We start from the raw sequence: 62,097 nt of genomic DNA, 5'->3' as shown, positions 1-62,097 counted from the left end.
CTAGATGAGACTAACTCATACCAGTTTGGGCTGTGGTATTAGACTTGACCACCCCCAAGCCAACTCCCTATGCAATATGACCCCTCAAGGACTTGACCAGTTAACAATAAAATTCCTTTTGGTATATAGTAAAGCTATACTTGTGTCCTTATATGGCTCTTTGACCAGTATGTGGAGGCTTAGAATTCATTAGTGAGCCACAATATGAATCAACAATAATATGGAAAGATGAAATATGCAATTTCCCCAACACCATCCGTCTGGATTTGGAGGACAGGATCGGATAGCAGTGGGTGTCAGCAGACATGTCACCACTGATATCCGCCGATCCATAGAAGTGAATGGAGCGTCCGCTCAGGTCCTGATCAGAAATCCTGTGTGAAAGGGGCCTGGTACTGTATATGAACAAAAGAAAATTCAATATGTCTCTGCAATGCATAAAGATTTCTTCATGTTTTTTCCCTTTAAAAACTCTGCAAAAACAGAAAAACATCTGTTGATCTTGCAGAAACCCAGTGAACTCCTAACTTTATATTTGAGCTGACAATGCAGCCTTTGCTTCGCTGAAATCCCAAGCATTGTTGCCTGAGTTCTCCCCTGTTGGACTACAGAACACCCTCTCTCTTTTCATCTCCATAACCAAAGGGGTTTTCAGCTAGAAGCTCACTGGATTTATGGTGGGATCAAGAGGTATTTTTCTGTACTTGCAATGTTTTTTTAAAGAGACAAAACATGGAAAAATGTTCATGTACTGCCTATGTTTTTCTTTGTCCCAGACATACGCTTCTAAACATGCTTATAAAAATTACAATTAATTTGATGGTCTTTCACATCTGACTGGAGAGGGGGTAGCCAGCAACTGTACTTTTGTTTGAAAATCTGATAATTATTATCGAAAGGGTTTTACATGTTTTTGTTTCTTTTTCATTTTCTTTTTTTTTTTGCTGTATAAACATTAAAAAAAGAAATGCCATCTGAACAGAGGGCCTACCCTTCTCATAATACACAGAGGGTGATTTACTAAAACTGGAGCACTCAGAATCTTGTGCAGCTGTGCTTGGTAGACAATGAGCTTCGAACTTCAGCTTGTTCAGTTACGCTTTGACAATAAAACCTGGAAGCTGATTGGTTTCTATGCCGAGCTGCACAAGCGTTTACATGCTCCTGTTTTAGTACACAAAGTGTAACTTCAATAGAATCAGATGGCATTTCAGACTAACATAATGTAACACAGTATATTTTTGTTAATACTACAACAGAACATGTATTGGCATGTTTGTATACCATAACTTCAATTCAGTCCAGGATGATTATCTTAACAAAATAGCAACTATCAGAGAACATGTTTGCATACCATAACTCCATCTCAGTCCAGGATGATTATCTTAATAAAATAACAGAACATTGCTTTACTTTTTTTTTTTTTTTGTGTTACACCTTGTAACGGACCAACTGGTACCCTACCCGGGTGCATCTGCCAAGATACAGCCTCCCCCACTCTGGAACCAGGAACAAGGTATTACAGCTGAGAATTGCACCCAAGAACTAGACAACACTAGCTTAGGTGCAAACCAGAACCCCTTTATTGCAAATTCACACAGAATTTATACCATACAAAATCAGATAAGAGCTTGATCACATTATCCTAAACAATGCAAACTTTAAACAGTCAGTAATATTGTCAGTACATCTAATGCCCCGTACACACGGTCGGACTTTGTTCGGACATTCCGACAACAAAATCCTAGGATTTTTTCCGACGGATGTTGGCTCAAACTTGTCTTGCATACACACGGTCACACAAAGTTGTCGGAAAATCCGATCGTTCTAAACGCGGTGACGTAAAACACGTACGTCGGATTTGTGTACACACGATCGGAATTTCCGACAACGGATTTTGTTGTCGGAAAATTTTATCTCCTGCTCTCCAACTTTGTGTGTCGGAAAATCCGATGGAAAATGTCCGATGGAGCCCACACACGGTCGGAATTTCCGACAACACGCTCCGATCGGACATTTTCCATCGGAAAATCCGACCGTGTGTACGGGGCATAAAGCCTAGTACAAACCATGAGTTTTTTTTTTTTTTTCTCATTCAACCCAGCGGGTTGAACGAAAAAAAACTGACAGCTCCGGTTGGACTCGCTGTACTAACAATCCGATGTGGGTAGAGCTATCTCCCCCTGCTAAGCTGTTGTGTTCTGACAACAGGATGGACCCCCTGCCAGAACACTTTGGTCAGCGTTCTTAGCCATTGGCTGAGAGAGCTGATCGGGAGCCGATTGGCTACTGGTTTTCCAGCATGAACGTTCGACAGAAGCTGATGTTGCCAGACATTCAGCCTGTGTGTGCTAGACTTAAGGCTGGCCATACACCACAGGTTGCAGGAAAGAAATTTGCACGATTCCCCCATTAACACAGACAGTGTTGGCAGGGGAATCCTGCCTGCTGAGCAATTGTCTTCTCCCAGCTCGGGGGCGGGGAAAGCCGTCCCCGCCAAGAGAAGACAGTGATTATTGCTAGTAGCTATAGCAGCCACTAGCAATATTCGCAAGAGAATCTGGCAGGCTGGTTGTACTCAAGTCAATCAATCGATTAACTTGGTACACTCAGCCTGCCCTTTAACAGTTTGAATCTCGTCCGGCTCCTGTGTATGGCCGCCCTAACAGTACATCTAATGAACAGCTAGCGTCTAATACATAGTTGCCAACATTGCAAAAAAAAAAAACGTGGGACACTTTTTTGGCTGTAGGCGGAGCCGTATAATAATTAGGGGGTGGGGCATGCATTTGTGGGCGTGGCTTAGCAATAAAAACAAAACTGTGGCGCGCGAAGCATGGGCGTGGTTTACGTGAAATAGTGGACGTGGCTTAAATGGGTGTGGCTCAAAGGGGGTGTGGTTAGAGTCTGAGATGAATAAGGGATGGAGAGGGAAAGGGGGAGAGAGGAATGAGGGGACAGCAGCCCCAGATCCTACACAACAATAGAAATATGTGTATTCTAGAAAGTTTAACAATCAGCAGATAAAGATACTCCAAACACCTGGTGTTAGCTCTTCAATCATCCCGGCACCATGATTGTTATGGTGTCAGGATGATTGAAGCGCATTATTTCTATTATTACATTGTAATATAAAAATAAATCATTCAACTCACCATAATGCAGAATCAGTGGGATCCCTGAGCGTGTCACCTGCCACGTCGCCTGCCACCAGCAGAGTCCGTCTTTGCATCAGGTGCCACCAGCAGAGTCCGTCTTTGCATCAGGTGTCCCCAGCAGAGTCTGTCCACGTATCAGGTGCCCCGGCAGAGTCCCTCCTTGCATCAGGTGCCCCCAGCAGAGTCAGTTCAGACCCCCTCAGAGCAGACCCCCCTCCATCAGTGCAGACCCCCTCAGTGCAGACCCCCCTCCATCAGTGCAGACCCCCTCAGAGCAGAGCCCCCTCCATCAGTGCAGACCCCCTCAGAGCAGACCCCTCTCCATCAGTGCAGACCCCCTCAGAGCAGACCCCCCTCCATCAGTGCAGACCCCCTCAGAGCAGACCCCCTCCATCAGTGCAGACCCCCTCAGAGCAGACCCCCCTCCATCAGTGCAGACCCCCTCAGAGCAGACCCCCCTCCATCAGTGCAGACCCCCTCAGAGCAGAACCCCCTCAGTGCAGACCCCCCCCTCCATCAGTGCAGACCCCCTCAGAGCAGAACCCTCTCAGCGCAGACCCCCTCAGCAGACCCCCCTCCATCAGTGCAGATGCCCTCAGCAGACCCTCCCCTCCCATAACGCCCCCCAGGCCCCAGCAGTGAGCACAGAGATAGAGCGGCTGCTGGTGCAGCGTCCGGTGCCGCGTGTTCAGTGGAGAGGGGAGGGGCCGATTCATTGGCTGCACGGATCGAGCCCCCTTACCCGCTCTACTGAACACAAGGGGGAGCGATCAAGCGGTGGCGGTTGGACCGGCCGCCATTTTACTGAAGCCCGTGCCCAAAAATGCAAATTGCAAACATTCCCGATTTTCCCTGGGCAAATCCCGATTCGGGACAGCCTACGACCGGGACGAGGGCCCCAAAATTGGGATTGTCCCGGGAAATTCGGGACTGTTGGCAACTATGCTAATAATATCCTAATTAAACAGTGATCTATTTAACAGTAAGCTAATCAACAGCTAGAAACCTGAACAATTCTTAATTAGTCCGGGAGTGCCCACCCCAGACTGTCCGGCAACAAGTCCACATTCCTGGATACACAAAGTGCATTGCACATGCTGTCTTTCAGGTGTTTGGCTGTCACTTGTGTCCACTAGAAACATCTTCATAAGACAAAACTCATACAATGTTCCAGCAGTCTGAAGTGGAATTAATTAATCTTCATAGATTTCTTGAGGGAGATTGTTGATAAATAATTCTGTCCCAAGTGGGGGAGCTTCTCCAACCCAGTCTGCAGGAGGGCCACAATATTTCCTCTGACCATTAACCTGTACAAGATGAATATTACACCTCTCCATCCACTCCAGAAGGGAAGCATTATTGTCTTTATTCTGAAAATTAATCCAAGCCTTGCTCTTATCGTTCATCACATTGTTGTCCATCATTAGAGAATGATCTACTCTCTCCATAGGATCAGAGGCTGAACTGAGCTCTTTTCCATGCCCTGACCAGAAGAAACAGACAAAATCCCCAGTTCTCCTCCATGGGCCATAATCAGAGGGTAGAAAGCTAGCTCCTAGTCACCTCCTAAAGCCCCTGTCCCGGTTGGTTCTGTCACACACCTATACTATAATCTGTCAATTGTGCATGTCTAAATAACTCAGAGGACCTTAACTACAGGATAAATTATCAGTTGCCTACTTCATACCTCCCAACTGTCCCTGATTTTGAGGGACTGTCCCTGATTTGGAAGTCCCTCTGTCCCCCTTTCCTCCTCATTTGTCGCTCATTTTGGTCTGATCTATATAGTTGTATATAAAATGCACTATTTATCTTTCTAACAGTGTTTCAGAGTGCTAACCCTTTAATCCAGTTTCTAAATTGCTACATTTGTAAATTTCAAAAGCCAATATATAGGATTGGTAGTGGTAAAAAGAGCATTTGTACTTTTAACTAATCTTTTTTTTTTTTGTATAATTCTCCTCTAAGGGGGCAGGGCAAGGGGTGTGTCCTAAGCCTACATAATTTTGAGAATAGGCGTCCCTCGTTCCCATCTCAAAAAGTTGGAAAGAATGCCTACTGGGATAAGAATATAATAGTGGCTATTATTGCAAAACTTGGTGTAGAATTAGGGAATAAGTGTCAAGTCGGGGAAGGACATCCATCCCATACCTTAAACATTTTTGGGTGGCAAACTCTTTGTTCAGCAACTGTACTTTGACATGGTTCATAAGTACATACAAATCAGGAGAGATAGCCAGCCATTGTAGTGCATGTCCATGCACTAACCTTGCTAAGTAAAGCGGTATTAAACCCAAAGGTATTATTTTGCAGCTTAACAATCATTAGATGTGGTGGCTGCATCAGTTTTCTTTTGCTTTTCTCCTCTGTTTCCACCTGGTGATCTGACCAGTAACACACCTGTATTAGTGAGTCACAACTCGAGGAATGAGCACAGGGGGCACATCAGACAGCACTGAATTGCACCGAATTAACACCCGACCTGCTGGAAATACACAGCCCAAGCACAGCAAAGCCACAGCATTCATAATGAGAGAATGGCAATGTGATGACTATCTATGTGCCATTAAATGAATCCCTATGAAAAATGTTGAAAGACTGTATGCCAACTAACTTAATACAGTAAGAAAAGTTATTGGTGCAGAGCAGATGTCTGGTTTGATTTACTTTTGAGGAGTGAACGCAAGTGTGCTTTTACAGTGTGTTGATGCACTGGGGAATAAAGTGTACAATTACAACTTAACCCTTGAGGTTATGAAGTGAGGAGTGATAAGAAGGAGAAGCAGCCAGTTGAGGAGAGGGAACGGTTGTGCCCGGTGACATAGGTAGGGGTGGCTTGGTAGTTGGTGCACCCCACCAAGGGGCTGGGTTCCTATGTTAGGGCCCACTGTAGAACGCAACCCTCCTAGGGACTGAGTCTGGAACCACAGTGTGCAATAGCTCATGGAGTAAGTGCAATTGCTCCACTATATGCCTTCAGGCTGAGTACAATGAAGTGTACAGTGTACAATGTGAAAAGAGCTGACGGAGAGACTCCCCACTAGAGCTCAGGAGTAAGAGTAATGAGTAGGGATGAGCTCAATATTTGGGTCGAACATAAGTTTGACTCGAACATCGGGTGTTCGTCAAAGAGCAGAAAATTCGAGCGTCACGGAGCGCCCCATATTGCACTGCGATATCGCAGTGCATTGCTGTATGATGATTGGCCAAAGCATGCACCTGACCTGCATGCTTTGGCCAATCACAGCACGCTCTGCTAAGAGAATCATAATTGGCCAAAGACAGGGTGCGTTTGGCCAATCATGGCTCAGGGGGACTAAGTCCACACCCCACACTATATAAGGCTGCTTACACGGTGGCCATATGTAGTGTTGTTGGTGTGGACAGAGAGATAGCTTGATTTAGATTAAGCAGGCAAGTTATTTAGCTAGTGGCAGTATATTTGATATATTATTATTATTATTATTATTATTATTATATTATTATTATTATATTATATTATATTATTTGATTTATTATGTTCCCATGTGTAAGCCTATTCAACCATATTTCCATGCCACCCCCTAGTGGTGATTCATGTTTGGTGCATTGAAAGTCTCAATTTTTCTTGTGCCCACATTAAACTGAACTGTGGCCATTTTCTTGTAATAGTGTGTGTCAGGGCTGGGCTCAACCCTTCCTTCTCAGAGCTGGCCGCTCAGCTGTAGGCTACTTGCCAGCTCCTATCTCTCCATCAACAGTTACTCAGCTGTTGATGATATCTGCTCATCAGTCCTGCCTACGTAAGCCATTCAGCCCAGTGGATCTCTGCCTTCGCCTTGGTCAACATCAAAGAAACTATCTCCTGCGATCCTGTTCCAAGAATTGCTTTGCTGACATCCCTTCTGGCTCCAGATCCTGCTTGCTGTTCCACTACATTGATCCCTGACTTCTGGCTTGGCTGACTTTCTGTTCCGGTTACTGAATTTGGCTATGTTTTGACTACGTTTGTTCTTTTTACTTTTATTATTAAACAAGTGTGATGGATGGAAAGTATTCAGACCCCCTTAAATTTTTCACTCTTTGTTATATTGCAGCCATTTGCTAAAATCATTTAAGTTCATTTTTTTTCCTTTTTTTCCTCTTTAATGTACACACAGCACCCCATATTGACAGAAAAACACAGAATTGTTGACATTTTTGCAGATTTATTAAAAAAGAAAAATGGAAATATCACATGGTCCTAAGTATTCAGACCCTTTGCTCAGTATTTAGTAGAAGCACTTTGCCATGAGTCTTTTTGGGAAAGATGCAACAAGTTTTTCACACCTGGATTTGGGGATCCTCTGCCATTCCTCCTTGCAGATCCTCTCCAGTTCTATCAGGTTGGATGGTAAACGTTGATGGACAGCCATTTTTAGCTCTCTCCAGAGATGCTCAATTGGGTTTAAGTCAGGGCTCCGGCTGGGCTATTCAAGAACAGTCACGGAGTTGTTGTGAAGCCACTCCTTCGTTATTTTAGCTGTGTGCTTAGGGTCATTGGTTTGTTGGAAGATAAACCTTTGGCCCAGTCTGAGGTCCTGAGCACTCTGGAGAAGGTTTTCGTCCAGGATATCCCTGTACTTGGCTGCATTCATCTTTCCCTCGATTGCAACCAGTTGTCCTGTCCCTGCAGCTGAAAAACACCCCCACAGCATGATGCTGCCACCACCATACTTCACTGTTGGGACTGTATTGAACAGGTGATGAGCAGTGCCTGGTTTTCTCCACACATACCGCTTAGAATTAAGGCCAAAAAGTTTTATCTTGGTCTCATCAGACCAGAGAATCTTATTTCTCACCATCTTGGAGTCCTTCAGGTGTTTTTTTAGGAAACTCCATGTGGGCTTTCATGTGTCTTGCACTGAGGAGAGGCTTCCGTCAGGCCACTCTGCCATAAAGCCCCAACTGGTGGAGGGCTGCAGTGACGGTTGACTTTCTACAACTTTCTCCCATCTCCCGACTGCATCTGTGGAGCTCAGCCACAGTGATCTTTGGGTTCTTCTTTACCTCTCTCACCCCGATAGCTCAGTTTGGCCGGATGGCCAGCTCTAGGAAGGGTTCTGGTCCTCCCAAACATTTTCCATTTAAGGATTATGGATGCCACTGTGCTCTTAGGAACCTTAAGTACAGCAGAATTTTTTTGTAACCTTGGCCACAATTCTGTCTCTGAGCTCTTCGGGCAGTTCCTTTGACCTCATGATTCGCATTTGCTCTGACATGCACTGTGAGCTGTAAGGTCTTATATAGACAGGTGTGTGGCTTTCCTAATCAAGTCCAATCAGTATAATCAAACACAGCTGGACTCAAATGAAGGTGTAGAACCATCTCAAGGATGATCAGAAGAAACGGGCAGCACCTGAGTTAAATATATGAGTGTCACAGCAAAGGGTCTGAATACTTAGGACCATGTGATATTTCAGTTTTTCTTTTTTTATAAATCTGCAAAAATGTCAACAATTCTGTGTTTTTCTGTCAATATGGAGTGCTGTGTGTACGTTAATGAGGAAAAAAAATGAACTTGAATGATTTTAGCAAATGGTTGTAATATAACAAGGAGTGAAAAATTTAAGGGGATCTGAATACTTTCCGCCCCCACTGTGTGTATGTGTGTATATATATATATATATATATATATATATATATATATATATATATATATTATATGCTCTGCATCCAGTGTAGCCTATATCTACAGAGCATTCTGTGGTGTACTGTTTCTAATACACTTCAGGCGGTGTACACAGTATCTAATACAGTGTGTACAGTTTCTACTAAACTTCTGGTGGTGTACACAATACAGTGTGCAGCCGTAGTACAGTTTCTACTACTTTTCTGGTCGTGTACACAGTATCTAATACAGTGTGTACAGTTTCTACTACAATTCTGGTGGTGTACACAGTACACAATACAGTGCAGCCGTAGTACAGTTTCTACTACTTTTCTGGTGGTGTACACAGTACCTAATACAGTGTGTACAGTTTCTACTACACTTCTGGTGGTGTACACAATACAGTGCAGCCATAGTACAGTTTCTAATACAGTGCAGGTGGTGTACACAGTATCTAATACAGTGTGTACAGTTTCTACTACACTTCTGGTGGTGTACACAGTATCTAATACAGTGTAGTGTGGTGTTGCAAAACAAAAAATACATCATGTCCGGAAGGCCACCAAGCAGAGGCAGATGCTCACAGGCCACTAAAAGAGGGCAAGCATCCTCTGTGTCTACAGTCAACAGTGGTAGTCGTGGACATGGTGCATCCTCTGCAGGTGGCTGTGGGGCACGCTTGTCCTTTTTTTCTGCTGCTGGTCGTGTTATTGAGCCAGAACATGCAGAAGAGTTGGTGGAGGGGATAACAAAGCCGTCCTCATCCTCCTCATCCTCTTTTACCCAAGCTCAGAGTAGGTTGCCTTCTGACGCAGCTGCCAAAGTGGCCTATTCCACCGGCTCCTTGTCCACAGTCACTCCTTTCATAGTCCCACCATCATGCACGGAGGAGTCCCCAGAATTATTCAACCACAATGTCGGGTACATGCTGCTGGAAGATGTGCAGGGATTTGAAGGCTCCGATCTTGGTTCCCAGGTTGAGGAAGCGAGTAACGTGAGCCTAGAGAGAGGGGGTGCCCAAGAAGGACAAGAAACTGGCAGTCATGTTCCCCCAGCTGCAGCATACTGCCAAGTTTGCTCCAGCGACGAGGAGGGAGGGGATGATGAGGTCACTGACTGTACTTGGGTGCCTGAGAGGAGGAGGAGGCATAACTCCAAAGAAGCAGGATGTCCTTTGGGGGTAGTTTAAGGGCAGCCACCCTATTGCATCACACCACAGAGCTCCACAGGTGCAGGGCACTGCTGAGTTCCCGCTGACTTTTAAAAGTTCCTTGGTGTGAGCCTTTTTCGTCACGTGTGCAGCAGATCGCACCGTTGCTGTTTGCAACCTATGTCTGAAGCGGATCAAGCATGGCCAGAACAGCAGCTGCTTGGGCACCTCATGCTTGACCAGACATATGACGGCCTGCCATGCAGTCTGTTGGCAACAGCACTTGAAACAACCACATCAAAGAAAAAGGTGGACTTCTCCTTGCTCCTCATCTGGGATCTCCAATCCTACTATACCTCCTCTCAAAAACCTGCACTGAGAGCAATGAAGGTGTAGCAATAGGTGTCCCAAGTACTAGCAGCCAATCTGCTAGCAGTACACCACCATCTGATTTTAAAAGGCAAATTTCCTTACCCCAGTTGCTGAACCGTAAAAAGAAATTCGGTCCCAGCCATCCACATGCTCAGCGTCTAAATGCTAGCTTGGCCAAATTGCTAACACTGCAACTGCTGCCTTTTCAGCTGGTAGACTCTGCCCCCTTTCATGAATTTGTGGAATGTGTGCTGTACCTCAGTGGCAGTTTACAAAACGCCATTTCTTTTCACAGAAGGCCATTCTGACTCTCTACCGGCATGTGAAAGGCAATGTTTTGGCCTCGTTGGACAGGGCGGTCAGCAGTAAGGTTCATATTACCACTGACTCAGGGTCCAGCAGGCATGGGCAGGGATGTTACCTTTCCTTCACTGCACACTGGGTAACTCTGCTGGCAGCTGGGAAGGATGCAGGACAGGGTTCAGTGTTGTTGGAGCTTGTTCCACCACCACGCCTCCAAAATACTAGCGGTGATTCTGCCACAGCTCTCTCCTCCATCCAAAGGGAATGCAACCTGCCCACCAACCACCTCATTTGTGACATGCCCACCAGGTGTAACTCAACATTGGCAATGCTGCAGCGGCTGCACACACAGCAGAGGGCCATCAATGAGTACCTGTGCGAGTATGGCACAAGGACAGGGTCAGGGGAGCTTGGCTTCTTTTTGCCACACCAGTGGCTACTGATCAAGGATGCATGCACTGGATTGTTGATCAAAGGGGGGCGTGGTTGGAAGCGGATGGAGGTGAGAGAGGTGGAGTGAGAACGTGTGTGCTCGTCCCGCTCCAGGAGTATGAAGCCCGTGAAATAAACCCGGTTTCCTTGTGGCGATGTGAAGGAGCTTGACTGGGGTTCCCCCTTTTGTGCTGCTGAGTTTTACATGCTCTGAGTTCTAGTTGGCCAGAGTGGAGAGGCGCCGCTCGAGACAGAGGAGGGAATCGGAGCTTGGCGGTGAGGTGTAACTATCGCGAGACACGAGATAGACGGAGTGTTTGGTTCGGCTCCTGGCAACCACGATCGGAGGAGGAGGAGGAGGACGCTGAGTTCCAGGGATGGCGCCCAATGAATGCAGCACCGTGTGACACAGTTGCGCTGGTCGGTAGCTGCTGCGCTGTGAAGGGTATCGGATTGGAGCTCGGAGGCAGGTTGTGCTGGCTGGTGTGGAGGAGTGAGGTACATGTTTGAGGCTCTCGGTCAGTGCTGTGGAGAGTTGGTCAGCGGTGGTGAGCACAGAAGTAATTATCCGGACCTGAGAGTCTCCATAAACCGTGCCTGAAGTATCCTCTGAAAGAGAGGTATCGTATAAACCCTGTATGACATTGTCTGGAGTTTTCTGTCTTCTTAACATTGAGCAAAGAGCAAAGACTGTTGTGAGGCACATAAAGGGATCCTTGCAGGACTGTACGATTTGGGAGGGAGTTTGGAAAACCTGGGGGAGTGGCCCTAATATAAGGGGTAAGCAGTACATTATAAAAGACTGTAAACTGGTGTATAGCCCTTTGGGTGAAGGGAGCGATACTAGCCCTGGGCCCCTGGTGCGTGGAGTGGTAAGAGACTCCCTTGGCGGAAGTAGCCTAGTACCTGTGCCTGTTCCCCCCCCCCCCTCTTTTGGGTTGAAATAACATCACCTAAAGTTAATAACAAACAATAATAATAAAGAGTACTAAGAGCAGATATAACTGTGCAAACAACTATACTATACTCTGATACGGGTGGAGTAGGCGGTTCAAAGGGCAACCCTACAAGGTGGAAACCATTATGTCAGGGAGGAAAAAGGGAGAAGAGCACGCCAATCAGGAAAATATGGGAACCCAGTCCTTACGGTCAGCGAAAGATAAGGAGAAGGAAAAGGGCCCTCACCCCACAGTAGCGGGGGCAACGGCAGCAGCCGTTGCAGCATCCGCTAAGTTAGAAAAAATGATCCTTGCAGCGGAGCATACACCAAATAAAGGTGGGCAGCAAGCCCAAAATAAGTCAGCACCAGACAGGAAAAGTCAAGGTCAATCGGGCTTGCATATCGGCACCTCTAATACAAAAACTCCCTCTACAAAAGGCCCAGGAGCCATAAGTAAAGAAAAGGAGGACTCAGCTATCCCAGTGTGTACGTCAGAAGGAGAGCCCTCCCTAAAAGACATTTTTTTGGCAATAAACGCATGCAATCATTCATTAGAGGTACTGGGAGACCAAATGAAAGACATTAAAGAGGAGCTGACCCAAGTACGGAATGACCTTAAGAAAACAGCAGAAAGGGTGACTGAAGCGGAAAATAGAATAAGCCTGATAGAGGATGAGCTGATCCCTTTGAAACAAGAAGTGAAGGTCTGGAAAGAAAAAACTGAAAATCTGAGATGGAAAACAGACTTCGCAGGGATAATGTGAGGGTGGTGGGGGTTCCTGAGGGGAGTGAAGGCCCAGATTCGATCACATTCTTGGAGAATTGGTTAGTGGGGGTGTTTGGAGGCGAGACATTCACTCAACAGTTTTCAATAGAAAGAGCGCATAGAGTTCCGCATAGACCCCCCCCTCCCGGAAACCCCCCAAGACCGTTCATAGTGAAGTTCTTAAATTATAAGGACAAAGTAAGACTTTTACGGAAAGCTCGAGAAATGGGGAAGGTCTTATATAAAGATGTTAGGGTATCAATATTCCCCGATTTCTCCCCGGACCTACAAAGGCGTAGAGCTGGGTTCCTGGGGGTTAAGCGTAGCCTCCAGAAATTCAACGTCACGTATGCTCTCCTCTATCCAGCTAAATTACGGATTAACGCACTGGGGGGGAAGTCAGATTTTTGAGTCCCCAGACAGTGCGTTGGCATGGTTGGAGGAAAAGAAAGACCAATTACCCAGGAAACAGTAAAGGAATGGTGTTGGAAATAGTACGCAGAAACGGGGCACAATTTTAATTTTATTTGTTATATAGGGTCATTATATGGAGTGGGGATGTATTGGGAGTAGATAAATGGAATTAGATTTGAGAGGGGGAGTGATCACAATAAATTTTTTGTTGTTTTTTTTGAATAAAAGGTGGGAAGGGGGGAGGTGGGGGGAGGGGTGGTTCGGGGAGGTAGGAGGGGGGGTTGTGGAATGGAAGGGCAGGAGAGTATGGGCTGGCCATTAAAAAAGCCCCCAGGGGTAACCTAGAGTGGTATGGGAAGGTAGGGGGGAAGGGTGGGTGGGAAAATGGGGGGGGGGGGGGGCTAGGGGGGGAAGGGGCGGGGGGTCAAGGTATGGGTATAGCAGAATACAGTATAGGCTATCAGGCCACACACTAAATGTTAAGATAATATATGACACATTGAATTATAGAAAAACACAAAGGACACAGATAAATACGGGGATAATATTTGTAGCGAGATAATTGACATGTTGGTTAAGCACAGGGATAAGTATGATATGGAAAAAAAAAAAGAGGTGTTTTTTCTTTTGGGTGAAAATAGAACTATTAATTTTTGTATATGGGATAATATTCCGACACCTGGGTAAAAGTTTCTCCTTAAGGTATATGGGGTGTACCCTGGGTTACTATTTGCTCCCCGTCTTCCTGGTTGTGATAATTTTACCCTAAATTAATTAATGGGATTAAAAATAGGTTCATGGAACGTTAGGGGGATGGGTACTCCCTCAAAAAGAGCACTGGTATATGATATATTAGATATTTTTAAAGTGGATATTGCTTGCCTGCAGGAGACGCACCTGACAAGGGACACTAAAATGCAAATAAGAAATAAAAAATACAGGTGTCAATTTCATGCGGTACACACCTCATACTCAAGGGGGGTGCCGGTGTTAATCGGGAAAGAGGTTGAGTTTACCTGCAGGCAATGCAATATAGATGCTGGGGGTAGGTATGTTTTTCTGCACTGCATAATAGGGAATAAAGAATGCATATTAGCGAATATTTATAACCCTCCACCCTTTAAACTAGATGTTTTATATTGCTTACTGGAGTTCATAGCGGACAAACCGAATATCCCTGTCTTTGCGGTTGGGGATTTTAATGTTGCAATAAATAAAGAAATAGATAGATTCCCCCCAGGAAAAGAGGGGCAGGGTTTATATGGAACCAGAATGGGCCAGTTTCTTAAAGTGGCAGGGTTGATTGACCTCTGGAGAATGAGTAATCCGGGAGTACAGCAGTTCTCGTGCTATTCAGGCTCTCGCACCTCACTCTCAAGAATAGAACTCGTATTAGGCAACGACCTGGCTGCACATATAGTTAGAGACATAACTTACCAACCTAGGGGGGTATCAGACCACTCATTGGTGACAGCCAGGATAGAGATTGGGACAATTAAACAATGGGGCACATGGAAGCTGAACCCAATATGGATCGAGTTATTTGAGGACCCTAATGAGATTATAACCAGACTGAGGGAGTTTATAAGTTTAAATGAGGACTCCACAGGGAGAGGGGTAATGTGGGATGCCCTGAAGGCTTATCTGAGGGGGCTATTGATCCAGCAGGTTTCAAGAATAAAAAAAGCTTCATTGGCAGGAGAAGAGAAGGCCAGGGAAGAGGTACGAGCAGCAGAGAGGGAGCTTGTGAGAGAACCATCCCCGGAAAATCACCAGAAGTGGGAGAACAAACAGTTAACATATAAAGAAGTAATATCTAGGAAATCAGAAAACAAGAGGTTATTCCAAAAACAAGTAATATTTGGGGAAGGGGAGAAAGTGGGGAAGATTTTGGCCATATTGTTAAGGCAGATTCTCCCCCTCCGATGATTCCCGCCATTAGAACTAGAGATGGCGAGATTACATCTCAACCAGAAAATATTAACGCAACGTTTAAAAAATATTACGAGGAATTATATAAATCCCGGGGATCTGTGGAAGGGGTGGAATTGGATGGATTTTTTAAGAAAATAGAGTTGCCCTCCCTGTCAGGTCTGGATATCGAGATACTGGAGGCCCCGATCACATTAGAAGATATCAAAATTGCAGTAAAGGAACTGGCCAATCAGAAATCCCCGGGCCCTGATGGTCTCCCTGCAGAGATCTACAAGAACTATGGGGAGATATTGCTACCGGAGCTTCTTAAGGTGTTTGAAGGGGCATATCAGGAGGGGAAGCTACCTGACTCAATGACCGAGGCCACAATAATAATGCTATCTAAGGAAGGAAAGGACCCCTTGGAAACGGCATCTTATAGGCCTATCTCTTTATTGTGCTCAGACGCCAAGATCTTAGCAAAGATCCTCGCCACTAGGTTGCAAAAAATAATTCATAGGTTGATCCACCTGGATCAAACAGGGTTTATTCCCCAGAGGTCAACCAGTGAGAATATTAGGAGGTTCTTCTTGAACTCGCAAATTCCAACAGAAAACTCTGGCTCCAGAGCTGTCGTGATGTTAGATGTAGTAAAGGCATTTGATAGCTTAGAATGGAGATTTATCTGGCAGATATTGAAGGTATTTGGCTTCGGCCCCTCATTTAGTAAATGGGTAAAAATTCTATACAATAACCCTTAGGCAAGGATCAGAGTTAATAATGTGCTCTCTAGTGAATTTTGTCTGCAGAGAGGCACAAGACAGGGGTGTCCGCTGTCACCCCTGATCTTTGCCTTGGCAATGGAACCAGTGGCCGCCGCTATAAGGCAAAATAGGATTATGGAGGGGTTCCGGAGAAGAACCAGGGAGGAGAGGATCGCGTTATACGCGGACGATGTACTCATCTTCCTGGGAGATACGGAGGGATCACTTAGACAGGTGATGGAGATCTTTACAGATTTTGGGGGAATCTCGGGTCTCTCCATAAATTGGGAGAAGTCGGTTTTGCTGCCGATTGATCCACTTAAGCAAGGTACCTTCTTGGAGGAAAATCCACTAAAGATAGTGGAGAAAACAAAATATCTTGGTATCCATATAACAAAAGAACCGGATAACTTTATAAACAATAACTTAGCCCCACTGTTGATGAAATTTAAAAAGAAGACTGACATATGGAGGGGACTTCCACTATCGGTAGCTGGAAGGTGTAGCCTGATCAAAATGCTATGGCTACCCCAGTTATTGTATATCCTACATAATTCTCCAGTATGGATTTACGGAAAATGGTTCAAAAAGATAGATATGCTGTTTAGAGGACTGGTATGGAAGGGGGGGCACTCCAGGATAAGTCTGCAAACACTACAGTTAGCAACGTGTGAGGGGGGCATGGCGGTCCCACACCCACGTAGCTATTTCCTGGCAGCCCAGCTGCAACATTTGAGAGCAGGTGGTGGTCCCATGGGGAATAACAACACGGAAATAATGATTACAGGAGCGCCCCATGGGTTGGTTTTGGAGGTACTGGAGGCAAACTCTTTTGCTTACAGGACTCCCACAATTAAATTAATGTTAAAAGTATGGAACGCCATTAAGGGCCTGAAAGGTATGGAGGGGGAAGCAAAGTGTAGCCCCCTTTGGGATAATAAGAACTATCAAGAACTGTCACAGATAGGTAAAATTAAGACCTGGGAGTTAAAAGGGATAGTTAAATTAGAACATCTATACAATGGCAATATGATAAAAACCTTTGCATCTCTGAAAGAGGAATTTGGGATTCAGAGTCAGTCGTATTTCAACTACATACAGATCAGGCACGCACTGCAGGCTCAATTTGGAGAACAAGGCCCGAAATGGAGCCAATCTCCTATTCCCCAAAAAATAGAAAGTACTGAGGGTTCGAGGGGGTTAATAACAGAACTCTATCAGCATATCTGTAAAAACAGCAGGAAGGGATCAGATAACCTTAAGTGTAGAAGGGGGTGGGAAAGGGACCTGGGGGCTATATTGGACACGCAATGGAGGGAGATATTGGAGGGGAGTCACCAGGTCTCGATCTCACCAGCACAGAAATTTTCACATCTATTGCTCCTACACAGGGCATACTATAACCCTAAAAATCTTTTTGAGTATGGGAGAAGGGTGGATGCTAACTGCCCTAGATGTCAAAACATAGGAGACCTATTGCATATGTTATGGAAATGCCCCAAGCTATTTCGGTACTGGGCGGATGTAGTTGAGGCTATAAATAACATCTTTAATCTGAACCTTAAGGTAGATCCAAAGCTGTGTATTTTGGGGGTGGGGTGGAACCTAGGTAGTGGGAGGGATAAAATAAAAGCGGTGCAGAGATGCCTATATCAGGCAAGAAAGCTAATAGCCAAGAGATGGCAGGCAGAGAAACCCCCTTCTGTAGTGGAGTGGCTTAGAACGGTGTCAGAAACAGTGGGGAAAGAAAAGACCGTATATGTAAGGGGAGGGAATATAAAGGAATTTAATAAAATCTGGAATCCCTGGCTTAAGAAGCCGGACTATCCTAGGCAAGTATAGTGTAAAAGGAGGATGGGGAAAGGTGTAGGTTCCAAGATAAGAGCATAAGTGTGTGTTATGAACTATGATGTAGAGAGGGTTTGATATTAGGGTTAGGGGTAGGGTAATATGGGGTAAAAAATGGGAGAAAAGAGGAAGAGCACTCCTTGTAGGTTAGTTATATACATTTAATATTGGTGGTTTTATTATTATGATGACACATATATATTGTACATTGTGATGTATTTTGTATGAATTTGAATAAAAATCATTAAATTTAAAAAAAAAAGGATGCATGCACTGTCCTGTCACCATTTGAGGAGGCCACAAAGGATGGTGAGCAGCGACAATGCATGCATCAGTGACACTGTCCTTCTAGTCTTCCTGTTGGAGCACACGCTTTGTGGAATCATGGACAGGGTACTTGAGGCAGAACAGCGGGAGGAAGAGGAGGACTTCCTTACCTCTCAAGGCCCCCTTTATCCAGATAGTATTCCTGTGGGCCTGCCAAACACACAGGAAGAAGAGGAGGAGGAGGATTGTGTCAGCATGGATGTAGAGGATAACACTCAGCAGCAGTCTTCAAGGGATGGTTTTTAGTCCCCAGAAACCCAAGGAGTTGTTCGTAGCTGGGAGGAGGTAGTTACGGATCATGTGATCCTTAGTGACCCAGAGGACTCAAAATCGAATGCCTCTGCAAACACTGTATGGCCTCCCTGATTCTGAAAAGCCTGCAAAAGGACCCTAGGATTTGTGTTATCAAGTAGAGGGATCATTACTGGCTGGCAACTCTTCTTGATCCATGTTACAAGGGAAAGGTTGCAGAATTCATCCTGCCTTCACAGAGGGAGCAGAGGATGAAACATCTTCAGGAGGCCTTGAAGAAAGGTGTGTGCAACGCATTTTCAGGCCCTGGGAGGTTACAATTTCCTGGTGCTGGACAACGTGTTGCTGAGGCTTCGTTCAGTCAGAGGAAGAGCGGTGAGGAAGGTGGCTGGCTGACCGATGCCTTTAAATAATTTTTCAGTCCTCAGCGCCAAGGTCTGATCAGTTCAAGCAACCATCGCCAGCGTCTGCATTACATGGTGCAGGAATATCTAGGTGCAAGAGCAGACTTGGAGACCTTTCCAAAAGAGCACCCACTGGGTTACTGGGTCTTGGGGATGGACCATTGGTAAATTTGCAATTGAGTTACTGGCCTGTCCTGCATCAAGTGTGCTTTCTGAACGCACATTCAGTGCTGCTGGATCAAAGAGTGTGCCTGTCCACAGACTCCATTGATAGGCTCACATTCATAAAAATTAATCAGTCTTAGATCAGCAGCTATCAAGCACCTGATGCTGATGTAACTGATTGAATTTTCTGTGGATGTGGGATCTCTTGAAAGACTGCCTATGCTGACTATCCTATTCCTCCTCAATCTTGATGATGCTAGCTTCCAGCAAGATTTTTGGTTTAGGGCACCACGACCCAAGGCCCAATTTTTCTGCCCCTGTTTAACAGGGGCATGTAATTACAATTTTTGATATAATATTTCACAGCAGGGCCCGTTCCTGCACCCAACAAGAGTAACTGTGAGTGCTTACAGTGATGTGGCACCACCAGCATGACCCAAGGCCCAATTTTTCTGCCCCTGTTTAACAGGGGCATGTAATTAAAATTTTTTTATATAATATTAGTATTAAAGTATGTGAGTACCTGATTTCTGAAGGTAGAGGGATGAGGTGAGAAATGTTTTTTGTCAAATTTAGGCAAATGAGACACCTATCTAGATTTCGTCCTGGTCATTAATTTTTTTTGTTTAACAGGGACCGAAAGTGACTGAGATTCCAAAATATTAAGTTGTCAGTGTTTGCAGGTGTGGTCTGTACTCCCCACTGTAGGTGGTGCTTGACAGAAGTGGCAATGCAAAAAGGGAAGGAAGCAGTGTGGAACCTGGCTCCTCTATGATTTTGTGTGGTCACCAGGGCAACAGCTGTCTGATTGAATGCAGGTGCTCCTCGGGACCTCCATGACTATCTTGGGTAAGGGCAGAGCTTATTTTAGCCCCTGGCCCCCTGATTTGGCATGCACTCTGCGAGTGGTTAGTGTAGAGACAGGTTTCCCATCAATCAGAGACAGCACTTAACAAAAGGTAGAGGTTCCAGAGGGGTAGGGAAAGCCCAGGAACTATGCCATTTCCACCTTGGAAGCACCTTGGAAGAGTTGGGTTGGCCCTGCCAGGCCGCATTCCTCCTCCTCATTGCAGAAGCTGTTGGCATCGTTTCAAGCTACAGAACTGCTGCTATTGACTCTGTAAGTGGCTCCAGATGGAGGTGCTCACCCGCTGGGCCTAGTTGTAACCTGTTGAAAGGTTCTACAATATGCAGTCAATTTAATTTTGTCTCTGTGTGTTCTCTGCCACTGGCACACCACGCTGTGCCCTGCTCTCACTCAGAATAGCAATAGAGAGGAAATCTAGGGAATAAAAGCACTTGTTTCATGATAACCGTCTAGGGAAGATTTTCGCCTATGTGCAGAAATATTTGCGGTGCCCCCACATGGCCGTGGTTATCGTACTAACTCCTCCCCTTTACAAATGTTTCTATGGCAATGACTCAAACATAGAGATGGTCCCCTAAAGGAGTCTTCATTACCCTGGGATCCTCCCAAGATCTCTTAACAATAAACAAAATACAGGAAGAGAAGCAGAGTACTCTAATGGGACCTGGAGGGGGGTCTCTCTAATGGACACAGAGAGGGCTTCTATTAGAGAGTCTGTTAGAAAGACCCCCCAGACATACTGCAGACATGCTACAGGAGATGGTTAGAGACTGCAGACATGATACAGGAGATGGTCAGAGACTGCAAACATGATACAGGAGATGGTTAGAGACTGCAGACATGATACAGGAGATGGTCAGAGACTGTGGACATGATACAAGAGATGGTCAGAAACTGCGGACATGATACAAGAGATCAATGCAGCCTCACCAGTGCCCACCAAATGCAGCCTTAACAATGTCCACCAAATACAGTCTTATCATTGCCCACCAAATACAGCCTTATCATTGCCCACCAACTGCAGCCTACCAATGCCCACCAACTGCAGCTTTCCAGTGCCCACCAATTGCAGACTTATTAGTGCCCACCAAATGCTGCCTACCAGTTCCCACTGTCTAAAACCAAGCTGGTACCTCCTTCAAAGTGCACCTGTAATGTGATGGGGCGCAATGTGAAGGCCGTAACATACCACTGAAAATGGAGCTGTGCTGAACTTCCACTAAACAGCAGTGTGTAATAAGGAGGTGGGGTTATGCATTCCTCACTTCCCCTCACTGCCACAGGCAGCTGAGGCCAACTAAAACTTCCAATGGCTGGGTTCCTCCCATAAGCAAACTCCCAGATCACACCCCACACATACACCCACTTTGATCACACTTTCCCAGATTTCCCCACCCTAATTATACTCCCATACCCCCCCACCCTGATCACACGTCCACGAATATCCCTACCCCGATTACAACCCCAGATACACCCCACTCTGATCTCACACACCCAGATACCCCTGCACTGATAACACCCCCAGATACCCCCACTCTGATCACACCTCCCCAGATATCACTACCCTGATTACGCTCCTAGATACCCCTCTACACACTTCAGAGCACTCCATCTATAGAGAGGGGGACTGAGAGAGAGAGAGGGGGCTGAGAGATAGAGGGGGGGGGATGAGAGAGAGAGAGAAAAAGAGGGGGGCTGAGAAAAAGAGAGAGGGCTGAGAGAGAGAGAAAAGGAAAGAGAGCTGAGAGAGATGTGTGAGAGACAGAGGGGGCTGAGAGAGAGATGGGGAGAGGGGGGCTGAGAGAAAGAGAGGGAGAGAGAGAGAGATGTGTGTGTGTGTTTGTGTGAGAGAGAGATGGACAGAGGGTGGTCTGAGAGAGAAGGGGGCTGAGAGAGAAAGAGGGGGGTGAGAGAGAGAGAGAGAGAGAGAGAGAGTGAGCTGAGACAGAGAAAGTGAGAGAAAGTGAGCTGAGAGAGAGAGGAGCGAGAGAAATGGACAAAGGACAAGCTGAGAGAGAGGGGGGGCTGACAGAGGGGGGGGGCTGGGCTGACAGACAGGGGGGAGATGAGAGAGAGACCCCTAGCCCTGTCCCAATCCACAGTCCCACCTCTGCCCCTCTATCCTAGTCTGTATCTGCAGGTAGGTCTGTGTCAGTGTATGATGCCCAGTACCTTCTTGATCCAGCAGGTGCTCTGCTGCTTCTTCCAGCAGCACCCTGACAGCTTGTACCTCCCGCTCATCCTTGTCCTCCAGGCTTTACTGACTGCTGATGCTGGAACAGAGAGGAGGTTGGAGGAGACAGAGTCCAGACTTTGGGACTCCGGGGATGCTTCTGAGCGCAATTTCGGGTGTCAAGGAGGTTGTGAAGCTCTTCTCTCTTCTCTCTCCTGAGCTCCCAGCTGCCCTCGGTGTTCACCTTCCACGCGATTGCAGCCTCCTTCTGCGGGGCCGCCCACTCACCATGTGGTGATGCCCGAAGGCAGGAAGATTATGGCAGATGGAAGGCTGGAAGACCATGGCACATGGAAGGCAGGAAGGAGGGATCACTGGCACATGGAAGGCAGGAAGGAAGGACCACTATGGCACATGGAAGGCAGGAATGATCACTATAGTACATGGAAGGAATGACCACTATGGCACATGGAAGGCTGGAAGACTATGGCACGTGGAAGGCTGGAAGAGTATGGCACATGGAAGGCTGGAAGACTATGGCACATGGAAGGCTGGAAGACTATGGCACATGGAAGGCTGGAAGACTATGGCACGTGGAAGGCTGGAAGACTATGGCACGTGGAAGGCTGGCAGTGTATGGCACGTGGAAGGCTGGAAGTGTATGGCACATGGAAGGCTGGAAGAGTATGGCACGTGGAAGGCTGGAAGAATATGGCACGTGGAATGCTGGAAAATAAAGGCACGTGGAAAACTGTAAGTGTATGGCACGTGGAAGGCTGGAAAAGTATGGCATGTGGAAGGCTGGAAGAGTATGACATGTGGAAGGCTGGAAGAGAATGGCATGTGGAAGGCTGGAAGACTATGGCACGTGGAAGGCTGGAAGAATATGGCACGTGGAAGGCTAGAAAACTAAGGCATGTGGAAGGCTGGAAGTGTATGGCACGTGAAAGGCTGGAAGAGTATGGCATGTGGAAGGCTGGAAGTGTATGGCACGTGGAAGGCTGGAAGAGTATGGCATGTGGAAGGCTGGAAGACTATGGCACATGGTAAGCTGGAAGTGTATGGCACGTGGAAGGCTGGAAGTGTATGGCACATTTAGGGGAGAGAGAGGGGAGAGATCATTCACCTGGGATGAATTGTCTTCAGAGACACAGGCAGCGACATCAGGCAGGATCACTGGCTGCTTTAAAATTTCCCGCCCACACCCCATTTCAGGCACATATTGGCTGCACAAAGGGGTTGTGGGCGGGCACAGGGGAGACATGGGGAGGAGGTGAGGCAGACCTAGCCTGCCTCCTCATACGGGCTATAGAGCGGGAGATGTGCACACTACGCTGGGCAAATGAGTGGGTGGTGGAGGCGCCCTCAACTGACATGTGCTCACTTTTCACTTAGGGGTGTACTCACTTCAGTTGCCAGCAGTTTAGACATTAATGGCTGTGTGTTGAGTTATTTTAAGGGGACAGCAAATTTACACTGTTATACAAGCTGTACACTCACTACTTTACATTGTAGTAAAGTGTCATTGCTTCAGTGTTGTCACATGAAAAGATATAATAAAATATTTACAAAAATTTGAGGGGTGTACTCACTTTTGTAAGATACTGTGTGTGTGTGTGTATATATATACTGTATATTTTTTATGCCTTAGTTACACTTTAACTTTGGAAGACATGTACTTTGTTTTGTCAGTTCTATACATTGTCCTACATAGATCAATACTGTTCATTCACCTGCTGAGTTCAGAAATACAGGTAGGGAAAGGCTAGCCACCCACGCTAAGGTCATCTAGCAACATTGCAACGGAGGAGGATCAACCTGTGCTTTAAATGTCTCAACACAGATCTACATATACTGTACATACATAGAGAAGGTTACAATAATATAGGCAAGTGTTCTCTCCACCAACAGAGAGAGCTCTGGTAATATGAATAGAAGATAAGTAATGGGGATGTCAATTTGACTATCTCTACGCCCACATGTACTGTACAAACAAATACACACAATCAGAGAGCTTGCAATCTCAGAGTCAGAACATTCCCTGGTCTGCTGTCCGCTGAATCTTTCAACAGCTACAAGGTAACAATTTTTTTTTCCATGTAAACAATATTATTAGACAGAAAAGACATCACAACCTCATTCAATAATATGATATTGAACAGATTTCTAAACATTCTGTTATATGTAGAATTTGTAACCTTGAAAGTGTTCATTTTAAAACATGGTGTGAAATGTTGCAATTTTTCTCCCCATGTTATTACAAAATGATGTTTTCAAATGAAAAAAAAATATCCTATTGTAACATATTGCTGGTTTCAAGCCACAGAGAAAGACAGATAAATAGAACAAGCCATAATATACTGAGTGTGTCCATAAGGTGCCTTCTGTTTTTTGTTACATGTTTACAGAATTTTATAGGTCGTACATAGGCAGTATAATACGCGTGTGTTTTTATGTACAGATGCTCCTCGTTTAACGACTTACCTGTTTAACAACCGCTTGGACTTACGACCAGCTCTCCCCACCCCAATGACGCTCTGTACATCATTGTATTGTACAGTACAGTACAGAATTTCCGTTTGTGTTCTGCACTTATTCAAATTAAAACAACTTTATTGAGCTGGAATTTTGTGTTTAGACCTTTTTTTCACAATACAATACAGTAGTTAAGAATGCTTAAAATATTGATTACTTGAGGCTCCTCGTTTAACAACTAATTTGTCTAACGACCTGGTTGTTGGAACAGAACCTGCTTGTTAAGTGAGGAGAGCCTGTATATATATCTAAAGCTACCCACGAACATAAAACAATAGCTGGAAGATCCAGATGCTGCTGAGCTATTCTGGAGAACAATCAGGTTTAAAAATCAGGCAGAAAATCTGCGTCTCAGAGCATTCTTTGGCCTGCTTTACAAAAAGTGTACAATAAATTAATAATAATTGTGCAAATTCAATTATTTTGCCCTATACTTTTATTCTCACGTGTTCCCTATAGGATCAACGTTTACTTGTAACCTGAACTCAATTACTAATTACTCTAAAACAAATGGATTTTTTGGGGGAAAATTATATCAGTATACTGTTAGGAAGCAGCAAGGTCCTCTGGCACAAAAGGAAACCCTCCTTCCCCCCGACTCTTAACACTCTTCTTTCACATTCAGGCCAGGCCAATGTAGTGTAGGAAATACTGTAACAGCCACTGTCCACCAACCTTGGTTTAGCCACCTTTTGGTGTCACATCATTATTAGGCCAATGTGATTTAGTCATAAAGAACTTGGTAAAATAAAGCAAAGTTTCATTAACATTATGATCACATATTTTTTTTCCATCTGAGAACCATGATGTTTTATAACTCATCAAAATTACAACTTAAATTTCAGAAATTTTTCCCGTTTGCAAAGGCACTAAAAATATGTTTCTACCATAAAGAATGGTAAGTTATATACAAAAGTATAAAAATATTTTTTCAAAACATTTTGTGCATTTTTAGCACAAGAAAACTAGATGAAGTAAAACAAGTTTACATATGAATTAGCAAAGGAAAACATAGCTAAAGAAAGAAGGGAAAGGGATTTAAAAAAAATAACGGGGTTGACCAAGGGTTAGTGAAGGGTTAAAGAAGGACAACTTTCTTTTGCTTTAAATTGTACGTTTGCTGGAACTGACATTATGTGCAGATTTAAGGCCAATGCTCTAATTTGCATATACGTGCTTACCAAAAAAACACCCATACATACAAACACAATTACAAATAGCAATTGCACATGAGATTACAGTTGCCCAATCCAACCATATTTGCTTAGATTGAACTGAGTTCTCTCAGATGCTCACAGCTGGTCACTATTGAGCAAAACAAATGACAGGATATGTAAAAAAGCCAGCTCTGATTTCTATTCTTGCTCTCAGATAAACTGGTGCCTCTCTGCTCTCTACTGTCAAATCAATGGGTAGCTTTATATATTGACTTGATAGAATACATTACTGTTTGCAGAAACCACACTGTTTCCGCATGCAGCTTGTCTGTCTTGTAAAATTAAACAAGATGTATAGTATTGAATGTTATGTGAATGAGCCCTTAGACCAGAGCTCTTCTTTATCCATTTAGAGTTCTTCATTATATTGCATATCAGTAGGTCTAACCAGGTAAAAAGCTATGCTCCAACGATACAGTGCGAACCTTTCCTATCTTGCTTGTTGCTCTTGCTACTTCATGCAGTCAGCATGAAGTAGTAGTATTTGTGAGGATATCTGTATTTTAATATTAGCTAGAAGGAAAGCTAACATACATTACTATAAAATTGTGGCATGTATCCCTGAACAAAAGCAATGGGTTCTAAATGCATATCAAGAATACTCGCTATAACTATGCTTCAATTCTGATCACTGCAGAATGACACCCCACTGCCCTCCCCTCTCCATCTGCTGTATGTATGGCAGGGGAAGTTCCCGATTTCTGGTCAACTGACCCCTTTATATGATGACCACAGTACAACAGGGGGAGGAAAGAACAGCTTTCCTTTAAAATGGGCAATACTGACCTTCCTGGATGGCTGCTGCATTATGCATGTGAGGGTATTAGTGCCTGCTTTTGCAAGTCTCATTTGGTGCCAGTGTAGCCATGGCTGGCAAACTCTTAAGCCACAGGAGCCACACAGCCCGAGCATTCTTTGGGATGCACAGAAACCTGTGATTCCTTCCCACTGGTGATAGGACACTGTGTTAAAGTGGTTGTAAACCTAGTTACACCACTTTACCTACAGGTAAGCCTATAATAAGGCTTACCTGTAGGTACTGGAAATATCTCCTAAACCTGCATGGTTTAGGAGATATTTACCATATACGCTTGCGCCGACGTCATCGGCACAAGTGCACTGAAGAAAAGGCAAGATCATGCTGTTTCTAGAGGGCCTGTGCAGTAACCAGCAGCTCCCGCCCGCATCTGCGGGAGTGACGTCACGTGACTTCGGCCAGTCAAAGAACCCTGCCCCCAGAAGGAAGAAGAGTGAAGATGAATGCGGGGACAGCGGGGACATTGCAGGCTTCGTTTTCAGGTAAGTGCAGTATAATGGGCCAGTATGCGATGCATACTAGCCCATAATACTTTTACTTTGCAGGGGAAAAACGAGGAAGTAAAACCCATTAGGGTTTATTTCCTCTTTAAGGAGCAAAGATTGTCATCTTTGCCATGCCACCCTTCTCCTGGCTGATTGGCTGCTTTGCAGTGACACAAGCACTGTGGTCCTTAGCAACAACACATTAGCTTCTTCTGGATCAGTCCCTTTGTTGTGTTGCAAGCCCTGTTCTTTTCATACACTGTGCATGCATTCCTTTCAGACCAGGCAAAGGACCCCTTCAACACAGTTCCTATACAGACCTTTGCTAATATCGCATATAATGTGCATATATTATGCTGAAGGCAAGTCCATAAAGCAATACCCTTTTTTGAAGCCAATTAGAGCCTCAGGCTCTATTCATGTGTTTAAAAAAAAAAAACAACATTAAAATCCATGTATCCAGCACCCTGCATGTATATTAGGGGCCGGGCTCATGGATTGGGGGGCAGCATCCCTGCCCCCCTTATGGACGGGCCGCCACTGGCCTACACACTGACACGTCAGGCAGGGGTGAAACAGAATTTAAACTATAGAAAAGGCAAAAATTATTTCGTTTATGATTAGAGAATTGGCTTATCTATTTTAAAATATTGTTCTAATAAAAGGCAAAGCAAAATAGTGCAAGAAACATATTTACAGAAAAGATATAACAAAAAAAGACAATTTACTGCAGTGTAAGTCAGATTCTGCAGCAGTTCAGCAGTAACTGCCTGAGATTCGAACCATGTGTGGGCAGGCTGAATGTACCAAGTTGATTGATCAATCAACTTGGGTACAAACAGCCTGCCAGATTCACTGGTAATTATTGCTGCGGCAGCTGCAGCCATTGGCAATAATCAATGCCTTCTCCCAGCGGGGCGGCTTCTTCCGCCTGCCCATGCACCCATGCTGGAAGCAGACAATTGCTCGGCAGGAGGGATTCCCGTCAGCACTGTCTGTGTTGATGGGGGAATTGTGCCAATTTCTTTCCAGCAACCCGTGGTTGCAGGAAAGAAATTTGCACTGTTTATGGCCGGCATTAATTGCATTCCCTTATATTCTTCTTTCAAAGATATTTACTGATGTGGTTGTTGCATTGCTATCAGTAGGATTGCTCTCCTCCCATCTGACTAGTTTGTTCTGGCAGGGCCATTCACTCTGGTACCTTGTTTTAGTATTTGATATGCAGCAGGAGGACCTAAACATCCAGCAGCTCTTTAGGCTCAATTCACACTAATGTGCTTTTTGATGCTTTTTGCATTTTGCAGAAATACAGGGAATTTTTTTAACATGGGTTCCTATGGAACACATTCACGTCAATGCATTTTTGTGCCTTTGTGTTTTTGGGAAGTGTCGGGGACTTTTTTCCTGCAAAATGCAGCATTTTGCATGTAATAGGCTTCAAATACCCGCATCCAAAACGCAAGTACTGCTGCGTCCTTAACAACCGATGAGCCATCAGCTGTCAGCGGGCTTCCCCGCTAAATGTAAAAAAAAATGTGTGGGGTCCCCCCAAAATGGGGCGTGATCATCCGATGACATCACCCAGAGAGACCCCCCTTGTGACATCACAAGGGGCGGGCTCTCCGGTAAGGTCATCAGATGGCCACACCCCATGGCTATATAAGAGTTGTCAGACAGCAGAGGACGTCACAATGGAGGAAGACAGCCTCAGAACAAGAGTGGCCTTTTTTGTTTTTAGAGGGTAACCAGCAGCGAGGAAGAAGACAGCGGTGGTGAGGAAGAAGACATAAGCGCTGGAAAAGACAGCTCTGGGAGCAGATGGCGGTGGGAGACGACTGCTAGGGGAGAAGACAGCAGCGGGAGAAGACGGCACCAGGAGAGACGGCACCGGGAGAAGACAGCTCGGGAAGAAGACAGCTCGGAGCTATTTTATTAATAAAGGACTTGTCAAAAACTGGCTCTTGTTGTTGTTGTTTTTTTTTTTTTTTTTTACATTTCACTGCTCTTTTGGATAATAGGTAGGGGTACGATGTACCCCTACCCATTCACATGGGGGGGAGGGCAGTAAAGGGGGACCCAGACAACCACCAACCAGGGTTGATGGGAAGAGGCCCTTGTCCCCATCAACATGGGGGCAAGGTGCCTTGAGGTGGGGGCGCAGGGCACCCACCCCCCATATTGAGGGCATGTGGCCTGGTATGGTTCAGGAGGGGGGGCTCGCTTGTCCCCTCCCTTTCCTGACCTACTGGGCTGAAGGTTTGGATAAGGGTCTGGTATGGATTTTAAGGGGGGCCCCAAGCCATTTTTTTTTTAATTTTGGCGTGGGGGGTGTCCCCTCCAAATCCCATACCAGACCGAAGGGGACCCCACGTTGTTTTTTTCGTGAATTACTTTTTAGCCGGCAATTTTGTTACATTCAGCTGTCAGCGGGGAAGCCCGCTGACAGCTGATGACTCATCAGTTGTTAAAGACGCATCGGCCGGCCGACCCGCTCTTTAGCAACCAGCTAATATACAATGAATGTAAAATTCAGGGTTCTTACAAGAGAACCTATCCTTCCCCTTTGCCTGCTGTGGCTTAAAGCGAAGTTCCACACAAAAATGGAACTTCCGCTTTTCCGGTCCCTCCCCCCTCCGGTGTCACATTTGGCACCTTTCAGGGGGGAGGGAGGAGCAAATACCTGTCTAATACAGGTATTTTGCTCCCACTTCCGGGCATAGATACCCGAGCCACCCGCGGGTATCTACGCCCACTTCCTGTCCCCCCACTGCATTCTGGGAGACACACGGGTCCCAGAAAACAGCAGGGACCAGTGGGATAGCGCAGCACAAGTCATGCATGCGCAGTAGGGAACCAGGAAGTGAAGCCACAAGGCTTCACTTCCTGGTTCCCTTACTGAGGATGGCGGAGGCAGCACCTGACAGCCGAGGGATAGATCGGCTTCGGGTGCTGACATCGCAGGGGCCCTGTACAGGTAAGTGTCCATATTTTAAAAGTCAGCAGCTGCAGTATTTGTAGCTGCTGACTTTTAAAAAAAAAATTGGCAGACCTCCGCTTTAAGCACAATAATGCAATTCCACTTGTTACATGTGGAGAAAGTATGTTAATTGCCATTTAAATATATTTTTTGTTTTACGTAGACTATGCTGTTGTGTAAAAATAGGAGCATTTTTTTTTGGTTGATTTTTTTTTTTGGTTCGGACTTATCTTGAGTATGCCAACCAGTTATAGTCAACAATCTTGGGATAGTATATCCTTGAACTTAAGAAAGGCAGAGAGAAAGGCAACAGAGATAATAAGGGGGCTGGAGGACCTCAGTTATGAGGAACTACAAAAATGTATTCTCCCTGAAGAAGAGGCACTTGAGAGCAGATATGATCACAATATATCAATGTTTAAATGGGAGAAAAACTATTTACCCTAATGTTTCTAAAGAAGACACATGGTCACACAATGAGACTGGATGAGAAGTGGTTCAATCTTAAATTGTGTACGGGATTCTTTATTGTTAGTGCAGTAAGGATGTAGAACTACTTTCCACAGTTGGCAACATCAGTGTGGAGTTTGGAAAAATTAAAAAAAAACTTGTAGATGTGTTTCTTTGCAAACACAATCTGCAAAGGATATGGAAAATGGTAGTGACATAAACACACATGTTCAGGTTCAACTGGAAGGACCAGTGTCTTCATTCAACCTTACCAACTGTGTAACCATACTATATGTAAATTCTGGAATATTTACTCACATTTATTATGCTCTTGCCAGCAATTCCTGGCTGCTGTAATATTAGAAAACAAACCACTTGTGGAGAAAGGCAGATTACGGAGTGAGTCAGCATTGTTTTTTCATAGGTAACTGCTGCAATTTTAATCTTTTAGCGTGTACTGGACATCGGCTACGCTTGGGAACATGTTTGGGATGACGATAAGGAATAATGTAATTAGAGTGAACAGATTACAATGTCAACAATCAATTAGGGCTATCACTGGCATACTGATAGTAGAGATAATGTGGCCTTATTGGAGAAAGTCTTTTATTGTACAGGCAAATGTGCAGTATATTAGACACTGAGTCAGAACAAATGCCAAATGTTATTTTTCTAAAGCTGTTAATACACAAGAGCATGTGATTAAAGATGAGTGTTTTCTTTAACTTATAGTCCACTGGCAATATACCCAATCTGCTTTCCCAGGTTGGTAATTTGGATTGTTTCTCAGTACACTTCTTCATAAAATATAGTTTGTAACTTCCAAAATCACTGCCTTCACTTTATGACCACCATTCAGAAATGGAATACCCTAATGGTAAGTCCTTGTTTGAGTAAATGACAGCCTAAATGTGATGGACCACCTGGCACCTCGCCTTAGTGCCCCCCCCCCCCCCCCCCCAAGATACAGCTTCCCCCACCCTGGAACCAGGAACCAGGTATTATAGCTGAGAATTGCACCTAAGAACTAGATGACATTAGCTTAGGTGCAAGCTGGAACTCACTTTATTGTAAATTCACACAGAACTTATACCACACAAAATCAGATAAGAGCTTGATCACATTATCCTAAACAATGCAAACTTTTTAAGTTCCCAGAGGACATGCGCCCGCATGTCCTCTGGGAACTGGCACTGCAATCGCCGGTGCCGGCTGCCCATCACAACAATTACACTCTTCAGATCGACGGAGCCTAGGCTCCTCCTCCACACTGACAGTACATCCACATCAGGAGGAGGAGCCTAGGAGGTGGAGGAACACCCATGTGGACAGAGCTCGCTAAACTGAGGTCTGTAAATGTAGGGAGGGGACATATACGGGGGGATTACATTAGGGGGATTGCACAGGGGGGTTACATTAGGGGGATTGCACAAGAGGGGATACATTCGGGGGATTGCACAGGGGGGTTTACATTAGGGGGATTGCACAGGGGGTATTACATTAGGGGGATTGCACAGGGGGGTCAAATTAGGGGGATTGCACGGGGGCGTTACATTAGGGAGATTGCACAGGGGCGTTACATTAGGGGGATTGCACAGGAGGATTACATCTCTTGTGCTATGTCTGCAGTCTCTGACCATCTCCTGTATCATGTCCTCAGTCTCTGACCATCTCCTGTAGGCTGCATGTGAGTGACATTATACACACACACACACACACACACAGAAAATGCTCGCACATATACTAACGTGTCGGGGGGGGTCGCTTTGTGTCATCTCCCTGAAATGAGTTTGCCACCTCCCTGAAATTAGTTTTTGCAGGTTGGGATGCCTGCTAATGTTGCTGCTATCTCTCTGATTGATTTGTTTAAGGGGGGGGGCTATTCTTAAGAGCTGTAATTTCTAAACCCTTACTCCAATTTGGATGTACATACCCTCACATTAAATCTGAGTGTGCACTTTCAGCCCATATCCATTATATAACTATAGCTTGAATATGTTTTGGGAAATACCTAAAAAAAAACCCCGAAGATTATGCCTGTGTCCAAATATATATGGCTCTAACTGTATATATTGTTAATAGAAAAACCTTGAAACAGAAACTGAAGCTCTGGTAGGAGGTCAGGCTATTTAAGAATCAACACCAGGTTGCTAGATGGACTTGCAAAAGGAGGACCCGTCCCTCCAAAATGCATTGTGATAGCAACGGCGTGCCATGTTGATTGACGGTGTGAGCCCTGTATTGTTGCTTGACGTATCCTCGCTATACAACCCCCCTCCATGCGGTACCTTACATGGTGTCAGCAGCTGGGAGGTGAGGTGTACTCCTCCGCTTTGTGGAGAGCCTGTGTAGTGTCAGCAGGGGCTGGTATAGATCTTTTTTTTTTAGTCGATACCTGAGCTCACACCCAAAGCCGTTATCTGGCTAATCAAGAGAGGAAGAATGACCTTGGATAGGACTGTGTTGGTGACCTGCCCTGATACTGTTGCAAAGTACCTGTTTCTTTGCCTAGTATAGGAAAGTATACGTTTGTTTTAACCCAATGCTTCCCTAAGGGCCTGTTTACATTTGTAATGTGCATTCATGCACGTGCACTAATTATGTCATACGTTAGTGTACATTGCATTAAGACAGCCCATTAAAAAATGGGCTGCCAATGCACCAAGTCTTGAAAATTGGATCTGCCTCAAAATTTTTGCTGCAATGCACTGTAATGCATGTTTCTGCAATGCATAGATTTAAATTGGCCCTCAAGGTTTTAGTAACTCAACCCCCTAATATTAGCTAAAACTGTGTATGCCACATTGACCAATGGCATACTTGCATATTTGACATGCAGGGCAGATCATTTTTTTATATCTTCATGCATCAAAATTATTTTCAGTAATGATCATGAAATTAAACATCATGCATGCTCGGGGTGTGACTTTAGGCAGAAAGCATACTTAGCTGATATGCAGGAGTTCAGGGACTCCATCTCCTGCATTGTTTGCAATATTTTAAAATAGTTAGGGATGCTTTAAAGGAAACAGGAAGAAAAATGCAGTGCATGTAGCTTGCGACCTGCTGAACACTTGGCTGGAATTGGCCCATAAAGTGGGTATTGCTTCACAGTGTATGGCTTGTAGTGTGGAAATAAAATAAAATCCAACGTTAGTGCCAGTGGCAATAATAGTAACCCCCAGCACTGGTGTACGTGGTGGCAATAACAACCCCCCAGCACCAAAATAATAATCCCTAACATTAGTGTTAGTTGAAACAAAAATAAACCCTTCTTTCTTGGTGATCAGTAGAAACAAAATACCCTCCCCTTCATTGGTGGCCAGGTTGGGATTTTACTTCAACTCTTAGGCAGAGATCACCCTGCCTAACAGTTCCCCCTGTTCTTTAAATGAAAGGTACTGGAACTCAGAGACTGTTCCAGCCACTATCACTCTGCTGTCACTCTGCATGTTGCCAGGGGCCACAGCAACCTCCAAGTGGAAGTACACAATGTGGACGACCCCACAGATACTGCTTTACCTATTTAATAAATAGGGATAGTGAACCTGTTCACATAGCAGAATGTCAAGTCCAGGAGAATGTCAAGAGAATGTCAAGTCCAGGCTGAATTCTGATTCACTCATTATTGCTTGTGATCTTTAAATCAGGCTAGAGCAGACTCTGATTATAATGAGGTTTGATAACCCCAAATTGATAGAGAGTGGAGATAATAGAGAAGTCATGGTAAGCACTGTGCCACTCTCATTTTTCCACAAATTACAAGTCAGCGACAATTAGATTTAGGTCTTGGGTGTGAGGACAGGCAAAGCTATAAGGCACATCTCATCCTACCCTCCTACTAATACTACCAGCATAAGTCAGATCAGGTTGATGCAAGCAGGTTGGAGTCAAAAACGGTATTGAGCAGGGTCTGCAAATCATCAAAAGACTTCTAATAAGCTTTGTCATGAAATGGCCTGTCATGCATGTCATGAAATTTATAGCAGAGCCCACAACAGACTATAAGATATTCTGTTCAAAATCTGGCACCATAAACCTCCATTGAGTCAGAGCCTACTAATAGCTCTTGTAAATACTTGTTAATAATCCAGAAATGGTTTGAAGCAATACAATGGTATGGCATTTTCTTTAACTGACGAAACCAAAATATATTCATATTTTATAAATCCTGATAGAAAGCTACATTCATAGCAAGTGTCTACCCAAATGTGTAAGAAAATAATCAGTTTGATACCAACCATACCTATGTTATAATGTAAAGAAGGCGGATTGGTCACATCCCTGAAGCAATGTGTGCATCTGGTTTATATCATGTTGGATTTCTATCAAACCACAATTCCATTTTGTACAAAATACTGTACTGTATGTTCTTATAAAAACATAGTCATCTGGAAATATTGATGTATTTAGAAAATCTGGCCTAGAGAGATGGTCCGCTAGAATATCATAAAACACCCCTCAGGTTAATTTATTGGGTGGGATTTGGCTCAGTGGCACTCTAGAGAGTCCACAAAATATCTGCTGCCATTGGCAGCTAGGAGCTCTCATCCCCATCAAAACCGTGCATGAATGCTGAGAGTCATTCATGAGAGCCAGTTACTGGTCAGTGTATCAACACTCTGAAGTGGATTGAATTTGCATAGGAAGTAAAATCCAGGCAAACCTTGCTAACTACCTTTAATTTTTAATCTAATTTATTTTACTGTTGTCTATTTTTTTTTTTTTCTGTAAATATTTTCCTGTACTCTCAATTAATTTATTTTACATTATACAGAATGCTGAACAAGGAATCAGACACTTTTTTTGGCTTATGTTGGTGAGAATGACTTTCCCCGTATGGTTTTGTTGAGTAGGTGGATAAACAAACTATTGCAGGAAAATGATTACTTAAGATGGCCCTAGGAACAACATTTGGCTGGTTCAGCAGAGACCAGTCACATCTTGATCCATCTATGGCTGTTATCATTTGAGAGGATTCAGTCTAATAATTGACTCCTCTGGAACAGAAATTCGATTTGCTGCAGCGCTGATCAGTATATTTTGACAGCAGAGGAGTCCTCACTGTCAGAATACAATAGCACAGCAGGCAGGATTCCTACAGTCACCTCACTTGTGTGGATGGGGGAATTCCTTTTCTTTTACTCTTAATAAGCCAACTGGCTGATAAAAAAAAAATAATCCATTTATGGGAAGCTTTTTTTTTTTTTTGACAAATAGAACATTTATGGCCAGCTTTAGTGTCCTTCAGAAATAAAAAAAACAGCATATGGTTCATCACACCATTTCAAAACCTAAAACAGAAATATGAGTTTACGGCAGAATTGGGTGCTAATCGGAGAGAATTTTCACCACATATTTGAATATAATGTATGTTTTCTCTTTTATTTTTTTACACAGGATGAACCACACACTCCACACAGCCCTCCAGAAACTTATAATGAACAAATGTCGACATGTACCTGATATTACACCCTTTCTGGGAACATCTTACAGCTTGATGATAGTCCTGGGCTTGCTGGGGAATAGCTCCTTGATATATGTGCTCTTTCGAAGAAAAGAGAAGGGCAATGTGACTAACATTCTTATTGCCAATCTAGCCTTCTCTGACATCCTAGTAGGAATCTTCTGCTTACCCTTCACAGTTGTCTACACCATCATGGATTACTGGATGTTTGGTCGGTGCTTATGCAAGATCACCAATTTTGTCATGTGTGCATCTGTTACAGTATCAGTCATGATCCTAGCCCTCATTGCTTTGGAAAGACATCAACTTATCCTACACCCAACTGGGTGGAAACCTAGTGTCCTCCAAGCTTACATAGCTATATTACTTGTTTGGGTTATGGCTTCTCTTCTGGCTGTGCCATTGATCAATGCTGTAGATTTGACAGATGGCATTCACAAAAATATTTCAAATGTTTTCGACTCACTTGCAGACAAGTCTGTTTGCTTGGAGAAATGGACCTCTGTTCAGGAGAGGAGAGCATACACTGTGACAATTTTGCTCTTGCAATACGTCGTGCCACTTTGCTTTATACTATGTTGCTACTTCCGGATTTCTGTGTATTTACACCATAGGGAAGGTCTGTTAGGAAGGAGCTATAGCCACATGAGAAGAATCAACATTATGTTAGGCTCCATGCTTGGAGCATTTGCCATTTGCTATTTGCCACTTCAAATTTTTAATATCATTGTGGAATGGGACCATCAACTGATTTCCGTGTGCTACCACAATCTTATCTTCTCCTTGTGTCATTTGTTATCCATGATTACGACTTGCATCAATCCTGTCATCTATGGTCTCCTTAATAGTAATGTGAAGCAAGAAGTAAAGTTATTGGTTGAGAGATGTGCAGGGCGGACGCAGAGGAGGCCTAAAACCCAGGAAGAACCAGAAAAGCATCCTCTCGCCATCAAGTCTGGTTCAGCTTTGCCTGGTTCACCAAGTTCAGATCATGGACAAGATATGTGTTGAAAGGCAGCATGTGAGCCGTTAAATTCACTGCAAGAAAAGTACACAGATACAAAAGGCACATAGCATCATGAGATATACATTACATGTACCTATACATTAGGTATGAACTTGGTGGACCTGTAACAATTGAAATGCTATTACTCACATGTATGACAATACCAAAGGCATGTTGTGACGTTTAATATCAATGGCTTGTTTATGTACATAAATCCTGGGAATCATTATAAATTTATGACGCAGAACTCAATGTGGTGACCAACTTATCGGATTTTTAGCACACCAAGACTGATGGAAGTAACTAATGTTTAATAGTAACTGAATCAGTAAACAGGCTACTTATGATTCTCCTTGCTGATCTGCAGAAATTCACACAGTTTTCAAATCCAGACAGTCATGATTTATGAACTATATAATTTGCCAAGGACCAGACAAATATGCATACATATATTCAGGAGAGTTAAAGTCACTTCACTGATTCCTCTGCATTTTCAGTTTGCTCGTGATATTTCTACTGGTAATTCCCCATCAGCTTTTGAAAACTATGGGGGTAATAAGGAGCAGGTCCACTTTCCAGCAGCTCCTAGCAAAATCGGTACTTTTGCATTATCATACTAAGCATAGATCTGGTATTAACGCATTATAACACAGAGCATCAATATAAAATATGTTGGTGCGCTTATCAAACTATCCCCATCTGTTGGAGTGGTGCTTATATATAAAATCCTAAACCATAAAAATATCCTGATATCATAATCAGTAAAGTGAATAAGTGCAAATAAATAATCAATCAATAAAGTGAATGAATGCAAAAAAAAGCATCAAAAAACATATACCCTGATATCACAATCAGTAAAGTGAATAGGTGCAAATAAATATAGCAATCAATAAAGTGAATAAATGCAAATAGATGCATCAAAAAACATATAAGGGAACACACATCCCTAGATATATGTAGATGAAAAAAAAAAAAAAAAAACAGCAATAAATAGTGTCTGTTTGTGTTAATCCAGCTGAGGTCTGAATGTCCGATCAATTGCCTTTGACGAACTTGCTTGTATTTCAATTCTCACAGATCACAGTTGCATGATGAATTACATTTGCAAGATGATGATTCACATAAAGATAAAAGAAAAACCATCATTGCGCAGTGTTTTTAAATGCTACAAGACTGGGCAAACAATGTAATCCACTCACACATTTGCAGTAGCTGAATCGCTTTTGTTATAATGGTCAGACAGCTTCACCGCTTTGCCGAACACTATGCGAAGACGTCACCGACTCCTTCTCCCCACGCGTATCATCACATGTCACGTGACTTTTTCAAGGGTAGCTACCCTTGAGAAAGTCACGTGACGTGATGATACACGTGGGGAGAAAGAGTCGGTGACGTCTTTGCATAGTGTTCGGCAAACACAGCGATAGCTGTATGAGCGGTGAAGCTGTCTGACCATTTTAGCAAAAGCGATTCAGCTACTGCAAATGTGTGAGTGGATTACATTGTTTGCCCAGTCTTGTAGCATTTAAAACACTGCGCAATGATGGTTTTTCTTTTACCTTTATGTGAATCATCGTCTTGCAAATGTAATTCATCATGCAACTGTGATCTGTGAGAATTGAAATACAAGCAAGTTCATCAAAGGCAATTGATTGGACATTCAGACCTCAGCTGGATTAACACAAACAGACACTATTTATTGCTGTTTTTTTTTTTTTCATCTACATATATCTAGGGATGTGTGTTCCCTTATATGTTTTTTGATGCATCTATTTGCATTTATTCACTTTATTGATTGCTATATTTATTCTCACCTATTCACTTTACTGATTATGATATCAGGGTACCGTATATACTCGAGTATAATTCGATCCGAGTATAAGTCGAGGCCCTAATTTACCACAAAAAAATGGGAAAAACTTATTGACCCGAGTATAAGACGAGGGTGAGAAATGCACAGCTACTGTAAGTGGAAAAGAGGGTCAACAATGCCCGTTTGCAGCCTCACTGTGCCCATTTGCAGCCTCACTGTGCCCATTTGCAGCCATAGGTCCCCCGAACTTCAAACTCGGTAGTTAAGGGTTCCTAGATGCCCCCTAGCTGCAGCCAAAATTTGGGGTCTCTGAACCCAAAGAGTCCCGAAATGACATTGCTGCAGATGGACACAGTTTCTCAGGGCCTCTTAGTGCTAAGAACTCCAAATTTGGTGTGCAAACCCAGTGGAACTAGCACCATAAAATATCCAATGCTGGGGTTTCTAGCACCAAGTGGCCCCGAGATACAGGGCCCCAAAAATTGGTTCAGAAAATGTCAAGCACTTTTCTGCAGCAGAGAATGACATTTTCCGAACCTAATTTGGGGCCCCGTATCTCGGGGCCACTTGGAGCTAGGAACTCCAGCTTTGGATATGTTATGGTTCCACTGGGTTTGTATACCAAATTTTGGGTTCCTAGCACCAAGTGGCCCTGAGATATGGGGCCCCAAAATTGGTTCGGAAAATGAAATTTTTTGCTGCAGAAAAGTGCTTGACACAAGTATAAGTCGAGGGGGGCACTTTCAGCACAAAATAATGTGCTGAAAAACTCGACTTATACTCGAGTATATACGGGTATATGTTTTTTGATGCATTTTTTTGCATTTATTCACTTTATTGATTGATTATTTATTTGCACTTATTCACTTTACTGATTATGATATCAGGGTATTTTTATGGTTTAGGATTTTATATATAAGCACCATTTCAACAGATGGGGATAGTTTGATAAGCGCACCAACATATTTTATATTGATTTATAGCAAAAAGGTGTCACAGCACTAATTGGTTGGTTGCAGCCTACACATTTCATTTTGGTGTTTTGTTATTTTATAGAGAATCCACATCAGCGCTTTAGTTTTCTTTTTTCACATAACACAGAGCATGTCTCTGGTCTACAACCACTGTTGTAACTGCACAGTCAAGAGTAGGAAAATTGTCTTACAGGTGTTCATTAGGAGACTATGAGAATTTTACATTCATCCATTTTGGTCCACAGAGGTTTCCTTTTAAAGTTCAGCTACACATTTGGCCTGTAAAGTTACTTCGACTGGTGCTGTGCTTGTAGTGTCTCTACTGTAGGTTTAGAGTTCCATTCATATTTGTGGGGAAAAAGTTTATTGACTAACCATATAAACACCATGGATGGGAATGCACAAAGAGGTAAATATGCACCAGGATGGGGTTCTAAGTTAGATATTAATGGAGGTTAGAATGAAGTTAGAGTTTATGGAGGTAATTGGATTTTCTACCCAAAGTGTAGTTGTACCTTAAACAAAAGCCTATTTTAGGGTAACATATCACAGCAAAGATATATAGAATTATGTGAGCACTTGTACAGTATCTATTTAAATGTTATTTTATTATAATCTACGGTATGTATATGTTTGATATTCATATTAAAAATAGTTTGCACTTTCATGTGTAATTGCTTTCTAACAGTTTTGATTACTATGTTCATATGATATTCTAAACTAGTGTGGTTCGCTTTTTTAAATATGTGAGAGTGAGACTATCGCCTTTTTTACAAATACAATACTGTATATAATTTACAAGAAGGCAACACCTTCAATAACCTCAGATTCTAAAAATAGTTGGTGATTTCTGAACAGAGTTTTCCCATACAGCTTCTCCTCCTGAGACCTTTCTTGTTGTCCCCAGTCTTGGCTATAAGTACCTAGCTTAAGCTGGCCATACACACTAGTGGATTTTTGTTTGACATTTTTATTTGTTTGGAATTTTTTTTTTTATTCTCTTTGGTTAGTGAGGTCAAATCAACATTTGTTTTTGACCCTAGTGATGAGAAAATTCAAAGGAACAGAGTAAAAACATTTTTTCTTGAATTAATGAATTTGAATGTGAATGTGGTTATCGTTCAGGGAAATTTAATTCATAACGAAATCAAATGTTAAGCACAAACTAAATTTTAAAGTACTTTTGAACAACATTTGTTAAAACAGAATTAAAGGCAGTAATACTCACCTTCCCAACACTCCTTAGTCAGTGCTGGCATCTTCTCCTGTGTACTGGGTTTCGCCCATCTTCATTGGCTGGGACAGGATGATGTCACTCCTGTGCATGAATCCTGGCACACAGGATTGTCCCGGTCGCTGTAAGCTAAACTGTGCATGCAGAGCTCAGTTTACAGGCTGGGGATTACTGCGAGCAGGTAGGAAAGTGTGTTTTATTGCAGAAGAGACATTGCATGTCTCTTCTGCAATAAAATGCCTGGCTGCTTACAATGTATCATAGCAGAACTTTTTTTTTTTACTCTATAATCTTTATTAAACATTTTTCAATAATTATCTTTAACATACAAACATCCATTACCCTCTCTCCCTCACCCTCCCCCCACCCATTTTAAATATACAGATATCAAAATAGAATAAAAAATGTATTCATAGTAAACTTCTCGGATATTAGTGGGCCCAACTTCCTCCCTTACATCCTCCATTCAATTCCTCTGTGCCTGCCCCCCCAACCTCCCCTCTCCAACCTTTCAATCCTGTTGATCACTCTGTTACCTCTGCCTCCCTACTTCACACCTTAGTTACATAGTAGGTGAGGTTGAAAAAAGACACAAGTCCATCAAGTCCAACCTATGTGTGTGATTATATGTCAGTATTACATTGTATATCCCTGTACGTTGCGATCATTCAGGTGCCACATGTCTTGTTAAACTCTCTTATGCGAAAAAGTTTTATTCCTATTGTGGGGTCACCAGTACAGCATTTGTATATTGAAATCATATCCCTTCTCAAGCGTCTCTTTTCCAGAGAGAATAAGTTCAGTGCTCGCAACCTTTCGTCATAACTAATATCCTCCAGACCCTTTATTAGCTTTGTTGCCCTTCTTTGTACTCGCTCCATTTCCATTACATCCTTCCTGAGAACTGGTGCCCAGAACTGGACAGCATACTCCAGGTGCGGCCGGACTAGAGTCTTCTAGAGCGGGAGAATTATCGCTTTTTCTCTGGAGTTGATCCCCTTTTTAATGCATGCCAATATTCTGTTTGCTTTGTTAGCAGCAGCTTGGCATTGCATGCCATTGCTGAACCTATCATCTACTAGGACCCCCAGGTCCTTTTCCATCCTAGATTCCCCCAGAGGTTCTCCCCCCAGTGTATAGATTGCATTCATATTTTTGCCACCCAAATGTATTATTTTACATTGCACTCTTGCACTCTTAACCACCTGGCATCCGCGCTATAGCCGAATGACGGCTACAGCGCGGACCTACATTCCCGGGAGGACGTCATATGACGTCCTCCCCTGTGCACGCTCCCTGCGCGCGCCCTGCAGGGCGCGCGCCGGGCGCGTTGTGATCACCGAGTCACTGAGACTCGGCTGATCACCGATCTGTGTAAGGGGCCGGTCCCGGCCCCTTACCATGTGATCAGCTGTCAGCCAATGACAGCTGATCACATGACGTAAACAAAAGATCGGTAATCGGTTTTTTTTTTTACTCACGCTGACAGCGCGAGTAGAAAAAAAAGCCGATCACCGGATCGGATGTGAGGGACATCGGTCCCCAAGTGGAAGAGGCACATCTGCATCATCAGTGCCCAATAAAAGTGCCACCTAATAGTGCCCACAGTGCCACCTAATAGTGCCCACAGTGCCACCTAACAGTGCCCACAGTGCCACCTAACAGTGCCCACAGTGCCACCTAACAGTGCCCACAAGTGCCACCTATCAGTGCCCACAAGTGCCACCTATCAATGCCCACCTGTAGTGCCAATCAGTGCCACCTGCCACTGCCACCCATCACTGCCACCCATCAGTGCCCATCACTGCCACCCATCAATGCCCATCACTGCCGCCTATCAGTGCCCATCACTGCCGCCTCATCAGCGTACATCAATGAAGGAGAAAAATTACCCGTTTAAAATTTTTTAAAACAAAATATAAAAAAATAAACTTTTTTTTAAAAAAAAAAATCAGTTTTTTACATTTTTTTAATAAAAAGTAAAAACCGCAGAGGTGATCAAATACCACCAAAAGAAAGCTCTATTTGTGGTGAAAAAATGATAAAAATTTCATTTGGGTACAGTGTTGTATGACCGCGCAATTGTCATTCAAAGTGCGTCAGCGCCGAAAGCAGAAAATTGGTCTGGATAGGAGGGGGGTTTAAGTGCCCGGTAAGCAAGTGGTTAATCACACTTCTCTCTCATTGCAGTAAGTCACATCCTATCTTTGTTATACTTATTCGCCACTTTTTTTTTTATATTGATACCTCTGTCCCTGCCATATCCTTTACCCTCCTAATCCTTCTTTCTTTATACAGATAGTGTCTAGCTCATTTTATCTTGCACCTTACTCTAAGGGGGGTATCACTTCGCATCCCACCAGGGTTTCCAAATCTCTTCATGTTTCTTTATACTATTTTGCCTGACATAAACTGATTTTTCCTTCCATATTATCTCATTCATTCTCACTCTCTACTAGATGGTGGTAGGACCGATTGCCATCTCTGTGCTATCAATTTCCTTGCCTGGAATAAACATCTAAGAATTGCAACCTGGGTGCGTCCAGGATTTCCCTCCCCCTCAACAAGGCCCAGTGCACATAGCCTTACATCCCAGTCTAGGGGTCCTCCAAATACCTGACCTATGATTACAGATACCTCTTTCCAGTACCGAAATAGCTTCAGCATCTCCAAAACATATGGATTAAATCCCCTTCTTTCCCACACCTAGGGCAACTGGAATCTGATCTATGGCCAAACAAAAAAAAGCTTTTGGGGGTACAGTAAGCTCTGTATAACAAGAACAAATGAGACATCCTCTGGGAGGGGGAGAGTGAGACCACGAACCCAAATCCAGAATTCTACCCCACTGTGAACCAGTTATAGTACCTACATCCTGTTCCCATCTCCTCCTACTCCATGGGACTTCTATCCCTTCCAGGCTCCCCTTATAAATATGCAGGTATAAGCTTGAGATTAGGCCTTTTGCGGTTGTTGCATTAATTACTTTCTGGAGCAATGGAATATTGCTCCATTTAAGTGTCCTTTCCCCAAACTGTTCTTCCAGGGCATGTCTAATCTGTAGATACCTAAAAAAATACTTATTTGGCATAGAATATTGTTCTCTCAATTCCTGAAAGGATTTCAGAGTACTGTCTTTATATAGCTAGTTAATGAAATTTATTCCACATCTTTCCCATTCCTTAATTGTCCCCATCTTCTGGATTTCTCCCAGGTTTCTGTTCTCCCAAAGGGGGGCATACTCTGTAAATCCACTATACCCCAACAATATCTTCACTGTGTCCCATACTCTCACCATCAAACTTAATGTAGGGAGCCTAGAAGTGTAGGAATCTGCCTCCATGACTTCCACCATTGACCCATGCTGAGTGTTTTGTAGCAACATTTCCCTCCCTACATATCCCCCTTCCGACCAATTAATCCCTCCCATATACTGTAATTGTGCCGCCAAAATGTAGCTCTGAGGGTGCGGAAGCACCTTCCTGTCTTTGTAATTGTAGAGTATGCAGAAAAATTCTTGCCAGTCCACCTCTCCAAATCAATTTTCTAAAAATAACAACTATCTTTTGGAACCACTTTTTGTATACCCACACTGGAGAATTATGTAATACATACAAAAGCTGCAGCATCCATAGCATTTTGATTAAATTACATCGTCCTGGTACAGATAATGGAAGTTGGTTCCATATTTTTATTTTTCCCTTAAATGTAACTAGGAGCGGGGCAATATTATTTATGATATATTGTTTAGGGTCTCTTGTGATATTTATTCCTAGATATTTCATTTTATCCACTATCTGAATCTGGGTAACCTCTTTAGGCAGGCGGCTTTCCAGGGGTCCACGGGTAGCAGTGCAGACTTTTCCCAGTTTATAATAAGTCTGGAAAATTGACCAAAGTTTGTGATGATTTCCATTACCCTCGACAGTGAAGTCTGCGTGTCTCCTAAGAATAGTAAAAGGTCATCCGCATATAATGCCACTTTTTCTTCCGTTACCCCCTTCTAAATCCTCCTACCTCAGGGGAAGATCTAAGGGCTATTGCCAGAGGTTTGATTGCGAGGGCGAAGAGCAGGCAGGGGCAACAAAGGGCACCCCTGTCTCGTCCCCCCTCAGCAATCAAGATTTCTCTGAGTATTCACTAGTCACTCTCACTTTTGCTTTTGGCATTTTATATAGCATTTTTATCCAATTGATGAAAATATGGCCAAATTGGAACCCCGCCAACACTCTCCACAGATATTGCCATTCAAGACTATGGAAGGCCTTGGCAGCGTCCAAAGACAAGATGGCCCTTGATCCTTCCCCGTCCATTGGGATCTGTAAATTCAGATATACACGTCTTATATTTATACTAGTAGATCTTCCAGGTATAAATCCTGACTGGTCGGGGTGGACAAGTTTCTGAATAATTTTATTTAACCTGGCCTCCAAGACCTTCGCCAAGATTTTTATATCTGTACTCAATAAATAAATAGGTCTATATGAGGATGGATTAAGTGGGTCTTTGCCCTCCTTGTGTATCACTACTCTAGTGGATTCCATCATAGATGAGGGAAGCTCCCCCTTTACCACTCACCAGTTTAAGATCCCCAGCAGCTCAGGGAGTAACACCTTCCCATAGCGCCTGTAGGTCTCTGCCGGAAGGCCATCTGGTCCTGGGTATTTCTGACCTGCCATCTCCCTTGTAGCCCGCTGTAATTCCTCTAATGTTATAGGTACATCCAGTTCCTCTCTGTCAATTTCAGAGAGAGCCGGAATCATTAAGCCCTTAAGAAAAGCATCCCCCCCCCCCCATTTCTCCCTGCCAAGAGCTATACAAATCCTCATATTATTCTTTAAACTTGTCTACAATTTCTGGCGTGTAGGAAGAAACCCTTCCCTCCCCTATATTAATTGTAGGGACCACAGATGGAGATGAGTTTGTCTTAATCAAATGGGCCAGCATCCGCCCCACCCTTTCCTACTCCCCAAAGGTGTTCTGCTTCTGAAAGAGTTGATTATTCTCTGCTTTCCTAATCATCATTGTCCTATAAATCTGTTGTTCCTTTGACGAAGCCTTGAGTCTATCAAGGGTTGGGTCATTAACATATTGTTCTTCCATTGTTGTCACCCTCTCCCCAGCCATCTTTTCCCAGTCCTTTTCCTGATTTTTGATACTTGTATCATTATACCCCGGAGGAAAGCCTTCAAAGTATCCCAGACCACCCCTACCAAGGCAGTGCCTCTATTTAACCACTTAAAGACCAGCCTCGTTTTGGATTTTAGGTGTTTACATGTTTAAAACAGTTTTTTTTTGCTAGAAAATTACTTAGAACCCCCAAACATTATATATTGTTTTTTTTCTAACACCCTAGAGAATAAAATGGCAGTCATTGCAATACTTTTTTTCACACCATATTTGTGCAGCGTGCTTTCTTTGGAAAAAAATCACTTTTTTGAATAAAAAAATAAGACAGCAGTAAAGTTAGCCCAATTCTATTTTATATTGTGAAAGATAATGTTACGCCAAGTAAATTGATACCCAACATGTCATGCTTCAAAATTGCGCCCGCTCGTGGAATGGCGTCAAACTTTTATCCTCAAAAATCTCCATAGGTGACGTTTAAAGAATTCTACAGGTTGCATGTTTTGCGTTACAGAGGAGGTCTAGGGCTAAAATTATTGCTCTCGCTCTAACGATCACGGCGATACCTCACATGTGTGGTTTGACCACCGTTTTCATATGCGGGCGCTACTCACGTATGCGTTCGCTTCTGTGTGCAAGCTCATCGGGACGGGGTGTTTTAAAAAATACGTTTTTTTTCTTATTTAATTTTATTTGATTTTATTTATTTTTACACTGTTTTGTTTTTTTTTTAAAAATATTTGGGTCACTTTTATTCCTATTACAAGGAATGTAAACATTCCTTGTAATAGAAAAAAGCATGACAGGTCCTCATAAATATCAGATCTGGGGTCAAAAAGTCCTCAGATCTCATATTTGGACTTAAATGCAATTAAAAAAAAAAAAAAAATGTCATTTGAAAAAATGACATTGAAAAAATGTGGCTTTAAGAGGTATGGGCGGAAGTGACGCTTCCGCCCTGCAGTGTCATGGAGGCGGGTGGGGGCCATCTTCCCCTCCCTCGTCTCCATGCACAGCTAGGGAACGGACGCGATCGCCTCCGCTGCTTCCGACGGCTCCGGTAAGCGGTGGAGGGCAGCGGATCGTGGCGGAAGGGGGGCCTCTTCCGCCACCGATAAAAGTGATCTTGCGGCGAATCCGCCGCAGAGATCACTTTTATCTTGTAGCCAACCGAAAACGGGGATTATGGCAGCTAGCTGTTGCCAAAACAACGATATCTCTCCTCAAAAAAGGGAGGTACATTGGCGTGCGGCGGTCGGCAAGTGGTTAAATCAACAAACTTTCTTAAGACTGTTAGCACCTCATCTGGCTCACCCATCAGTTCCATCCAAAAGTGACTTATTTTCCACTCCCCCGTGACGGTAACTCTCCCTTAATTTAGCTGACAATGTCACCGGATTCCGTACTCTCCATATGTCCATTAGTCTGACCTCTCCCAAAAATAGGGACAGTCGGTCATCGACTATGGTACCTGTCTGTATCCCCGAGGGAAATCTATCCACTTTTCAGTCCATGACCGTGTTAAAGTCAAGTTAACCGGTAGACTTGTGTACAACGAAAAATTTTGTTTAGTTTCGGCTTGTTGTCATTCCTAAAATACATACATCGGTTTGTTGTCATTCGTAAAATACATTCATTCGTTATATCCACTATAATTTCTTTCGTATTAGGTGAAATTTGATATTTATGTATGTATATATATTCGTGATAATGATTCGTAGTTTGGAAAGTCGTTTGTTTATTGAATCTATTAACACACGCAATGACAATATCTCTTCTCCTCTGCTCAGATACAATACAACACCCTTCTCACTCAGTTCTCAGGAATGCACTTTGCCAGTAATCCAACCTGCAGCACAAAATTAATCAGCTGATTGGACTGTAAGATTTACTTTGAGTTGACCTTTTGTTTCATTAGATCTTTAACGAATTACCGAATCATGTCGAATTCATTAGTTATATTCGCTATAATTTCTTTCGTATTAGTTGACATTCGTTTTTTTTTATTCGGACATTCGGATGCATCTGAATGTCCGAAAGATGCAAAATTCGGCCGAATTTCGATTCATTACGAAACGAGTTGCACATGTCTAATAACCGGCACACCCCGGCTTGTCCAGAACAAACTCCATTAATCTATACAGAATTAAAGTGTTAAAAGGTGGAGGGATATATAGATTAGCCATCACGTAGGTTCTATTCTCTATCATGCAATATAGAAAAATATAATGCCCCAATTCATCAATATTGACCTGCCTGCAGGTAAACATCACCCCAGATCTGATCAAAATGCTCACCCCCCTTGAATAGGAGGTGTGAACAGCGCAATACTGAGTTCGAAAATCTCCCCAACCCAATTGGGGTTTAGAGACATTAGTAAGGTGCGTCTCCTGCAGGCAGAGCAATCCCACTCCATACATTTTTGCTACAGAAAGAACTGCCTTTTTTTTAGCTGGATCTCCCAATCCCCGGACATTCCAAGAGCATATCATTAACTTTTTTACCTGCATACAATTAACCATTTAACCATTTAGTGTACCAATAAAGAAAAAGAAATATATTTTCATCTACCCAAACCTAGTTGTGTAATTTCTATAGATTTTGTGTAGTGCATTTCTGTAATACTTTTGTGACAAAACATTTCCTATATGAAGTGCATTTACTCTTCATACACTCCCTCAAAAAACTTTCATACCATCCATATCTCTCTCCCACCTCACTCTCTGCCCCTCTGGGTCCTCTCTGGGGGCTTCCAAAGTGACCTTCCCATGTGTTCACGGTGATAAAAATGATTGCTTTCATATGCATCCCCCCCCCCAAAAAATGAAAAAGCCAATACAAACAACAAAGAGAAAAAAAATCCCCAAATCCCTCCATAAAAGGAAACCATGTGCACATTGTTCCCTCTAACCTAAATGTGACCCCCCACCCCAGCTCCTAAATTTGTGCTCTACTGTGCCAATAAATCAATTATGCTATTGTTATGCTCCTATTTTTTATCTTCAGAATGTTTTTTGGTTCATCTATAATTTTCCCTTTGATGCCAGCCACCGCACCACCCCCTCCAGGGTATCAAAGAACAAAGTTTCCCCTAGTGTGGTTACCCACAGTCTTCCTGGATATAGCAGGGCATAAGTTGCTTTCAATTGTTGTAATTTCCGTTTAATTCCCACTAACCTAGCCCTCCGTTTTTGCAGTTCCGGTGGAAAATCTGGGTGGGTAGAAACCCTAACGCCATTATAGAGAATGTTGCCCATTTCTCTGGCCTTCTGTAGTATGGTTACTCTGTCCTTGTAAAAAAGCATTCTTACAAGGAGAGATCTAGGGTGGCCTCCTGGTGGAGGAGGTCTGGAGGGCACCCCATGAGCTCTCCATTGCAAAAAAGGGTGAGAATATGTCCTTTCCAAATAGTTCCTCAAACCATTTTTCCAGGAATGCTACAGGGTCTGGGCCCTCACTTAGCTAAGGGAGCCCCACAATCCTTAAATTTTTTCTTTGCATTCTGTTTTCCATGTCATCCATTTTATCTCATAATTAGCCATTTGTTTTCTTACAGATCTTATCTCACACTTAAGGGGGTTCAAGTCATCCTCCACTGAGCTAACTCTCCCCTCAAGGGTGGTAGTCCTTTCTCATACTTTTAGCAAATCATGCCTTACAAAGGATAACTCTTCCCTGATAGTTTTAAGCTGGTCAGACAGTTCACATAAAGAAAACTTACAGGAGTTGATTGCCTGCAGGACCTCTTTCAATGATGGTTCTGCTTCTGTTGGAGCACCAGCCCCAGATGGGGACTCTGGGGTGTCCTGAATGTCATCCTCTGCAGACCTCCTATATGGTTTGCCTCTGATACTACTGCTGCTTGGCCATGGCCTTGGCTTTTTCTCACTGCTGAGGCCCCAGACTGTAACTTGGTTTGCGCTTGCGGGTTCTGTTGCCCTCCTTTTGTGGGTGACTGACCTGGAATATGAGCAAATTTCTTTAATTTGGCCGCTGCCTGGTTCCCCTTCACAAATCATTGTGGCTGTGTACTGGAACTAGCACTGTCCTGTTGCACTGGTTCTTCCCCCCTCCTCCTTGTCATGGCAGGGTATTATGATGGGCCAGCACCTCCTTCCCTACTCGGGGCAGGACAGTACTTGTACCTCAAAGAAAGTGAAAAGAAGGGGGGGCAAAAAAGAAACGGCACCAAGAGATGCACCTACAGCGGTCCCGGAGGCTTCCTTTTTTTCCCCCCAATTGCAAATAGCTTATTGTCCACCAGATGCCACTATAAGGCAGGCCAGGTCTCCTCCAACAGTTGTATTATATTAGAAGGTCCACACGTGCAAGTTTGAGGTCTCTCCCCTCGCCCTTCAGCGGCCGCTGCACAAGCTGCGAGAGCTCTCCTTCATTCAGCTGCTGACTGGGAAACACAGACCGTTCGCGCACCGCGGGGTGCTGATGAAAACACCAGTGGCTCTCCGGCAGCTCTCCTGTCTCTCTCCAATGCTCTCAGTAGGAGTCAGGTTCCCCTAGGCTGAGGCAGCTGAATCACTGTGGATATGAACCATCCACATTCGCTGCTACTCTGCATCATTTTACAGGATATCTTCCGGAGCTGTGGTAGGAGCTAGCTCACGCACGTGCCCCTGATGATCTCATTTCTGACGAAACGGCCGTAGGGTAGACACGCACGCACGGACTGCGCATGTGCGGACTTTCTGTTTACATCGATTCTGTTTTTAAAACTCCTTGCAAGGAACTTTTATGGATGCCTGTATGGCGATTTAAAATAAAAAGAAGCTGAAACTTTTTTACACTATTGGAGTGTTTTTCTCTTCCTTTTTTTGGATATTTATCATCGTTGAGAGGGGATTTCCCCTCCCCCTTCCCTCTGCTACTGAGAAGCAGTCTGCAAACCACCTTTCCAGCGCTCTCAATTAGGAGCCATCCACGGGGAGGACAACATCCATAGTGGAGGATATCTTATGCTGTCTTTCAATGGCTGTCTGATAAGCCTTTAATCTTTCTGTGGTGACGGTTTTTACCAGCGGTGGAAGTCATGGATTTACCCAGCAGAATTTTCACTCAAGCATTTGTAAGACACTATAATATAATTAAGCACGTTATTATAGAATTGGTGTTTGCCATTTTTCACCTATGGACAATATCCATTGATTCTTATTAGGTTAATTGGTAGTTATACCATGTGCACGATTTGTTTGTTTTTCATGGTCTTATTTGTCGTTTAGTACAGTTTATTGTCTACTGTGGAGTAGACATCCAGCGCTGCACTTTCTTGTATATATATTTTGTTTGTGCCCCCAATCAGGGTTACAGTGTTCAGCTGCAGGACACTTCACTGTTACAGAGCTTTGAACTCACAGTTTCCAGTCACATTTTTTACACACCTAGCGCAAATTTTTCTTTTAAATAGTATTGTCCACCAGATGCCACTATAAGGCAGGCCAGGTCTCCTCCAACAGTTGTATTATATTAGAAGGTCCACTCACGTGCAAGTTTGAGGTCTCTCCCCTCGCCCTTCAGCGGCCGCTGCACAAGCTGCGTGAGCTCTCCCTCATTCAGCTGCTGGCTGGGAAACGCAGACCGTTCGCGCACCGCACGGCATGCCGGGAACGATGACGGGGTGCTGATGAAAACACCAGCGGCTCTCCGGCAGCTCTCCTGTCTCTCTCCAATGCTCTCAGTAGGAGTCAGGCTCCCCTAGGCTGAGGCAGCTGAATCACTGTGGATATGAACCATCCACATTCGCTGCTACTCTGCATCATTTTACAGGATATCTTCCGGAGCTATGGTAGGAGCTAGCTCACGCACGTCCTCACTTTAGAACATCCGGCCACACCCCCATCATAGCAGAACTTTAGTTAGTCTCTCTTGGCATTATCAAATGTATTGACAAGATTTTACATACCAAAGTTTATTAAAAAACTCTACCAGTGGATTTTCAGCCTTAGTTTATGCAAAACAGCAGTGCCAGCTGGTGAAGTTTTAAGATGGTGGGGCACCAGACCCAAACCCTTCCTTTTTGACCCCTACCACTTCTCATAAGCCCCACCCCTTATAGAATCCTGACCCTGACCTGACTATTACACTGACTTACCTTCACTGACCTACCTGACCTCTACACTTACTCACCTGACCACTACACTGACCCACCTGACCACTACACTGACCTACCTGCCCAGAACACTGACCTACCTGACCCCTACCTACACTGACCTACCTGACTCCTACACTAACCTAACTGATTCCTACTTCCTGCACTACTCACACTCGCAGCAGAACTTTAGTTAGTCTCTCTTGGCATTATCAAATGTATTGACAAGATTTTACGTACCAAAGTTTATTAAAAAACCCTACCAATATATTTTCAGCTTTAGTTTATGCAAAACAGCAGTGGCAGCTGGTGAAGTTTTAAGATGGCGGGGTGCCAGACCCCGCCCTTCCTTTTTGTCCCCTACCACTACACTAACCTACCTGACCCCTACACTGAACCTACATGATCACTACACTGACCTACTTGACCACTACACTGAACTGCCTGACCCCTACACTGACATACCTGACCCCTACACTGACCTACATACACTGGCCTACCTACCCCGAACACTGACCTACCTGACCCCTACCTACACTGACCTACCTGACCCCTACACTAATCTACCTTATTCCTATTTTCTGCACTACTCACCTCCCTCACACACACACACACAGTTCGATGTAGATCGGTGGATCCATCATCCTCCTTACCCCTCTATGGCTTCATCTTCTTCATCTGATCAGAGCTCTCCCCAGCACCAGGCGGGCAGTATTGTTTAGGAGTCCCTGCCATCCAGCTGCTCTTTGGAGTCCCCCACCGGGAGGTCAGCTAACAGCCACTGCACCTTCCGATGATCTGCACTAAGCACTGCCCCTCCCCCTCTGCTGCTCTCAAACACAGGCCGCACCAGAGGGACAGGCTGGACCACAGGAGACCCGGAGCAGGGGGAGTTGAAATAGAGTGCCACGGAGAGGAATGCTCGAATGCCTCATCGGAGGTGGCCTGGGGAGGCTATAAGCTGCAGCACAGACCCTCAGGACGGTGGAGGACTAATTCCCCCCCCCAAAGTGTTGCGCCCCAGGTGAAATTACCGGCTGGACCCTCCACACTACGCCACTAGGAGGAGAGGAGAGGAGAGGAGAGGGAAGTAGGAAGTTTGTAGGGTGAACCCCCTGGTGCAGGGAGCAAATTAGGGAGCTCAGTAGGCGGGCCAGGTCGGTATTTCAGCCCGCCCTAATGAGCTCCAATTGAACACAATGGGGGACTGGCAGGCAGCCAGTAAGCATGGAGAAACTGTTTACTCAGTGTTCTAAATTACAGTTTTAAGTAATTTTTTGCACAGACGGTCTGTTGCTAGGCAGATTTAAAAAAAGTCTAATCATGATTAGACTTTTTTTTCTAATCTAACTAGCAACAGCAGAGAGAGAGAGATGCCAATCAGGAAAGGGAACTGCAGGTGCAGGTCCAGCATTTAAAGGCGCAGAACACATTTTTATCACACAGACACACATTAAGATGTAAGTTTACACAAAGTTAAAAACTCAACAAAATTGTTATATCGTTTTTTGTTTTTTTTCCTGCAACAAAAACTGAGCCCCTATGGACGAGCTTCCACTGCAAAACAGTATGTCATCCAACCCATATCTCTCAACTTTCTGAGATGGCAAGGAGTAACATATAACACAAAGTTTGAAAGCAAGGACATACTCCCACCATGTTCCCAATTATGTAGACCATGAAGAATTAACATACAAAATCAAAAATGATTGTGTAAACCCACAAGTGCTTCTTTTCTTCTACCTTATCTTTATATTGGCTTTTAAAAAAAATAGTAAATGCAATATCTTATTAGTTGCTCATTCTCTCAAAATAATTTATTGAAAGGTTTAGTGTAGTATAACCCTTTTGATAATTATTTTTTTAATACGTTTGATACATCAGACCCAAATGAAGGAAAACGGAAGACAGAGGGAAGTTCATTTCCAAAAAGGCACAATCCCTCCAAATGAAGGACAGTTGGGAGCTATGACTCAGCCTTATTCTTTTTCCATATAGGAACTGTATAGACACAGAATAGGGTGAATGGCAACATTTCTCAGCATAAAGCATAGTTAGTGTGAGATGTTCAAGGCTTCTTTTAGCTGAATTGGAGAACAATCTCTTGTCTCAGGGTATCTCTCGAACCAACTGGCAAAAAGTCATAGCCAAAAAAAAGTCTTAACTAAGTCTAGTTAAATAAAGCCTAACCTCTAAGCATGACCTTTGACTCGACCGCTAATCATAACCCTTAACGTGAACATCTCCTTAATCCTAATTCCTAATCTAACCATTGCTTAAACAAATCTCTCTTCAACCTCATTTAGATTTAAGAAGAGAAGCAAAATGATACCCCAGCTCCACTGCCAATATGATGATCTATGAACTGTGATCCGGTGCTCTAGCCAGGACGTTCAGGCCCCAAAATGCAGTACTTGAATCAGAAAAGGGCTGGCGACTCGGATGCTCTTGAATAAAAGTCCTTTATTGGGTTACATGGGTACACGGGTACGGGCTACGTTGACGCATTTCGGCTTAGAATCTAAAGCCTTCATTTAGATTTACTATTCACTTATTTGGGGGCCTGTGTAAACAATTCATTCAATTTATATTCAACCACGTGGGCCCTTACTCTACATACAGTAGCTGTAAATATATCTAAAGGTGATTTTACAAATTTACTGTAAAGCTCGTACATAGGTTGCAATCTGTCAATACAATCTTTTTTAGATCTACCATCAACTATGTAGTGCAAAGGCTTGTCTGATTGGATAAAGATGAATTGATAGTTTAGGTAGGTCCTAGTTTTATATGTTTTTTGGTAAATCTAAAGTTTATTGTACAAACATTGTACAGTAATGCCTCGTACACACGATTGCACATTCCGACAACAAAATCCATGTTTTTTTTTCTGACGGATGTTGACTCAAACTTGTCACACAAAGTTGTTCGGAAATTCCGAACGTCAAGAACGTGGTGACGTACAACACGTACGACGAGCCGAGAAAAATGAAGTTCATTAGCCAGTGCTGCTCTTCTGCTTGATTCCGAGCATGCGTGAAACTTTGTGCATCAGAATTGTGTACACACGATCGGAATTTCCGACAACGGATTTTGTTGTCGGAAAATTTGAGAACCATCTCTCAAATTAGAGGCATTAGATTTGTAACATGTATGGTGAACTCTGAAGGCGTGACAAAAATAACTCTTGACATTCCTCTGCTCCCCCGCACTGTAAGGGCTAAATGCTTGTTTAGTCCAGGGGGTGCTGAACAGGATATCTTACTTGCCTTACCCCCTGGCTCTGGCTCTGTCTCCAGCGGGGTCTGGCTTCAGCGGGCTCTGGCACTCCCTTTCTCTTTCTGAATCTCCAGTCTGTGGGCAGGGCCTCAGTGTCATCACATTTCTCTGTGGGTTGAACTAGACGGACTTGTGTCTTTTTTCAACCAGACTAACTATTTAACATACACTGCAGGGCCATTAACCCTGCATTGTGTGGGGTGGGGGTAAACATATAACCACAGCCTGAAGCACCTTAGTGAGGAGGTTGCAGGGACCTGTCACAAGGATACTGGAGCCAAGAGTAAGGTAATGTAAAGTATTACTCCTTACCTATGCACTCCTAGACTAATTGAGCTTTAAATCTTTGCAGTGCAGGGTGGGGGAAGGAGGTACACTACATGGGCTTTTTTTTCACATTTCCAGGGTTAACCTTTAAGTTGTTTTCTAAAACCATTCTAAATTAATTGCAGGTGCAATTGATTTGTATTTTGCCTGCTTTCACGGCTTCTGAGTTTCTGTAGACTTGTGTGGGGAGAAGCAGCTCTGAAATTAACAAAATCTCATCAGCACAGTCCCTAACGTGCTTTCTCTTCTTAACTCTTAACTCCACCCCCAAACACACGTAGGCAGGTTGGAAATATACACAGTTAGCTATTCAGCAGCTGACCCAGGCTGCATAAGGGTTTAAATGTTCAGTTCCCAGACTTTTGGTCCTAGCCAGCCCATCTGGGCTATAAAAAGGGGGATGGCTGAGGTTCAAAATGGCAGGTTGCGGTGGGTTCAGGAGTGACAGCATCACCCATGAATATGGCCATTGGTTGCATTGAAAAACCCGGACTTGCTGAGAACATCAAAGCCATGGACAATGCTGTAATTGACTCTCACCTCATAGAGGTATGCCTGAGTCACTACATTTCTTAGTTTGCATCAGGAAGAGCTGCATGCTGCATTTTTACAGTAAAATTATATTAACCATTATGAGCCTGGCCTGAAGTTATTCAAAGAGGTGCATGTTGGCTTTGGCATATTCCAAAAACACTACACTGTAAACACTATGGGGTATGAAGTATCCCTACTACAAAAGGATTAACTCAGCATTACAAGAGGAGGAGTGTAGTTGCTATGGGTAACCGAGTAAAGGAACAAGCTACACACAACCAGTCATTAAGTGATGGGCCTGATAAGGTGACAGGTCCTCCGGTAGTGAAGGGGTCAATGTCCTGGCTCCCGGTATCCAGTGGCACCCGTGTGGAGATCTATGGCCTGGTCATGAGGTACGGGAAGGAAAGAGTTACATAGTTAGTCAGGTTGAAAAAAGACACAAGTCCATCTAGTTCAACCAATAAAAAAAATAAAAAATCATATATGCAATCCTATACCCACAATTGATCTGGAGGAAGGTGAAAAACCCCAACAAAGCATGATTCTATTTGCTACAGCAGGAGAAAAAATTCCTTCCTGATCCCCTGAAAGGCGATCAGATTTTCCCTGGATCGATTTTACCTATAAATGTTAGTACCCAGTTATATTATGTACATTTAGGAAAGATTTCAGGCCTTTTTAAAGCTAAATCTACTAAGCTGGACAGAACCACCTCTGGAGGGAGTCTATTCCCCATTTTCACAGCTCTTACTGTGAAGAAACCTTTCCATATTTGGAGATTAAATCTCTTTTCCTCTAGACGTAAAGAGTGCCCCCTTGTCCTCTGTGATGACCTTAAAGTTAATAACTCAACACCAAGTTCACTATATGGACCCCTTATATATTTGTACATGTCCCCCCTTAATCTCCTCTTCTCAAGAGAGAATAAATTCAGTTCCTCTAATCTTATCTCATAGCTGAGCTCCTCCATGCCTCTTATCAGTCTGTTTGCCCTTTTCTGCACTTTATTCAGTTCCCCGATATCCTTTTTGAGAACTGGTACCCAAAACTGAACTGCATATTCCAGATGAGGTCATACTAATGATTTGTACAGGGGCAAAATTATATCTCTCTCTCTGGAGTGCCTCTTAATACAAGAAAGGATTTTGCTCGCTTTGGAAACCGCAGCTTGGTATTGCATGCTATTATTAAGCTTATGATCTACCAAAACCCCCAGATCCTTCTCCACTATGGAGAAGAATCAAATCACATAGTTGCCCAATTAAACAGTGCATTGAGGTTGGCTTGTAAGTTGGAGACATCCTGTAAGGACGTTATTTATCTGCAAACACTGAAATGGTACTTTTAATCCCAAACCCTATATCATTTATAAAGATATTAAAAATTAAGGGTCCCAACACTGAATCTTGGGGCACACCTCTAATAACCTTAGACCATTCAGAGTAAGACTCAATAACCACTACTCTCTGAATTCTATCTTTTAGCCAGTTTTCTATCCATTTACAAACTGATCTTTCCAAGCCTGTAAACTTTACCTTACACATTAGCCATGTGTAGGGACTGTGTCAAACGTTTTTGCAAAATCCAAGTATACTACATGCGCAGCCACCCCTCTGTCTAAGGTTTTACTTACCTCTTCATAAAAAGAAATCAGATTTGACAAATTCTGTCTATCATGAATACATGTTGTCTGTTGCTGGAAATATTTTTTCCCAGCAAGAACTCATCTATGTGGTCTTTTATTAAACTCTCCAATATCTTCCCGACTATAGAAGTTAAACTAACAGGTCTATAGTTACTTGGTAAAGACTTTGATTCCTTTTTAAATATGGACACCACACTGACCCTATGCCAATCCAGTCATTAACGAGTCCCTAAAAACTAGAAATAATGGCTTTGAAATGACAGAGCTCAATTCTTTTAGGATCTGAGTTAAGTGAGAGCACGCCTGAGGTCCACGCTAGGTGCTCAGTGGGACCCCATTCTGTTACTGGGCGTGAGGTAACAGAGGTACGCTAGACTGGTGGAGCGGACGGAGACTCAGCAAGCTTTACAGGGAACTATGTACTTTACTGCTGCAAACAGTAAAGCTTATCTAAGTCAGAAAACTGCCACAATGTTGGATTAGTCACACGTCTCCACCTGGTCTCGGGCATTGATGAGCGCGCTCTGTGCGAGAAGCACCCCACCTGCACAGGCGCATTAGGCCCCACCCAACACACAGTCTACCTAACCTTAAACCCAACTATTATAAATTGTACTATCACAGTGAAAGTTGTTTATCATTAAATAGATCAACAGAAACTACATTTCTTACATTGGATACTTTATCTACTGCTAAGCCTGAGACAGTTTAGATTACTGTGAACCTTTTAAAATTGATTCCTTTATTAGATTATTAAAATGTAATTGATAATAAATGCTAATATATATATATATATATATATATATATATATATATATATATGATGATAGTTCAAGCAAGGCTGACTATGGGAGTGCCTGCACATGATCCTGTTCCTGTGGATATTTTAAATACTGCAATTTGAACAGTCTGGCCATAAGAGGTATCTAGGCTGTAGGAGGTGCCTAGGCAATGCACAGAGTTTAGGTACGTGCCAATAAGTATGCTGGGGACAAAACAAATTTTTATCAGAAGTAAACAATTACAAAATCTCTGGCATTTTCATATTTCAGGTACTGCAAGAAGTGTTCAAGCATATGTAAAGGTCTTGCATCATGAATACATGGTATATAAATCATGGGAAGGTTTACTAGACTGAACAAGAAGGACTTATCACAAACTTCCTCTTTACATTGTGATATGAGCCATTTATCCAATACAGTATCTTTGCGTAAAGTAATCTATAAAGCTATAATATCAACTGACTTTCAAGAAAGGTTGGGAATATTAAGATTAAAGCTATAGCAGCCTCAATCCCACAGAGACAGTTCCCATGGTTCTGGTAAGATGGAAATAATTACATAATAAGCTCAGATTTGGAATGTTAACACGATATGTAAACAGCCACAAGCGTTCCCAGTTTATATTGTTCTAATTGGTTCTGGGAGTTTGTCCCACACTAATGTCTGCAAGCTAAATATGGAACTTTGGTTTCCCCTAAAACACCCTCTCAGGAGGAATTTTGTTTTCGAAGATAAATTCCTAAAATATAGTTTTTTTTTACAGTGGAGACCCTCCACCGTGTCATGTCCAGAAGGATAATGTGAGAGAGAAATCAATACTTACATCTTATCTTGACATACTTCACGCTACTTAAGTGCTAATAAAATGTGAATGACATATGATAAGGGCTGCGGCATATAGCTAAAAAGAAGGGTGGTATAGGAGAGCCACAGTTGCATTTTTTAAATTGTTTTTTGGAGCACGTTGGGGACATTTCTTACTACATGCACCCATTATTGGAACCAAAAGATAAATACTTCTGGCAGTGTTTGACATTTTTACACTACTACAACTCAGGAGACAGTACTGCTAACTTCAGGGTGGATTATTAGCCAGTGGCCCAACATCCTCCTGCAGCACTCAGCTGTGCTTTTTGAACAGGGGAATGGGAGACCAGGTCACAGTTTTCTCGGACATGAACCAGTCTTTGAGGTAGTGGTAGAGGAGCGCTAGGCATCAATTTTCACGCGTTATCAAAATATATACTTGAGTTCAATTGGCCTGTATTTGGCAGCTCACCACAAAGACAGAGATCCCCCAGGAGAAGACATTCACCTGAGTTGAGAAATCAAAGTGTAATAGGTAAAGAAGAGCACCAAATAAAAATACTTATGCCGCGTACACACGGTCGGACTTTCCGGCATACTTGGTCCGGCGGACCAGAGTGTGCCGGACAATCCGCCCGTGTGTGGGCGGCGGCGGACTTTTCCGGCGGACTTCTTCCCAAAAGCCCGCCGGACCTAGATTTTAAACATGTTTGAAATCTTTCCGTCGGACTCAGTTTCGGGCGGAAAGTCCGCTCGTGTGTGTGCTGGTCCGACGGAAAGCCCGCTCGTGTGTAGGCTGGTCCGACGGACCAAATACGACACGAGGGGATGGTATTGCATCTCGCGCTCGCTGCAATAGGAAAAACAAATCTTCCTATTGCGGCGAGCGCGGGGCATACCAGGCCCTTAGGTCTGGTATGGATTATAAAGGGGAACCCCGCTACGCCGAAAAAACGGCGTGGGGTCCCCCTAAAATCCATACCAGACCCCGATCCGAGCACGCAGCCTGGCCGGTCAGGAAAGGGGGTGGGGACGAGCGAGCGCCCCCCCCTCCTGAACCGTACCAGGCCGCATGCCCTCAACATGGGGGGTGGGTGCTTTGGGGGAGGGGGGCGCCCTGCGCCCCCCCCCCCAAAGCACCTTGTCCCCATGTTGATGAGGACAAGGGCCTCTTCCCGACAACCCTGGCCGTTGGTTGTCGGGGTCTGCGGGCGGGGGCTTATCGGAATCTGGGAGCCCCCTTTAATAAGGGGGCCCCCAGATCCCGGCCCCCCACCCTATGTAAATGAGTATGGGGTACATGGTACCCCTACCCATTTACCTAGGAAAAAAGTGTAAGTAATAAAACACACTACACAGGTTTTTAAAATATTTTATTAAACAGCTCCGGGGGGGGATCTTCCTCCGGCTTCGGGGGTCTTCTTCCGGCTTCGGGGGTCCCTCCGCTTCATCTTCTCCCGGCGTTCGACCACGCCCCCAAAAACGTCACAGTCCCAGCATGCCCAAGGACTGTGACATCATATGGGGGCGGGGTCTCCGCCTATATAAGTCACAACGCAGCCCTCAGAGACCAGTCCAGCCGGAGAGAGCGTCGTGTCAACATCTGGGGGAAGAGAAGAGAAGAGAAGCCAAGAAGCCAAGAAGCCAAGAAGCCCAGAAGTCCGGACCTCCGCTCGCAATAGAGCTACATGAAGAGAGCGGAGGGGCCGGCCGAAGACCTGCGACACCGGGAGAAGAGGCCGGAGAGCGGAGAAGAACCAACCGGACGCCGGGAGAAGATGAAGCGGAGGGACCCCCGAAGCCGGAAGAAGACCCCCGAAGCCGGAGGAAGATCCCCCCCCCGGAGCTGTTTAATAAAATATTTTAAAAACCTGTGTAGTGTGTTTTATTACTTACACTTTTTTCCTAGGTAAATGGGTAGGGGTACCATGTACCCCATACTCATTTACATAGGGTGGGGGGCCGGGATCTGGGGGCCCCCTTATTAAAGGGGGCTCCCAGATTCCGATAAGCCCCCGCCCGCAGACCCCGACAACCAACGGCCAGGGTTGTCGGGAAGAGGCCCTTGTCCTCATCAACATGGGGACAAGGTGCTTTGGGGGGGGGGGCCGCAGGGCGCCCCCCTCCCCCAAAGCACCCACCCCCCATGTTGAGGGCATGCGGCCTGGTACGGTTCAGGAGGGGGGGGGGCGCTCGCTCGTCCCCACCCCCTTTCCTGACCGGCCAGGCTGCGTGCTCGGATCGGGGTCTGGTATGGATTTTAGGGGGACCCCACGCCGTTTTTTCGGCGTAGCGGGGTTCCCCTTTATAATCCATACCAGACCTAAGGGCCTGGTATGCCCCGCGACGGGGCTAGCAAGGTGTCAATCTCGCCGATAAAAGCGGCAAGATTGACATCCTTCTCTAGTCCCGTCGCACCTGAGTCACGTTCAAAATGAACGGACTTGTCCGTGTGTGGGCAAGTCCGTTCATTCTGAAAGTCCGCCGGAACTCCGGCGAAAGTCCGTCGGAAAGACGGGCGGACTTAGCCCGCCGGAAAATCCCGGCGTGTGTGGGCAAGTCCGTTCGTTTTAAAGTCCGGCGCACCTGGCGGACAAAGTCCGTCGGAAAGTGTGCCGGACCAAGTAGGATAGAAA

At 44.1% G+C, this 62,097-nt stretch overlaps 1 protein-coding gene across 1 annotated transcript; it reads left to right on the top strand.

Annotated features, from left to right (window-relative positions):
* Positions 1 to 23,878: 23,878 nt before the first annotated feature.
* Positions 23,879 to 38,067, top strand: LOC141105401 (neuropeptide Y receptor type 4-2-like). The gene is made up of 2 exons (XM_073595267.1): positions 23,879 to 23,958; positions 35,764 to 38,067. Exon 2 carries the CDS (start codon positions 35,765 to 35,767, stop codon positions 36,839 to 36,841), a length of 1,077 nt encoding a protein of 358 aa, XP_073451368.1. The 5' UTR covers positions 23,879 to 23,958; position 35,764; the 3' UTR covers positions 36,842 to 38,067.
* The last annotated feature ends 24,030 nt before the right edge of the window (positions 38,068 to 62,097 follow it).

Source organism: Aquarana catesbeiana, linkage group LG08 (assembly GCF_042186555.1).
Source record: "Aquarana catesbeiana isolate 2022-GZ linkage group LG08, ASM4218655v1, whole genome shotgun sequence".
Classification (NCBI taxonomy): Eukaryota; Metazoa; Chordata; class Amphibia; order Anura; family Ranidae; genus Aquarana; species Aquarana catesbeiana.
Note: the sequence above shows the minus strand (reverse complement) of the source record. Positions and strands in the feature narration are given on the sequence as shown.

What these genes read in the sequence shown, in the direction of transcription:
- LOC141105401 (XM_073595267.1), top strand. Translation starts at nt 35,765, where the DNA reads ATGAACCACACACTCCACACAGCCCTCCAGAAACTTATAATGAACAAA.